Raw genomic sequence first — 62,715 nt, 5'->3', positions numbered from 1 at the left:
TGATTGGTGGAGTGCTGCAGAGATGGTTGTCCTTCTGCAAGGTTCTCACATCGCCACAGAGGAACTCTAGAGCTCTGTCAGAGTGACCATCACATTCTTGGTCACCACCCTAACCAAGACACTTCCCCTCCCGATTGCTCAGTTTGGCCGGGCGGCCAGCTCTAGGAAGAGTCTTGGTTCCAAACTTCTTCAATTTAAGAATGACGGAGGCCACTGTGTTCTTGGGGACCTTCAATGCTGCTGACATTTTTTGGTACCCTTCCTCAGATCTGTGCCTCGACACAATCCTGTCTCGGAGCTCTACGGATAATTCCTTGGACCTCATGGCTTGGTTTTTGCTCTGAAATGCACTTTCAAACTGTGGGACCTTATATAGACAGGTGTGTGCCTTTCCAAATCATGTCCAATCTATTGACTTTACCACAGGTGGACTCCAATAAAGTTGTAGAAACATCTCAAGGATGATCAATAGAAACAGGATGCACCTGAGCTCAATTTCGAGTCTCATAGCAAAGGTCTGAATACTTATGTAAATAAGGAATTTCTACCTAACCTGTTTTTGCTTTGTCATTATGCGGTATTGTGTGCAGATTGCACATAAAACAAAAATATTTCTTCCATTTTAGAAGAAGGCTGTAAAGTAACAAAATGTTGAAAAAGTCAAGGCATCTGAATACTCTCTGAAGGCACTGTAATTTCTAAAACAGTGTACTTAAGTATCAAAAGTAAAAGGATACATCTTTTAAGTTCCCTGTACAGTATTAAGCAAACCAGACAGCACCATTTTCTAGTTTGTATTTTATTTACGGAAAACCATGGCACACTCCAACACTTATACATCATTAACAAACAAAGCATGTGTTTAGTGAGTCCGCCAGTTTAGAGGCAGAAGGAATGACCAGCGATGTTCTCTTCATAAGTGCGTGAATTGGAACCTTTCTTGTCCTGCTAAGCATTCAAAATGTAACGAGTACTTTTGGGTGTCAGGGAAAATGTATAGAGTAAAAGGTACATTATTTTCCTTACGAATGCAGTAAAGTAAAAATAGTCAAAAAAATAAATAGTAAAGTACAGATACCCAAAACAATGACTTAAGTTCTACTTAAAGTACTTTACACCACTGTCTGTACCCATGTATACATTTATTAAAATCTGTGGCTTTTTCAGCTCCAAGTAACAGACAGACTGACAGACAGACTGATAGACAGATTGACAGACAGTCTGACAGACAGACTGACAGACTGACAGACTGACAGACTGATAGACTGACTGACAGACAGACAGACTGACAGACAGACTGACAGACAGACTGATAGACAGATTGACAGACAGTCTGACAGACAGACTGACAGACAGTCTGACAGACAGACTGACAGACAGACAGACTGACAGACAGACTGATAGACAGACTGATAGACAGACTGACAAAGACAGCCAAGCAGCAGAGAGACATTTTTAACACTCGCACAGTGGTCCCCACAGAATTAAACAGAACAGTAATATAGGGTCTGTGTCCCAAATGGTACACTACTCTCAACATAGTTCACAACTTTAGACCAGAGCCCTGGGAATAGGGTGGGTGTAATGGGGATAGGGAGTATTTGGGACACACCCTATGTGTCTCTATGGTGGTCCTCCTAATGAGACATCCATCTGGTCCAACAACGCCGAGGACAGGGGTGTGACAGAGACCCTGGACTAAAGCACTGTCACTGTGATGCCTGCCTGGCTCTGTGGGAGAACACAAGCAAGCGCTCACACGCACACACACGCACGCACACACACACACACACACACACACACACACACACACACACACACACACACACACACACACACACACACACACACACACACACACACACACACACACACAGAAAAACAAAGAGACCCAGACCGTGATGACACTAATGGATGTACATGGGCCTCTCTTACTCCCCTGTGGTTACTAACATCAGAACAGTAGACATTCAGATCATTGAGAGGCACACAGGATGCATTCAGATCATTGAGAGGCAGACAGGCTACATTCAGATCATTGAGAGGCAGACAGGCTACATTCAAATCATTGAGAGGCAGTCAGGCTACATTCAGATCATTGAGAGGCAGTCAGGCTACATTCAGATCATTGAGAGGCAGACAGGCTACATTCAGATCATTGAGAGGCAGTCAGGCTACATTCAGATCATTGAGAGGCAGACAGGCTACATTCAGATCATTGAGAGGCAGACAGGCTACATTCAGATCATTGAGAGGCAGACAGGCTACATTCAGATCATTGAGAGGCACTTTCACTACCTGACTGACTGACTTGTGAGGACATACTGTAGTGTGTTACTAAATAATGTAATGTACTGTATATATCCTCAGCCAGTATGTAGACGCCCCTTCAAATGAGTGGATTTGGCTTTTTCAGCCACACCCGAAGCTGACAGGTGCATAAAATCAAGGACACAACAATGCAATCTCCATAGACAAACATTGGCAATAGAATGGCCCGTGCTGAAGAGCTCAGTGACTTTCAACGTGGCACCATTGTAGGATGCCACTTCTTTTGTCTTTCATGGAGAGGATCAGCTTTGATACTGCGGATAGACTGTTGCTTCCATCAATGTAATTGTCTGCAACATTTCCAATCCACCATATATTTTGGGGGGTAAATATATATATCTATATACATACATACATACATACATACATACATACATACATACATACATACATACATACATACATACATACATATAAACATTCATACATATACAGTTTTATTCCCCAAACCATACCATCCCTCCCCCAATTGGAGTAAACTAATAAACAATAAGACTTAGGCTTCTACCTTCAGTTCATACATACTATACACATTTTACAGACACAATCTATTTTACAATAGTTATATTTAGTTTGTTTTTAGTCCTTCCTCTATTTCTGATGTCCATCCACTATGCTATTTCACAACATTTCTGAACCTATATACATTTTACAGACCCCGTATGTTTTACATTGGTTATCTTGTTATTAGTCCCACCCTTCAGCTCCATTCAATCCCTCCCATCTATCTCTCAACACCATCCATTTTGGATTTCTAGCAGCCATATATTTTTCAACTATGCTGTGATGCTTCACAAAAGTAATGAACCTTTCTATTCTCTACAGATTGTAAAATAATTATTATATTATTGATCGATTGACTTTTCAAATCACCCAGTATTGCTATCTGTAGTGTTAGTTCTAGGTAAATGTTGCAATTCTTCAGCCATTCCTGGACCTGTGACCAAAACGAGCTACATATGGACAGTACCAAAATAAATGATTTAATGACTGCTTCCTCACAGCAATATCTACAGAGCTGGGAACATTGTATCCCACATATATATATATGTTGCAATAATTTTGTATAATAATTTAAATTGAAAAATTTGAAGTTTTGAATGCTAGAGCAGCCCCGGCCAACTGTAAGTGTTGTTATTGTGAAGTGGAAATGTCAAGGAGCAACAACGGCTCAGCCGCAAAGTGGTAGGCCACACAAGCTCCCAGAACGGGACCGCCAAGTGCTGAAGCTCGTAGCATGTAAAAATGGTCTGTCCTCGGTTGCAACACTCACTACTGAGTTCCGAAATGCCTCTATAAGAAACGTCAGCAAGGAGACATCAGTTTCATGAAATGGGTTTCTGAGGCCGAGCAGCCGCAGCACACAAGCTTAAGATCACCATGCGCAATGCAAAGCCTGGAGTGGTGGAAAGCTCACCGCCATTGGACACAGTGGAAAGGCGTTCTGTGGAGCGATGAATCATGCTTCACCATCTTGCAGTCCAACGGACGAATCTGGGTTTTGGAATGAGATGTTCGACCAGAAGGTGCACTTTTGGTCATGTAGTGTACTTCCAAAGAAAGCATCAGGAACTGCATGGTCAGAAGCAAAACTATTCAGTTGACTACTCTGCCTTTACTAAACTGACACACATTTATTTAACTTTTATTTAACTAGGAAAGTCAGTTAAGAACAAATTCTTACACATCCATAAGTGTGATTCCATGATGTGATTCAATAGCTCAGAAAATGAACCATCTTGGCTCTAGAAATGAACCATCTTGGCTCTAGAAATGAACCATCTTGGCTCTAGAAATGAACCATCTTGGCTCTAGAAATGAACCATCTTGGTTCTAGAAATGAACCATCTTGGCTCTAGAAATTAACCATCTTGGTTCTAGAAATGAACCATCTTGGCTCTAGAAATGAACCATCTTGGCTCTAGAAATGAACCATCTTGGCTCTAGAAATGAACCATCTTGGCTCTAGAAATGAACCATCTTGGTTGTAAGATCAAGACGTATTGTCCAGTCTTTGGGGAGTTGGTTCACAAGCTATCACCTGGCAGACGACTGGCTGGAAATGAAGAATGAATCACTTCTCACAGAATAGTCTGCGTGTCACGACTTCCGCCGAAGTCGGTCCCTCTCCTTGTTCGGGCGGCGTTCGGCGGTCGACGTCACCGACCTTCTAGTCATCGCTGATCCATTTTTCATTTTCCATTGGTTTTGTCTTGTCTTCCTTCACCCCTGGTTCCAATCCCATCAATTACATGTTGTGTATTTAACCCTCTGTTTCCCCTCATGTCCTTGTCGGTGATTGTTTGATTGTATGTATTGGTGCTAGTTATGTTCTGGTGTGCGACGGGTTTTGTACCCACTTTTATTATTTTTGTATATTTTGTTTTTTTGAGTTTTGTGAGCACTTATTAAACGACTCCGTTTATACCAAGTTCATTCTCCTGCGCCTGACTTCCCTGCCACCAGCACGCACCCATTACACTGAGTGCTTCACCAGCCCACAAGGTGGAATAAGTGGCATTAAGTTGCACTCTCCAGGAACAGGGTTGGAGTTAAAAACCTACAGGACGGTAGCTCTCCAAGAACAGGGTTGAAGTTAAAACCTACAGGATGGTAACTCTCCAGGAACAGGGTTGGAGTTAAAACCTACAGGACGGTAGCTCTCCAAGAACAGGGTTGAAGTTAAAACCTACAGGACGGTAGCTCTCCAGGAACAGGGTTGGAAAGCCCTGCTCTAAAGACCGGTCACTTCCTGGTCATCATTTGGCAACTATCATTGACTTGGTACTGGTACCCCATCTATATAGCCAAGCTATCATTGACTTGGTACTGGTACCCCATGTATATAGCCAAGCTATCATTGACTTGCTTCTGGTACCCCATGTATATAGCCAAGCTATCATTGACTTGGTACTGGTACCCCATGTATATAGCCAATTTATCATTGACTTGGTACTGGTACCCCATGTATATAGCCAAGCTATCATTGACTTGGATCTGGTACCCCATGTATATAGCCAAGCTATAATTGACTTGGTTCTGGTACCCCATGTATATAGCCAAGCTATCATTGACTAGGTACTGGTACGTCATGTATATAGCCCAGCTATCATTGACTAGGTACTGGTACCCCATGTATATAGCCAAGCTATCATTGACTTGGTTCTGGTACCCCATGTATATAGCCAAGCTATCATTGACTTGGTACTGGTACCCCATGTATTTAGCCAAGCTATCATTGACTAGGTACTGGTACCTCATGTATTTAGCCAAGCTATCATTGACTAGGTACTGGTACCTCATGTATATAGCCAAGCTATCATTGACTAGGTACTGGTACCTCATGTATATAGCCAAGCTATCATTGACTAGGTACTGGTACCCCATGTATATAGCCAAGCTATCATTGACTAGGTACTGGTACCTCATGTATATAGCCAAGCTATCATTGACTAGGTACTGGTACCTCATGTATATAGCCAAGCTATCATTGACTAGGTACTGGTACCTCATGTATATAGCCAAGCTATCATTGACTAGGTACTGGTACCTCATGTATATAGCCATTGTGTATTTATTCCATGTGTTACTTTTTTTTTTTACTATTTACTTATTCTTTTCTATTATTATTATTATAAAATATATATCTTGCATTCTGCATTGTTGGAAAGGCCCGTAAGTAAGAATTTCACTACTCACTAGTCTACACCTGTTGTTTACGAAGCACGTGACAAATAAAACGTTGTTTGAATAGGTAATAAACAGAAAAAAAGGCAGTTGTCTAACCATTTTTGGCTCTCTGGATGACGGCACATGGTGGGTCAGGGAGTTGTTATCTACTTGGGGAGATGAACAATAGTCTACTTACACTGAATAAACATGAAATAAACATTCATAGAAAGTGTGTCACAGTTAGAAGAGCCGGCTACAGACAATAAAAGCATTAGTCATTCATTATTAGTAATTAGCATTAATTGGACTGACGGAAAAGTGGCGTGTGTTTGGGTGTGTGTTTGTTTAGAGTGTTTGTGCATGCATCTGTGTGTGTTTCTGGAAAGTGAAAGTGGTGCTTGTTTGTGTGTGTAGGGAAGAATGGGGAAAGGGGTCATTGAATACACTATGAATGAATGGAGCTTGTCTGACAAGGGGACAGAGACAGAGTGGAGGAGGTTGGGTACATGGGTGGGAATGTAATTGCAGTAATGCATTGGGGCAGCAGGGTAGCCTAGTGGTTAGAGCATTGGACTAGTAACCGGAAGCATGCAAGTTCAAACCCCCGAGCTGACAAGGTACAAATCTGTCGTTCTGCCCCTGAACAGGCAGTTAACCCACTGTCATTGAAAATAAGAATTTGTTCTTAATTGACTTGCCTAGTTAAATAAAGGTAAAATAAAAAAAAATTGGCTTGAATATGAACGACACACGGGGAATATTTGGGAGAGTAACCCATATATTGTTGTCAATTAAACGAAATAACAATTTGATTTGTACCATTATATTTTGAGAAATCGTATTATGTGTGACATTTCTCATGTGAAACACATGACTTGATTTCGAACAACTGACAGGTCCAAATATGTTCCAATCGCCAGAGTTATGTGCGTATAAACGTTTCACACATTACGCATTACATATTGGCCACTGCACTGCTCCGTCTCTCTCTCCGGTTATGTGATAACAAGGATTTGTGAAAATCTTCAGCGAAGGTAAATATTTTGTCACATTTTGGGTAAAGTGTGAGTCGGGTTGACTCTATTATTTGATAACCAGCCATAGTCGACAAAATTAACAAATGATGCCAGGGCAAGTCGAACACTTGCCAGCTGTCCACTGGACCAGCCACACAGATGCACACACATATGTACAGGGCTGTACACCTGTTTTGAGTAACATACCACATGAGTAGGACTACCACACAAGAAGTAGCCTAAATACCGTTCTCTGTCAATTTCTACACAGCATGTAATTTCTTTGCGTCCGGCAGGCAATTGAATGCGCCAAATGAGTTTTTGCCTACAAACATCCATCCCTTGTTCCCATGCATAAACTACTCAAGTGAATGACAGCGACATCCGACTCCGAACCTGTCTTTAGGTTGTTATGGCATAAAAACATAATTTACTCACCTAACCTGCAGTCTCTGTGGCGCACTCTCTCTCCCAGGTGCTTGCAGTAGGCTAGTAGACTGATATATTTCCCCTGTGTGTATTTTCGTTGCTGCCTGGTCCGTCCGTTCAGAGACTCGATCTCTCTATAACACCAGTTCACAATAGCGCATTAGCCGCGGCACCTTTAAAGCGCGCGCACTGCAGCGCCGCTGCCGACAGATGGTGGTTGAACACTGAATAATTTTGTCAAAATAGGTTTCAAAATGTAAAATATGTCCCGCTGCTACTGTCAACATCACAGATGGGGAACATTTGTATGGGGTAAAGGATCATGTAAGCTAAAGTCATTTTACATGCTGCGTTTTATAAATTATTCCCTGTCACTATTGTTTTAATCCTCTTCTTGAAATTAAGAGGGGTGAGTGAAGTGCTTTGCTATACTTTCTCCATTTATAAACTTTTGTTGGATTCATGCATAACGATGTATTATAATGGGAATGCTCAAACAAAAACAACATTCACCATAAACAGAAAGTAAAATTAGGTTAATTCCTTCCCCCTTAAGGCATAAACTGTAGGCCTATACATTTGTGCCATTAAATGATTAAGTCTCGTAAGAAAAATGTTCTGAAACAGAATGCATCATATCACCAGCAGGAGTGAAGCTACAGTATGTTGCAAATGATACCATATTCCCTACATAGTGCACTACTTTAGACCAGAGCCCTATGATCCCTGGTCAAAAGTAATGCACTATATAAGGAATAGGTTGCCATTTGGAATAAATCCTGCCTCTGAGCTGCTTCCTAGCTGTTCAGCCATCAGCAGGACCGTTTAAGCTATCTAGTCAGGGATGAAGCCCTAATGTCTCCAGCGCCTCCCATTGTCCTAATGTCTCCTCTACTGTAGCCTCCCATTGTCCTAATGTCTCCTCTACTGTAGCCTCCCATTGTCCTAATGTCTCCTCTACTGTAGCCTCCCATTGTCCTGATGTCTCCTCTACTGTAGCCTCCCATTGCCCTAATGTCTCCTCTACTGTAGCCTCCCATTGTCCTAATGTCTCCTCTAATGTAGCCTCCCATTGTCCTGATGTCTCCTCTACTGTAGCCTCCCATTGTCCTGATGTCTCCTCTACTGTAGCCTCCCATTGTCCTAATGTCTCCTCTACTGTAGCCTCCCATTGTCCTAATGTCTCCAGCGCCTCCCATTGTCCTAATGTCTCTTCTACTGTAGCCTCCCATTGTCCTGATGTCTCCTCTACTGTAGCCTCCCATTGTCCTAATGTCTCCTCTACTGTAGCCTCCCATTGTCCTGATGTCTCCTCTACTGTAGCCTCCCATTGTCCTGATGTCTCCTCTACTGTAGCCTCCCATTGTCCTGATGTCTCCTCTACTGTAGCCTCCCATTGTCCTAATGTCTCCTCTACTGTAGCCTCCCATTGTCCTAATGTCTCCTCTACTGTAGCCTCCCATTGTCCTAATGTCTCCTCTACTGTAGCCTCCCATTGTCCTAATGTCTCCAGCGCCTCCCATTGTCCTAATGTCTCCTCTACTGTAGCCTCCCATTGTCCTAATGTCTCCTCTACTGTAGCCTCCCATTGTCCTAATGTCTCCTCTACTGTAGCCTCCCATTGTCCTTATGTCTCCAGCGCCTCCCATTGTCCTAATGTCTCCTCTACTGTAGCCTCCCATTGTCCTGATGTCTCCTCTACTGTAGCCTCCCATTGTCATAATGTCTCCTCTACTGTAGCCTCCCATTGTCCTGATGTCTCCTCTACTGTAGCCTCCCATTGTCCTAATGTCTCCTCTACTGTAGCCTCCCATTGTCCTGATGTCGCCTCTAATGTAGCCTCCCATTGTCCTAATGTCTCCTCTACTGTAGCCTCCCATTGTCCTAATGTCTCCTCTACTGTAGCCTCCCATTGTCCTAATGTCTCCTCTACTGTAGCCTCCCATTGTCCTAATGTCTCCTCTACTGTAGCCTCCCATTGTCCTGATGTCTCCTCTACTGTAGCCTCCCATTGTCCTAATGTCTCCAGCGCCTCCCATTGTCCTAATGTCTCCTCTACTGTAGCCTCCCATTGTCCTAATGTCTCCTCTACTGTAGCCTCCCATTGTCCTGATGTCTCCTCTACTGTAGCCTCCCATTGTCCTAATGTCTCCTCTACTGTAGCCTCCCATTGTCCTAATGTCTCCTCTACTGTAGCCTCCCATTGTCCTAATGTCTCCTCTACTGTAGCCTCCCATTGTCCTGATGTCTCCTCTACTGTAGCCTCCCATTGTCCTGATGTCTCCTCTACTGTAGCCTCCCATTGTCCTAATGTCTCCTCTACTGTAGCCTCCCATTGTCCTGATGTCTCCTCTACTGTAGCCTCCCATTGTCCTAATGTCTCCAGTGCCTCCCATTGTCCTAATGTCTCCTCTACTGTAGCCTCCCATTGTCCTGATGTCTCCTCTACTGTAGCCTCCCATTGTCCTGATGTCTCCTCTACTGTAGCCTCCCATTGTCCTAATGTCTCCTCTACTGTAGCCTCCCATTGTCCTGATGTCTCCTCTACTGTAGCCTCCCATTGTCCTAATGTCTCCTCTACTGTAGCCTCCCATTGTCCTAATGTATCCTCTACTGTAGCCTCCCATTGTCCTAATGTCTCCTCTACTGTAGCCTCCCATTGTCCTAATGTCTCCTCTACTGTAGCCTCCCATTGTCCTGATGTCTCCTCTACTGTAGCCTCCCATTGTCCTAATGTCTCCTCTACTGTAGCCTCCCATTGTCCTAATGTCTCCTCTACTGTAGCCTCCCATTGTCCTGATGTCTCCTCTACTGTAGCCTCCCATTGTCCTAATGTCTCCAGCGCCTCCCATTGTCCTAATGTCTCCTCTACTGTAGCCTCCCATTGTCCTAATGTCTCCTCTACTGTAGCCTCCCATTGTCCTGATGTCTCCTCTACTGTAGCCTCCCATTGTCCTAATGTCTCCTCTACTGTAGCCTCCCATTGTCCTGATGTCTCCTCTACTGTAGCCTCCCATTGTCCTAATGTCTCCTCTACTGTAGCCTCCCATTGTCCTGATGTCTCCTCTAATGTAGCCTCCCATTGTCCTAATGTCTCCTCTACTGTAGCCTCCCATTGTCCTAATGTCTCCTCTACTGTAGCCTCCCATTGTCCTAATGTCTCCTCTACTGTAGCCTCCCATTGTCCTAATGTCTCCTCTACTGTAGCCTCCCATTGTCCTGATGTCTCCTCTACTGTAGCCTCCCATTGCCCTAATGTCTCCTCTACTGTAGCCTCCCATTGTCCTAATGTCTCCTCTAATGTAGCCTCCCATTGTCCTGATGTCTCCTCTACTGTAGCCTCCCATTGTCCTGATGTCTCCTCTACTGTAGCCTCCCATTGTCCTAATGTCTCCTCTACTGTAGCCTCCCATTGTCCTAATGTCTCCAGCGCCTCCCATTGTCCTAATGTCTCTTCTACTGTAGCCTCCCATTGTCCTGATGTCTCCTCTACTGTAGCCTCCCATTGTCCTAATGTCTCCTCTACTGTAGCCTCCCATTGTCCTGATGTCTCCTCTACTGTAGCCTCCCATTGTCCTGATGTCTCCTCTACTGTAGCCTCCCATTGTCCTGATGTCTCCTCTACTGTAGCCTCCCATTGTCCTAATGTCTCCTCTACTGTAGCCTCCCATTGTCCTAATGTCTCCTCTACTGTAGCCTCCCATTGTCCTAATGTCTCCTCTACTGTAGCCTCCCATTGTCCTAATGTCTCCAGCGCCTCCCATTGTCCTAATGTCTCCTCTACTGTAGCCTCCCATTGTCCTAATGTCTCCTCTACTGTAGCCTCCCATTGTCCTAATGTCTCCTCTACTGTAGCCTCCCATTGTCCTTATGTCTCCAGCGCCTCCCATTGTCCTAATGTCTCCTCTACTGTAGCCTCCCATTGTCCTGATGTCTCCTCTACTGTAGCCTCCCATTGTCCTAATGTCTCCTCTACTGTAGCCTCCCATTGTCCTGATGTCTCCTCTACTGTAGCCTCCCATTGTCCTAATGTCTCCTCTACTGTAGCCTCCCATTGTCCTGATGTCGCTCTAATGTAGCCTCCCATTGTCCTAATGTCTCCTCTACTGTAGCCTCCCATTGTCCTAATGTCTCCTCTACTGTAGCCTCCCATTGTCCTAATGTCTCCTCTACTGTAGCCTCCCATTGTCCTAATGTCTCCTCTACTGTAGCCTCCCATTGTCCTGATGTCTCCTCTACTGTAGCCTCCCATTGTCCTAATGTCTCCAGCGCCTCCCATTGTCCTAATGTCTCCTCTACTGTAGCCTCCCATTGTCCTAATGTCTCCTCTACTGTAGCCTCCCATTGTCCTGATGTCTCCTCTACTGTAGCCTCCCATTGTCCTAATGTCTCCTCTACTGTAGCCTCCCATTGTCCTAATGTCTCCTCTACTGTAGCCTCCCATTGTCCTAATGTCTCCTCTACTGTAGCCTCCCATTGTCCTGATGTCTCCTCTACTGTAGCCTCCCATTGTCCTGATGTCTCCTCTACTGTAGCCTCCCATTGTCCTAATGTCTCCTCTACTGTAGCCTCCCATTGTCCTGATGTCTCCTCTACTGTAGCCTCCCATTGTCCTAATGTCTCCAGCGCCTCCCATTGTCCTAATGTCTCCTCTACTGTAGCCTCCCATTGTCCTGATGTCTCCTCTACTGTAGCCTCCCATTGTCCTGATGTCTCCTCTACTGTAGCCTCCCATTGTCCTAATGTCTCCTCTACTGTAGCCTCCCATTGTCCTGATGTCTCCTCTACTGTAGCCTCCCATTGTCCTAATGTCTCCTCTACTGTAGCCTCCCATTGTCCTAATGTATCCTCTACTGTAGCCTCCCATTGTCCTAATGTCTCCTCTACTGTAGCCTCCCATTGTCCTAATGTCTCCTCTACTGTAGCCTCCCATTGTCCTGATGTCTCCTCTACTGTAGCCTCCCATTGTCCTAATGTCTCCTCTACTGTAGCCTCCCATTGTCCTAATGTCTCCTCTACTGTAGCCTCCCATTGTCCTGATGTCTCCTCTACTGTAGCCTCCCATTGTCCTAATGTCTCCAGCGCCTCCCATTGTCCTAATGTCTCCTCTACTGTAGCCTCCCATTGTCCTAATGTCTCCTCTACTGTAGCCTCCCATTGTCCTGATGTCTCCTCTACTGTAGCCTCCCATTGTCCTAATGTCTCCTCTACTGTAGCCTCCCATTGTCCTGATGTCTCCTCTACTGTAGCCTCCCATTGTCCTAATGTCTCCTCTACTGTAGCCTCCCATTGTCCTGATGTCTCCTCTAATGTAGCCTCCCATTGTCCTAATGTCTCCTCTACTGTAGCCTCCCATTGTCCTAATGTCTCCTCTACTGTAGCCTCCCATTGTCCTAATGTCTCCTCTACTGTAGCCTCCCATTGTCCTAATGTCTCCTCTACTGTAGCCTCCCATTGTCCTGATGTCTCCTCTACTGTAGCCTCCCATTGTCCTAATGTCTCCAGCGCCTCCCATTGTCCTAATGTCTCCTCTACTGTAGCCTCCCATTGTCCTAATGTCTCCTCTACTGTAGCCTCCCATTGTCCTGATGTCTCCTCTACTGTAGCCTCCCATTGTCCTAATGTCTCCTCTACTGTAGCCTCCCATTGTCCTAATGTCTCCTCTACTGTAGCCTCCCATTGTCCTAATGTCTCCTCTACTGTAGCCTCCCATTGTCCTGATGTCTCCTCTACTGTAGCCTCCCATTGTCCTAATGTCTCCAGCGCCCCCATTGTCCTAATGTCTCCTCTACTGTAGCCTCCCATTGTCCTGATGTCTCCTCTACTGTAGCCTCCCATTGTCCTGATGTCTCCTCTACTGTAGCCTCCCATTGTCCTAATGTCTCCTCTACTGTAGCCTCCCATTGTCCTGATGTCTGCTCTACTGTAGCCTCCCATTGTCCTAATGTCTCCTCTACTGTAGCCTCCCATTGTCCTAATGTATCCTCTACTGTAGCCTCCCATTGTCCTAATGTCTCCTCTACTGTAGCCTCCCATTGTCCTAATGTCTCCTCTACTGTAGCCTCCCATTGTCCTGATGTCTCCTCTACTGTAGCCTCCCATTGTCCTAATGTCTCCTCTACTGTAGCCTCCCATTGTCCTAATGTCTCCTCTACTGTAGCCTCCCATTGTCCTGATGTCTCCTCTACTGTAGCCTCCCATTGTCCTAATGTCTCCCCAGCGCTCTCCCATTGTCCTAATGTCTCCTCTACTGTAGCCTCCCATTGTCCTAATGTCTCCTCTACTGTAGCCTCCCATTGTCCTGATGTCTCCTCTACTGTAGCCTCCCATTGTCCTGATGTCTCCTCTACTGTAGCCTCCCATTGTCCTGATGTCTCCTCTACTGTAGCCTCCCATTGTCCTAATGTCTCCTCTACTGTAGCCTCCCATTGTCCTGATGTCTCCTCTACTGTTGTCCTGCTCTCTACTGTAGCCTCCCATTGTCCTGATGTCTCCTCTACTGTAGCCTCCCATTGTCCTGATGTCTCCTCTAATGTAGCCTCCCATTGTCCTGATGTCTCCTCTAATGTAGCCTCCCATTGTCCTAATGTCTCCTCTACTGTAGCCTCCCATTGTCCTGATGTCTCCTCTACTGTAGCCTCCCATTGTCTTGATGTGTCCTCTACTGTAGCCTCCCATTGTCCTAATGTCTCCTCTACTGTAGCCTCCCATTGTCCTGATGTCTCCTCTACTGTAGCCTCCCATTGTCTTGATGTGTCCTCTACTGTAGCCTCCCATTGTCCTGATGGCCTGGTGGCTGTAATGGTCTGGTCATGTGACTCTAGAAAGAGAGATACATGTCCTGTCAATTCCATCTGGAGCGAGTCACACTCAACCAGGCATGGCCATTCATAGCATGCCGATGTTAGAACACATGCATGATCACTGGTTTAGTACGGGAAGCCATCTGCAGTCTGCCAGGATGGAACCGTAGAATCATAATGATTCATTCTAATTCTATGTATGGAATCAACCACCAGGCACTCTAGTGATTCTACTGGAGATGCTCTCCACTGTCTGCATGCAAGTTACTGTGGTTTAATGTTACTCTGTCATTACTGAACAAGGGATTAAATAAACCTGGTTTGGCAAAATAGCAACACAATCCCTTAATTTAGCTTTAACTACCACACAGTGCGGACACACATGCAATCTGTTTTGCTGCGAGGCATTTTGATCTGTGGTTGTGTTGAGAACTGGAGCATGTCCTGATAAAATAAGGATGCCGTTGGATAACAGAAAGAGACATCTCTTTCCTCCTCTCATCTCCAAGTTATAGGTTCTGTTCTGACTCATCATGATGTAATGTGAGGCTACAGATATTATCTTTATGGAAAAGACACAACACAACCAAAGCGGTCCAGAAGGAGAGAATACCTGGGAAATGGTCTCTATGCTCCACTAGTCTTCCAAACATCCTACTGCTGTTCTGATTCAGAAATGCTGTATTGTCCCAACATTGGGCAATTTAATTTGCTATTATTGTATAAAAAAACTATACTCAAACGCACACTGTTAGAAAAAAAGGTTCCAAAAGGGCTCTTTGGCTGTCCCCATAGGAACACCCTTTTGGTGCCAGGTAGAACCCTTTTGGGTTCCATGTAGAACCCTCTGAGGAAAGGGTTCTACATGGAACTGAAAAATGTTCTGCCTGGAACCAAAAGGGTTCTACCTGGAACCAAACAGGGTTCTTCAAAGGGTTATCCTATGGGGATAGCCAAAGAACCCATTTAGGGTATAGATATCACCTTTTAGGGTATAGATAACACCTTTTAGGGTATAGATAGCACCTTTTAGGGTATAGATAGCACCATTTAGGGTATAGATATCACCATTTAGGGTATAGATATCACCATTTAGGGTCTAGATAGCACCTTTTAGGGTATAGATAGCACCTTTTAGGGTATAGATATCACCATTTAGGGTCTAGATAGCACCTTTTGGGGTCTAGATAGCACCTTTCTTTCTAAGAGTGCAGGCATACAATAAAAACACAATAACCGTATCACACAAGAATAGATCAAAACATGACAATACCAGGATCTTATAATATATACAACCATAGCTATACTATACATAAAGTGTAACAGTCTGTGTCTTCAGTCCTCCCCTCCTGTACACCGTAGCCCTACGCATTATCTATTGTTAAGGGACCAGGGAAATGACTAGCCTATAATTAAGGCCTACTGTTATCACAGCATTATTAGTCATTCAATTTCTTTAATGGGAATGTCCGTTCTAGAACTTTTATTTCTATGTCTTCGTTCCTCTCCTCCTGCACACTCCTATTCATTATCAGTTGAAAGGGGCCTGGGGAGTTGTGCCTGCCACCCGGCCCACATCCTCCCAGAGCCACATTAAGAAATACCGTTATTGTCCTCCCCTCCTCTCAGACTGCCTGCAGACATGTCTGTGGATCATCTCAATCCAATTAAAATATTCACTTAATTTCCTTCTGCATGAAAATGATCTGGAACATACTCTGAGGAGTATCACTCTATGAGTTAATGTGTAGAGTATTGGGAGCTATAGGGATGTATGGCCCTCTAGCATGTTCCCACGTGAACTCATTGTTGAGACACAGAATAGGTCCTGTTTATGTCCCTTCCTGGGGTCGAATCAGGGGTCCAGAAGAACAACACTTATACTCAAACACCATCAAAAACAGAGAGTCAGAAAAGCCAAGAAACGTATACATGTACCTTATTCATCTGTTTGATGACGCTGAAGGAGGCATTATGAATCTGGCGCATGCAAACAGAGAAAGCAGGCGTCATCACCCGGCAGGAAACAGGTCCCTTTTCCTGAATGAATCAGTGTTTCCCTGCCTTACTAAAACAATAAGCTAGAGAGATGCAGAGAAGGGGGATGAACACAGAGAAGGGAGATGAACACAGAGAAGGGAGATGCACACGGAGAAGGGAGATGCACACAGAGAAGGGAGATGAACACAGACAAGGGAGATGAACACAGAGAAGGGAGATGCACACAGAGAAGGGGGATGCACACAGAGAAGGGAGATGCACACAGAGAAGGGAGATGCACACGGAGAAGGGAGATGCACACAGAGAAGGGAGATGCACACGGAGAAGGGAGATGCACACAGAGAAGGGAGATGCACACGGAGAAGGGAGATGCACACAGAGAAGGGAGATGCACACAGAGAAGGGAGATGCACACAGAGAAGGGAGATGCACACAGAGAAGGGAGATGCACACGGAGAAGGGAGATGAACACAGAGAAGGGAGATGCACACAGAGAAGGGAGATGCACACAGAGAAGGGAGATGCACACAGAGAAGGGAGATGAACACAGAGAAGAGAGATGCACACAGAGAAGAGAGATGCACACAGAGAAGGGAGATGCACACGGAGAAGGGAGATGCACACGGAGAAGGGAGATGCACACAGAGAAGAGAGATGAACACAGAAGGGAGATGCACACGGAGAAGGGAGATGCACACAGAGAAGGGAGATGCACACACACAAGAACCACCGCCATCAAGTAACACGTCAAGCCGACTATGAAACAACCAGGCTGGCATTCTGATGAATGTGATCCTATAACTAGATCAGAACCAAAGACCACCAAGCTGAGGCACACACACACACACACACACACACATACACACACACACACACACACACACACACACCTATGTATTTTGAATTTTGTTTGGGCAATACAGTGCATTAAAACTAAAAGCAGATTTACCTAGCTCGGTGGACACCCTAGGAAACTCAAGAGTTAACCAATCCCGTGAAAGGATTAGGCAACTCAGGTGTCTATACTTCAACAGCAAGTTAATGAAGTAAGGCCTTGTAAACAAAAAGGGAGTAATGTAGAGATCTACTGGTCTTTAGCGAAGTCCAGACAACCTTTTGATACAGGATACAGGATACAGTGATTTGATTTGAAACTGTCACCTGTAACAAAATGAAGGGCACTATGGTAGATGGCATCTAAATGTTTAAGAGTAGTACCAGCTGCACTTTAATAAATAATATCACCATAATCAACAACAGATCAAAAGGTTGACTGAATAATCTGCTTCCTACTGCTCAGAGAAAGACACCATCTGTTTCCTACTGCTCAGAGAAAGACACTATCTGTTTCCTACTGCTTAGAGAAAGACACCATCTGTTTCCTACTGCTTAGAGAAAGACACCATCTGTTTCCTACTGCTTAGAGAAAGACACCATCTGTTTCCTACTGCTTAGAGAAAGACACCATCTGCTTCCTACTGCTCAGAGAAAGACACCATCTGTTTCCTACTGCTTAGAGAAATACACCATCTGCTTCCTACTGCTTAGAGAAAGACACCATCTGTTTCCTACTGCTTAGAGAAAGACACCATCTGTTTCCTACTGCTTAGAGAAAGACACCATCTGCTTCCTACTGCTCAGAGAAAGACACCATCTGTTTCCTACTGCTTAGAGAAATACACCATCTGCTTCCTACTGTTCAGAGAAAGACACCATCTGCTTCCTACTGCCTAGAGAAAGACACCATCTGCTTCCTACTGCTTAGAGAAATACACCATCTACTTCCTACTGCTCAGAGAAAGACACCATCTGCTTCCTACTGCTTAGAGAAAGACACCATCTGCTTCCTACTGCTTAGAGAAAGACACCATCTGCTTCCTACTGCTTAGAGAAAGACACCATCTGCTTCCTACTGCTCAGAGAAAGACACCATCTGCTTCCTACTGCTCAGAGAAAGATACCATCTGCTTCCTACTGCTCAGAGAAAGATACCATCTGCTTCCTACTGCTCAGAGAAAGATACCATCTGCTTCCTACTGCTCAGAGAAAGCACCATCTGTTTCTGTAAAAAAAAATCTAACTTTAAATCGTAATCAATATCAATCCGAATGCCGAAGTGTTTATATGCGGGAACACGTTTGATTGGAGAACAATATACTGAGTTAACATGTAGTTCATCTGAAACATTCTTACAAGAGTTTGAAAACAACATGTATTTCATTTTGCCCTTATAAAGCACAAGGGATTCCTACATAGCTATAACATCTGACTAGTTTAGACACAGCCAGATCAACAGTCAGGGTAATAGCATACATAATAGTAGCATCCACATATAGATTAAGTTTACAATTTTGTACAGATGGTGTTTATATAAACTCAGCAAAAAAAGAAACATCCCTTTTTCAGGACACTGTCTTTCAAAGATAATTCGTAAAAATCCAAATAACTTCACAGATCTTCATTGTAAAGGGTTTAAAAACTGTTTCCCATGCTTGTTCAATGAACCATAAACAATTAATGAACATGCACCACTAACAGCTTACAGACGGTAGGCAATTAAGGTCACAGTTATGAAAATTTAGGACACTAAAGAGGCCTTTCTACTGACTCTGAAAAACACCAAAAGAATGATGCCCAGGGTCCCTGCTCACCTGCGTGAACGTGCCTTAGGCATGCTGCAAGGAGGCATGAGGACAGCAGATGTGGCCACGGCAATAAATTGCAATGTCCATACTGTGAGACGCCTAACACAGCACCTCAGGGAGACAGGACGGACAGCTGATCGTTCTCGCAGTGGCAGACCATGTGTAACAGCACATAGCACGCACTCCAGCATATATTTCTCACTGGTCACCCCCAAAGCCAATTCCTCCTTTGGTCATCTTTCCTTCCAGTTCTCTGCTGCCAATGACTGGAACGAACTGCAAAAATCTCTGAAGCTGGAGACTCATATCTCCCTCACTAGCTTTAAGCACCAGCTGTCAGAGCAGCTCACAGCCCATCTGTAAACAGCCCATCTCTCTACCTACCTCATCCCCATACATTATTTATTTATTTATCTTGCTCCTTTGCACCCCAGTATCTCTACTTGCACATTCATCTTCTGCACATCCACCATTCCAATATTTAATTGCTATATTGTAATTATTTCGCCACCAGGGCCTATTATTGCCTTAACTCCCTTATCTTACCTCATTTGCACTCACTGTATATAGACTTTTTGTTTTATTTTGTTCTGTATTATTGACTATGTGTAACTCTGTGTTGTTGTGTGTCGAATTGCTATGCTTTATCTTGGCCAGGTCGCAGTTACAAATGAGAACTTGTTCTCAACTAGCCTATCTGGTTAAATAAAGGTTAAATATAAAATAAAAAAATTAAACAACACACCTGCGGGACAGGTACAGGATGGCAACAACAACTGCCCGAGTTACACCAGGAACACACAATCCCTCCATCAGTGCTCAGACTGTCCGCAATAGGCTGACAGAGGCTGGACTGAGGGCTTGTAGGCCTGTTGTAAGACAGGTCCTCACCAGACATCCCCGGCAACAACATCCTCCTCCCTCATGTGGTACCCTTCCTGCAGGCTCATCCTGACATGACCCTCCAGCATGACAATGCCACCAGTCATACTGCTCGTTCTGTGCGTGATTTCCTGCCAGACAGGAATGTCAGTGTTCTGCCATGGCCAGCAAAGAGCCTGGATCTCAATCCCATTGAGCACGTCTGGGACCTGTTGGATCGGAGGGTGAGGGCTAGGGCCATTCCCCCCAGAAATGTCTGGGAACTTGCATGTGCCTTGGTGGAGGAATGGGGTAACATCTCACAGCAAGAACTGGCAAATCTGGTGCAGTCCATTAGTAGGAGATGCACTGCAGTACTTAATGCAGCTGGTGGCCACACCAGATACCGACTGTTACTTCTGATTTTGACCCCCCCTTTGTTCAGGGACACATTATTCCATTGTCTGTGGAACTTGTTCAGTTTATGTCACAGTTGTTGAATCTTGTTATGTTCATACAAATATTTACACATGTTAAGTTTACTGAAAATAAACACAGTTGACAGTGAGGACATTTCTTTTTTTGCTGAGTTTAAATAGTGAAGAGAACAGGTCCCAATATCGACGCCTGGGGTTCACCTTTATGTACTTCAAGAAATTCAGACTTAACCCCATCAATCACCAGTTCTGTCACTATAAGATAATCATGAAACCATAAACAGGCATCAGAGCTCAGGCCTTTTGAGGACAACTTATTCATTAAAACAACATCACCAATATCAAAAGCTTTAGACAGGTCCACAAACAAAGCAGCACATGTCATTTTAGTGTCTAAAGCGTTGACAGGGTCACTACTAAAGTTGTAGCTGTAATAGCGCTGTAAGCAGGACTAAACCCTGATTTGGTTTACATTCTAAATACAAAAAAAGAGCAAAGTTGTACATTTACCAAGGATTCAAGAACCTTAGCTAGACAGGAAAGCCTTGAAATGGGTTGATAATGACTAAGATGACGCCTGTCCCCCTCTCTTATGGAGCGGCAGCACAAGAACTGATTTACATCATTTTGGAATATTTCCTGATAACAATGTTAAATAAAAAATGCTGAGCGTTTTGACATGATTAACCACAATGAGAAAGGTGGGTGGGACACACCACCCTACTGCTTAAAGCCAGAACTGCAGTCACTTACACACAACTGTCTGACAGGTAACTCTCTTCTTTATGCTTATGACACGTTGTAGAAAAGATAAGCCTCGTCCAATCTATTTACTGTCGTCCGCTGTTTCAACATTGTCAAGCCGTACAATATACAGTGTACAAATTCCTATGGGACCAATGATGGTGTATATAAATACGTACGTCTAGGTCTGTGTATGGGACTAGGGTATAGAGAGGCAAGGGCTGATATAGCCTAATGTATAAGCGCCATCATCTAAACCTGTGTTTCCCAAACTCGGTCCTGGGGCCCCTCCTCGGTGCACGTCTTGGTTTTTGCGCAGGACCGAGTTTGGGAAACGCAAATCTAAACAACTCATCCCCCCTATTCATCATCATCTATCTAAACAACTCACCCCCCCTATTCACCATCATCTATCTAAACAACTCACCCCCCCATTCACCATCATCTATCTAAACAACTCATCCCCCCTATTCACCATCATCTATCTAAACAACTCATCCCCCCCTATTCACCATCATCTATCTAAACAACCTATCCCCCTATTCACCATCATCTATCTAAACAACTCATCCCCCTATTCATCATCATCTATCTAAACAACTCACCCCCCATTCACCATCATCTATCTAAACAACTCATCCCCCTATTCACCATCATCTATCTAAACAACTAATCCCCCTATTCACCATCATCTATCTAAACAACTCATCCCCCTATTCACCATCATCTATCTAAACAACTCATCCCCCTATTCACCATCATCTATCTAAACAACTCATCCCCCTATTCACCATCATCTATCTAAACAACTCATCCCCCCCCCTATTCACCATCATCTATCTAAACAACTCATCCCCCCTATTCACCATCATCTATCTAAACAACTCATCCCCCTATTCACCATCATCTATCTAAACAACTCATCCCCCCTATTCACCATCATCTATCTAAACAACTCATCCCCCTATTCACCATCATCTATCTAAACAACTCATCCCCCTATTCACCATCATCTATCTAAACAACTCATCCCCCTATTCACCATCATCTATCTAAACAACTCATCCCCCATTCACCATCATCTATCTAAACAACTCATCCCTCTATTCATCATCATCTATCTAAACAACTCATCCCCCTATTCACCATCATCTATCTAAACAACTCATCCCCCTATTCATCATCATCTATCTAGACAACTCATCCCCCTATTCACCATCATCTATCTAAACAACTCATCCCCCTATTCACCATCATCTATCTAAACAACTCATCCCCCTATTCACCATCATCTATCTAAACAACTCATCCCCCTATTCACCATCATCTATCTAAACAACTCACCCCCCTATTCACCATCATCTATCTAAACAACTCACCCCCATTCACCATCATCTATCTAAACAACTCATCCCCCTATTCACCATCATCTATCTAAACAACTCATCCCCCTATTCACCATCATCTATCTAAACAACTCATCCCCCTATTCACCATCATCTATCTAAACAACTCATCCCCCTATTCACCATCATCTATCTAAACAACTCATCCCCCCATTCACCATCATCTATCTAAACAACTCATCCCCCTATTCATCATCATCTATCTAAACAACTCATCCCCCTATTCACCATCATCTATCTAAACAACTCATCCCCCTATTCACCATCATCTATCTAAACAACTCATCCCCCCATTCACCATCATCTATCTAAACAACTCATCCCCCTATTCATCATCATCTATCTAAACAACTCATCCCCCTATTCACCATCATCTATCTAAACAACTCATCCCCCTATTCACCATCATCTATCTAAACAACTCATCCCCCCATTCACCATCATCTATCTAAACAACTCACCCCCCTATTCATCATCATCTATCTAAACGACTCATCCCCCTATTCACCATCATCTATCTAAACAACTCATCCCCCCTATTCACCATCATCTATCTAAACAACTCATCCCCCCTATTCATCATCATCTATCTAAACAACTCATCCCCTATCCAATATTGACTTCAAAACAAATGAAGAACTATCGTGTGAGGATATTCATTGGGCTAAATCCCCAAGCGTAAACATCATCAGTACATAAGTGTTCAGATGGAAGGAAGGCAACAACACATCTAAACGCACCGCAAGATGTGTTCTCAAAATCTGCACAGTCAGAGTTGATTTGAGAGGCGTCATTGAAATGTAATCACAGGTAGCTAGCCCTAGAGGCTTGATACTACGCCCAAACGGTGCAAAGAAATCAAATCACTAATGCGATTATTGCGATTATTGCGTTGAAACAAGTCCACCAGTCGATTCAGTTGACATCTAAGAGGAGGATGCATTCCCTCAGATCCGTGATTTCATTACTACCTCTACGCTGAGCGCAAACAGCCTCTACAGTCGGCCTAACTATGTTTACACACAGGGGGGGGCAAAGACCTGACCTGAGTGTACTTAAAACACACACACACACACAGCATTAACCCTTTAGTACCTTCATAGACTTGTCATTACGAGCTGTGCCAGGCATCTAGGCTGTACCAATAGAAACATAATTACTAGATTGGACATGAACAGTCATTTCATTTATATGACGGCATCACCTGGAATTAACGTCTGGCATGTCTGTAAATATTATCTTAATGAGTGTGATCACTTCTAAACCCAATTACTGAGGGCTGTAACTGTACCATAGTGGCTTGTGTATGTGGAGCAATCTAGCTGTAGCCTATGGGCCAGGTATGTAGCTGTTTCTCACTATATGGAACTATTACTGTTTATAAGACATTATGGTGTCATTTCCTGTAGCTGTTTCTCACTACATGGAACTATTACTGTTTATAAGACATTATGGTGTCATTTCCTGTAGCTGTTTCTCACTATATGGACCTATTACTGTTTATAAGACATTATGGTGTCATTTCCTGTAGCTGTTTCTCACTATATCGACCTATTACTGTTTATAAGACATTATGGTGTCATTTCCTGTAGCTGTTTCTCACTATATGGAACTATTTCTGTTTATAAGACATTATGGTGTCATTTCCTGTAGCCGTTTCTCACTATATGGAATGATTATAGTATTATAAGACATTATGGTTGTGGGGCCTTCCTTGTGCCTCCATGCATGTAAGCAGCAAGAATCGAGGACAGAGCGGTCTGTGGCCGCCCGGTGTTTATGCTCTAGGGATGGGGGGCGGGGATGTGATCCATCACCGGGTAGCAGCTGTCTCGGTTACCCAGGTGCCTAAGCACAGCCTTGCACAGTCATCTCACCTTCTCCTTTGGGTCGCATATGTGGCGCAGCTGGGTAGGGAAAACAGCTTCAAATTACCTTCAAACTCTCACTCACCAGCTGGTGTTTCCTCAGGTGCATCTGTAGTCACTAGTATGAATATATACACACAGTCTGAATCCTCCATAAGATCAGTGGAAGCCCAGTAAATTGAACCACCAGGGTAAAAGTGTAGGCAATCAGCATGTATTTACATAGCAGTGAGAAAACATTAGGAACACCTGTTCTTTCCGTGACAGACTGACCAGGTAAAAGCTATGATCGCATATTGATGTCACCTGTTAAATTCAGTTCAATCAGTGTAGATGAAGGGGAGAGAAGTTAAAGAAGGATTTTTAAGCCTTGAGACAATTTAGTTTAAGTGTCAAGAACTGCAATGCTGCTGGGTTTTTCACGCTCAACAATTCCCATGTGTATCAAGAATGTTCCACCACCCAAAGGACATGCAGCCAACTTGACACAACTGAGGGAAGCATTAGAGTCCACATGGGCCAGCATCCCTGTGGAAATGCTTTCTACACCTTGTAGAGTCCACATGGACCAGCATCCCTGTGGAAATGCTTTCTACACCTTGTAGAGTCCACATGGACCAGCATCCCTGTGGAAATGCTTTTGACACCTTGTAGAGTCCACATGGACCAGCATCCCTGTGGAAATGCTTTTGACACCTTGTAGAGTCCACATGGGCCAGCATCCCTGTGGAAATGCTTTGGACACCTTGTAGAGTCCACATGGGCCAGCATCCCTGTGGAAATGCTTTGGACACCTTGTAGAGTTCACGACCCGACGAATCGAGGCTGTTCTGAGATCAAAAAGGGTGCAAGTCAATATTATGAAGGTGTTCCTCATGTTTTGTCACTCAGTTTATGTAAGTGGTGTCATGTGCATGTGCTGTATCACCCATGTAAAAACATGATTTAAAAAACATACAAGAAAACATCAAGGATGTACACTTCATGCTTCATGAACAAGTTGTCTGATAATGGGGGGAAAACAGCAGTACTCAGATAATACTATAATATCCATAATAAACAATGTACACTTCATGCTTCATGAACAAGTTGTCTGATAATGGGGGGAAAACAGCAGTACTCAGATAATACTATAATATCCATAATAAACGATGTACACTTCATGCTTCATGAACAAGTTGTCTGTTAATGGGGGGAAAACAGCAGTACTCAGATAATACTATAATATCCATAATAAACGATGTACACTTCATGCTTCATGAACAAGTTGTCTGATAATGGGGGGAAAACAGCAGTACTCAGATAATTATATAATATCCATAATAAACGATGCAAGAAGTGTCAGAGTGTTTCAGTGATGCATTTTAATTACACAACATGTTCAACACACACACTGCTTACATGGGATCAATAGGAGAACGGTATTTAAAACAAATCAAGTCAATATCTCTGTCCATCTTGTCTTCATCACTCCGGAGGGACCGAAGACATCATTCTGACTACACAGTCATCAACCTGGGACCCTATTTAAAACATCTCAGAGTAGCACACTGCCCTACCAAGCAAAAAAGGCCGTAACTGCTCATAGATTGGAACTGAGAAAAAGGGCTTTAATTTACCTTGGTTTCACAGTAACTTTATGAAGTTACTGCTAACATGACCCCCCATTTCCTCCAAAACACAAACAGGATACTTGTCCACATCGTTAAGCACGTATTTAACATAGCAAAGATGACTAACTCATTTACTGCCTTCTTGCTTGGTAGGGAACTATAGACTACTGATCAGCGTTTGACTTTTTTGACCGTAATGAATTAGATTAATCTGGAGAGAGGACCTGATCCTAGACCAGCACTCCTAATCTGAGATGCTTGATGAATACGGGACTCAGGTTTGACAGTTGAAATGAGTCTATGCTGTGTAAGATCTTTAAGCTATGTCATCATCGTTCACTTGCCACAGGCACTACTGTAACAGTTCCCGAGCAACAGTATCAGTGCAGTAAGCAGCAGTCAATAATAGTACAGTCCCTCTGCTACACCGGCATGATTCAAACTAGCAGTAATAATAACATGGCAGACGCTAGCATAGCACAGGGGAAACAGCACTTCAGGGTAGCTGGGATGGAGATAACAGACCTGGGTTCAAATACTATTGGAAATCTTTCAAATACGGTGAGCATTTGCTTTAGCCTTCCTGGAGTGCGGGTGGGCGGGGTTTGCCATTTTGGGACTATCCTATTGGTTCTATTGTGCCATGCAAACTGAATCAAGCACAGCTTTAAATAAAAAAATTAAAAAGCGTTATACCAGGTTTTGTGTAATTTCAGCCATTAGTTTTGAAAGTAGCGCTCGCGTGTACAACAACGGCACCCGTTTCATAGAATATGTAACGAAAGCCAATTCGTAAAATAATTAATTTGTATGAGCTGAAGATCCCGTTCAATTTCTTCAAGTGTCTGCCAAATAGTACTTGAACCCATGTCTGGAAAACAGCAAATTGGAGAAAGGAAAGTGTTCACAACCTGTTATTAGTGGATGCAGAACATCAGCATCGCTCATGCTAATCAATTATAGAAGGATACAAATGACTAAGCTAAAAAATAAAATAAAATCAGCATGGATTTAAATAACACAGAGGCAGAAGACTTCATTCAGGAGCATTTTAAATCTTAATGCATTTCAAACTATAGCTACAATTTAATAATAATAATACAACAGTCAAGTCATTGTTCCGTAACGCCTTCTTAAAATCAAACAAGTGAGGAGTGAACATTTTGCATCTTACAGCCATGGATCCTGATTAGGACTCTACTCTGTGATCTAAAGCAGCTGTATGTGTGAACTAACCAGGTCAGTGGCTAACATCTTCCTCTAAATACATTGGTACATTTTTTTATGAACGATTTATACAGTATATGTCAAAACATCTGCACCCTGATGAATGTACCAATATCACCGTCAACATTAAAACAATCAAATGAAGGACCACTAGCTGCATTGGTGTTAAAAAGTACAAGGAACAGAAATGTCAAGTGACCAGCCATTATTCTATCTCTGAGGCATACATTCAAGTAAAACATTGATAACCAACCATTGAACATGACAAGATGGTTATTATTCCCCCCCCCCCAAAAAAAATGGTATATGTTTGTTTATGGTCCTAACCTTTAAAATTCAGTTATTGGTGGCAGATTCGGTTCAAGTCAAAGTTAAAACAAACTACAAACGATTTAAATCCAAAATATATCCCAGATATATCTATTATACAGTGTCAGGATATACATGGTTGTGATCTTTTTAAAAGGTGAAAAAGTGCTTCATTGGAGAACAGTCAGTCCACAGTTATGTTCCAAATGGCACCTCATCTCCTACATAATGCACTACTTCTAACCAGAGCCTTATATAGATATATTAGTGGGCTATTGGTAAGTTATCTACTCTGGCTTACAGAGTATGATAATAAGCAACATTATGTTGGTGATGTTGCCAGACCGCTCTCTCTCCCCCTCCCCTCCAAGTGTTGCCAGACCGCTCTCTCTCCCCCTCCCCTCCAAGTGTTGCCAGACCGCTCTCTCTCTCCCCCTCCCCTCCAAGTGTTGCCAGACCTCTCTCTCTCCCCCTCCCCTCCAAGTGTTGCCAGACCCCCTCTCTCACCCTCCCCTCCAAGTGTTGCCAGACCCCTCTCTCCCTCCCCTCCAAGTGTTGCCAGACCCCTCTCTCCCCTCCAAGTGTTGCCAGACCCCTCTCTCTCACCCTCCAAGTGTTGCCAGACCCCTCTCTCTCACCCTCCAAGTGTTGCCAGACCCCTCTCTCTCACCCTCCAAGTGTTGCCAGACCCCTCTCTCTCACCCTCCAAGTGTTGCCAGACCCCTCTCTCTCACCCTCCAAGTGTTGCCAGACCCCTCTCTCACCCTCCAAGTGTTGCCAGACCCCTCTCTCCCCCTCCAAGTGTTGCCAGACCTCCCTCTCTCCCCCTCCAAGTGTTGCCAGACCCCACTCTCTCTCACCCTCCCCTCCAAGTGCTGCCAGAGCATGCAAACAGTCACTGACAAATGGGTGCAGTAATACGTAAATGGGTGCAGTAATACGTAAATGGGTGCAGTAATACGTAAATGGGTGCAGTAACACATGAATGGGTGCAGTAAAAACACAACAGCAAACGTATTCTACCAATTTAAAATACACCGTCTACAACCACAGAGACTAACATATACATTCTATTACTCTATGTATGGATTCAGTGTTAGGAGAGAGTCCAGTTTTAGGTGAAGTTAGTGTTGTGTGGTGGTGGAGCCTGGGACCTACTCCCCTACAGCTTGGAGTTGAAGATGGGAATACCATCGTACATGTCACGTTTGAGCTTGGCCCACTCAGTCAGCCTCTGGACGGTGGTCTTGTCCCTGGTGAGTATCCGGGCAGCTTTCTGCAGCTTCTCCTGGTTCCGGTCCAGATAGCGCAGGCCCTCGGCCTGCAGCAGGTTCAGCTTCTCACCACGGCTCTCATCCAGGGCGATGTCCTCGTTTATATAAGGGTTGAAGCGGAAGTACGAGTCGGGTGGAAGGAGGGCATCGAGCATGATGTGGACTTCTGATTGGGAGAATAGGGAGGGGGTGTGAAGGTTACACAAACGGGTCAAAATGGCACAAATACATCACCGTTGAATAACTATTTCTTAAAAATATCTTCCTCCAAGGGACATTTATATAGGTTTAAGTCCCAAAAACATAAAGATAAATTGTGGGCTACAATGGAATATCCCAAAACACAGAGTATACACACAGAAATAAACAGTCTGAAGTTTGAGAGAGAGTCATGAGGGCAGAAACAGTCTAGATGTACCTGAAGGGACTTGTCCAATAGGAAACAGCAGGTCAGAGACATGAAAGTGAGCTTGAGGTTAGTGTTAGTTCAGGAGCTAAAACACTGGTTCTATTAACACTATTGTCAAACTACACACCTGGAGACTAATTCTCACTACTTGTCTCAATAAGAACCCATTAAGTCTGTGGTTATAGTTAACACTGCAGCAGCTGTTCCCGTCAATGTTACCTCACTCACGTCTCTGTGGGAATATGAGTCTCAGTTCAGGAGACGTGTGCCATTATAGTACATAACGGATTGAGTTGGACTCTGTTCAACACACTTTTCAGATGACATATCTGGAGGCTGTGTGGTGGATTCTGGGTCCCAACCAATGCTCTATATAATATCAATATCACCACAAATACACAGATGTTGGAGGGATTGTTTTTAGTGTTCTCATTACAAAAACACTCCACCCTAGAGATATAGATCAAATAAAACTGCATTCACTCTGTTGTATCAGTGGTGAAACAGATGAGTGCTGTGTCTCTCTGTGTTGTATCAGTGGTGAAACAGATGAGTGCTGTTTCTCTCTGTTGTAGTAGTGAAACAGATGAGTGCTGTCTCTCTGTGTTGTATCAATAGTGTTGTATCAGTAGTGAAACAGATGAGTGCTGTGTCTCTCTGTGTTGTATCAGTAGTGAAACAGATGAGTGCTGTGTCTCTGTGTGTATGGTATCAGTAGTGTAGTGAAACAGATGAGTGCTGTGTCTGTTGTATCAGCAGTGAAACAGATGAGTGCTGTGTCTCTGTGTGTTGTATCAGTAGTGAAACAGATGAGTGCTGTGTTTCTGTTGTATCAGTGGTGAAACAGATGAGTGCTGTGTATCTGTGTGTTGTATCAGTGGTGAAACAGATGAGTGCTGTGTCTCTGTGTGTTGTATCAGCAGTGAAACAGATGAGTGCTGTGTCTCTGTGTGTTGTATCAGCAGTGAAACAGATGAGTGCTGTCTCTCTGTGTGTTGTATCAGCAGTGAAACAGATGAGTGCTGTGTCTGTTGTATCAGTGGTGAAACAGATGAGTGCTGTGTCTCTGTGTTGTATCAGCAGTGAAACAGATGAGTGCTGTGTCTGTGTGTTGCATCAGCAGTGAAACAGATGAGTGCTGTGTCTGTGTGTTGCATCAGCAGTGAAACAGATGAGTGCTGTGTCTGTGTGTTGCATCAGCAGTGAAACAGATGAGTGCTGTGTCTGTGTGTTGCATCAGCAGTGAAACAGATGAGTGCTGTGTCTGTGTGTTGCATCAGCAGTGAAACAGATGAGTGCTGTGTCTCTCTGTGTTGTATCAGTGGTGAAACAGATGAGTGCTGTGTCTCTCTGGTGAAACAGATGAGTGCTGTGTCTCTGTGTGTATGGTATCAGTAGTGTAGTGAAACAGATGAGTGCTGTGTCTGTTGTATCAGCAGTGAAACAGATGAGTGCTGTGTCTCTGTGTGTTGTATCAGTAGTGAAACAGATGAGTGCTGTGTTTCTGTTGTATCAGTGGTGAAACAGATGAGTGCTGTGTATCTGTGTGTTGTATCAGTGGTGAAACAGATGAGTGCTGTGTCTCTGTGTGTTGTATCAGCAGTGAAACAGATGAGTGCTGTGTCTCTGTGTGTTGTATCAGCAGTGAAACAGATGAGTGCTGTCTCTCTGTGTGTTGTATCAGCAGTGAAACAGATGAGTGCTGTGTCTGTTGTATCAGTGGTGAAACAGATGAGTGCTGTGTCTCTGTGTTGTATCAGCAGTGAAACAGATGAGTGCTGTGTCTGTGTGTTGCATCAGCAGTGAAACAGATGAGTGCTGTGTCTGTGTGTTGCATCAGCAGTGAAACAGATGAGTGCTGTGTCTGTGTGTTGCATCAGCAGTGAAACAGATGAGTGCTGTGTCTGTGTGTTGCATCAGCAGTGAAACAGATGAGTGCTGTGTCTGTGTGTTGCATCAGCAGTGAAACAGATGAGTGCTGTGTCTGTGTGTTGCATCAGCAGTGAAACAGATGAGTGCTGTGTCTCTCTGTGTTGTATCAGTGGTGAAACAGATGAGTGCTGTGTCTCTCTGGTGAAACAGATGAGTGCTGTGTCTCTCTGTGTTGCATCAGTGGTGAAACAGATGAGTGCTGTGTCTCTGTGTTGTATCAGTGGTGAAACAGATGAGTGCTGTGTCTCTGTGTTGCATCAGTGGTGAAACAGATGAGTGCTGTGTCTCTCTGGTGAAACAGATGAGTGCTGTGTCTCTGTGTTGTATCAGTGGTGAAACAGATGAGTGATGTGTCTCTGTGTTGTATCAGTAGTGAAACAGATGAGTGCTGTGTCTCTCTGGTGAAACAGATGAGTGCTGCGTCTCTGTGTTGTATCAGTGGTGAAACAGATGAGTGATGTGTCTCTGTGTGGTGCTCCTGTAGTTTGGGATGAATCTTTCCCTCTCTACACCTCATCTCCCCTTTCAGAGGGGTTATTTATAACCAGCAGATTAACACACTTAAAAGCCGGTTTTCCTCTTCAAAAACACTCTCCCCTTATAGCACCACGACACTCACTGAGACCACCTCACTCCTCTCAGTGTGTAACAGTGTAGCTTTCAGGCTGTGTTGGTGTGCACAGAGATAAGGTGTGCACAGAGATAAGGTGTGCACAGTTGATGTGAAGTAGACCTGAAGTCATGCAGGGGCTGTGTGGGCATGCCTGTTTTACTGGGCCCCCGAGTGGCGCAGTGGTCTAAGGCACTGCATCTCATTGCAAGAGGTGTCACTACAGTCCCTGGTTCGAATCCAGGCTGTATCACATCCGGCCGTGATTGGGAGTCCCATGGCCCAGCGTCGTCCGGGTTTGACCGTCAATGTAAATAAGAATTTGTTCTTAACGGACTTGCCTGGTTAAATAAAATACATTTACTCTAACCACAGACTGCCTTAATCTCATCTCATCCTTACCGGGAAATGTGTTGAGAATCAAAGTGGCCATTAGAACATTATTGTTATTTTACAGCTGCTTATTCTTTTTCCTATTTTACATTTTTAAACGGAATTGTTGGTTAGAGCCTGTTGTAAGTAAGCATTTCACTGTACACCTGTTGTATTCGGTGCATGTGACTTATAGAATTTGTATTGCTGAAGTGATGCAGAGATGTATATCAGAGGGTACATGGACCCACCCAGACGTACCCTCTGTGTCAGTGGCAGAGCTGATGACGTTGGTGAGCTTGGTCTTGAGGCTGGTGTACGTGGTGTTGTTTTTGCCAGCTGTCTCCACGCGGCCCGTACCCAGTGACACCACACACTGGACAGGCGTATTGGGCCACAGGCATTTACACTCATGGATGGCCAACGCTGTGGGGTTGTTGATGAGGAGACCTCCATCCTGGAGACAGAGAGAGAACGAACTATTATGATCCTGCTATTGCTATGCCCATTTGGGGCTCCCGAGTGGCACAGTGGTCTAAGGCACTGCATCTCAGTGCTTGAGGCATCACTACAGACACCCTGGTTCGAATCCAGGCCGTGATTGGGAGTCCCATAGGGCGGCGCACAATTGGCCCAACGTCGTCTGGGTTTGGCCGGTGTAGGCCGTCATTGTAAATAAGAATTTGTTCTTAACTGACTTGACTAGTTAAATAAAAGTCAAAACATTTAAATAATAATAATACACAGTATAGATTTTAAAAACAGTTATGTACCAGCATCATTTAGCAGTTAATTTAAAAGATTTCTTTGCTTGTTGCAGTTTGGAAAGTAGGAAAAGCCAAAACGTCAGCTGTTAAATCATTTATGAACATCTGTGGAAAGGAAGGTAACAGATTGATGATGTAGTTTCACACGTACAGGACACAGGACACACGTACAGGACACAGACACGCGTACAGGACACAGACACACGCGTACAGGACACAGACACACGCGTAGAGGCCACAGACACACGCGTACAGGACACAGACACACGCGTACAGGACACAGACACACGTACAGGACACAGACACGTACAGGACACAGACAGGACACAGACACGTACAGGACACAGACACAGACACACGTACAGGACACAGACACACGTACAGGACACAGACACACGTACAGGACACAGACACACGTACAGGACACAGACACACGTACAGGACACAGACACACGTACAGGACACAGACACACGTACAGGACACAGACACACGTACAGGACACAGACACACGTACAGGACACAGACACACGTACAGGACACAGACACACGTACAGGACACAGACACACGTACAGGACACAGACACACGGCTGTATCTTTTCTCTTCCCTTCTGTCTAACTGGCTTTGATATCAAACAGCCACCCAGGAGCAATGGGAGTGTATGGTCTGAGGGGTGTTGAATATGCATGAGGCTGGGGGCCTCGGGTTGGCTACAGGATCAAACACCGAGGGGCCAGCCCTCATTAGGGAGGCCAGGCTGGGGGGTGGGAGCTCTGGGGCCCGGAGTGTCTAGCTAGAAAGTCTCTGGGGGAAGATTTTAGTGTGTGTGCGCATGGGGAGGGGCAGTCAGACCTTCCGGGTGGGGGAGGGGCCCTCTCCTATCACTATATCCCTCCTGTACATGAGATATTTCTGAACTTCATTTTCAATAAATACCTAATCGTTTGCAAAAACATGTTTCACTGTTATTTGGGGGTATTGTGTATCGGTAGATGGGTGAGAAAAATACATATTTAATACATTTTGAATTCAGGTTTAACAAGAAAATGTGGAATAAATCCAAGGGATGTGAATACTTTTTGAAAGCAGTGCAAGTTTCAACTAGAAGATTAATAAGTGGATTCCTACAAAGAAGATTACTTAAACATGGGACTATAATACCAGTCAAAAGTTTGGACACACCTACTTATTCAAGTTTTTAAAAACTATTTTCTACATTGTAGAATAATAGTGAAGACATCAAAACTATTAACACATATGGAATCATCTAGTAAGCAAAAGTGTTAAATATATTTTAGGTTCTTCAAAGTAGCCACCCTTTGCCTTGATGACAGCTTTGAAAACTCTTGGCACTCTTTCAACCAGCTTCACCTGGAATGCTTTTCCAACATTCTTGGAGGAGCTCCCACATATGCTGAGCACTTGTTGGCTGCTTTTCCTTCACTCTGCGGTCCAAGTCATCCCAAACCATCTCAATTGGGTTGAGGCCGGGTGATTGTGGAGGCCAGGTCATCTGATGCAGCACTCCATCACTCTCCTCCTTGTTTAAATATCCCTTACACAGCCTGGCAGTGTATTGGGTCATTGTCCTGTTGAAAAACAAAAGATAGTGGGACTAAGTGCAAACCAGATGGGATGTCATATGGCTGCAGAATGCTGTGGTAGCCATGCTGGTTAAGTGTGCCTTGAATTCTAAATAAAATCCCTGACAGTGTCACCAGCAAAGCACCCCCACACCTCCTCCTCCATGCTTCACGGTGGGAACCGCACGAGCAGAGATCATCTGTTCACCCACACTGCGTCTCACAAAGACAAGTGGTTGGAACCAAAAATTGTACATTTTGACTCATTAGACCAAAAGGACAGATTTCCACCAGTCTAATGTCCATTGATCGTGTTTCTTGGCCCAAGCAAGTTTCTTCTTATTATTGGGGTCCTTTAGTAGTGGTTTCTTTGCAGCAATTCAACCATGAAGGCCTGATTCAAACAGTCTCCTCTGAACAGTTGATGTTGAGATGTGTCTATTTCTTGAACTCTGAAGCATTTATTTGGGCTGCAATTTCTGAGGCTGGTAGCTAATGAACTTATCCTCTGCAGCAGAGGTAACTCTGGGTCTTCCATTCCTGTGGCGGTCCTCATGAAAACCAGGGCTTGATGGTTTTTGCAACTGCACTTTCAAAGTTCTTTCACTTTAAAAGTACTTGAAATGTTCTGCATTGACTGACCTTCATGTCTTAAAGTAATGATGGACTGTTGTTCCTCTTTGCTTATTTGAGCTGTTCTTGCCATAATATAGACTTGGTCTTTTACCAAATAGGGCTATCTTCTGTATACCATCCCTACCTTGTCACAACAAAACTGATTGGCTCAAATGCATTAAGGAAAGAAATTCCAAAAATTACCTTAACATGTCACACCTGTTAATTGAAATGCATTCCAGGTGACTACCTCATGAAGCTGGTTGAGAGAATGCCAAGAGTGTGCAAAACTCAAAGCAAAGTGCAGCTACATTGAAGGATCTCAAATATATTTAAAAAAATATATATATATATATTTTTTTACATATGATTTCATAGTTTTGATGTCTTCACTATTATTCTACAATGTAGAAAATAGTAATAAAGAAAAACCCTTGAATGAGGAGGTGTGTCCAAACTTTTGACTGGTAGTGTATATGTAAACACTTCCATTGGGGTTGGTGGATGTGGGCTTGCAGATCGGTGTGTGTGCACTAGATGTACTCTTAATGGGAGGAAATCAGGCTGCAGACAGAAGCACCTAGACAAAGTCCACTGACCAACCGGACAAAACAACTCAGTGCTTTTATCATCACTTGACCCACTGAGTGACTCCATCTTCTTTAATTATGGTAGTGGCTTAGATGTGCCATGGCAGCTTCTTTTCCTTGATAGCTGGAGTGGCCAGATTTCAAATAGCACCGAGCACAATGCCTTCCACTCATAACCAGTGTGACACACAGTCTCCCAGTCAGCCGAGAGTAGAATCATTCTGAATGCCACAACGTGTCTCAATGACTTGCCACCTGTTAGGGGCATTTATAGACAAGAGTCGGCTCATTGAAGCACAGGCTGCATTCCGAATGACAGCATATTCACTACATAGTTCACTCCTTTTGACCAGGGCCCAATAGGCCCAATAGGCCCTAGTCAAAAGTAGTGCACTATGTAGGGAAGTCTGTTTTTAAACACTGAAGAAGAGACTCCATGGTGTTATTATTATTATACTGGATCTGGGTAGAAGACTGTTTCCAAAGACTGGTTTTGTTCACTGTGCGCGGCAGCTAGACTGGCAGGTAGGAGCGTTGGGCCAGTAGCCAAAAGGTTGCTGGATCGAATCCCAGAGCTGACAAGGTAAAACATAATAATAATCTGTCATTCTGACCCTGAGCAAGGCAGTTAAACCCACTGTTCCCTGAAGACATGGATGTCAATTACGGTGTCAGACTTCTGATGCCATTGTATGCTTTGCAATGCTGCTTGGAGTCTTTTCAGCTGTACACTCACTGTTTTTCTTTCCCAACTGATGCCAGTGCCACACCGAAGCGCTGCTTGAGGTCTTTAGGGGGGGACTTTTCATCTGAGAACCACACTGGTACGGCTTATACACTTGGACCGTTGCCATGTTCTCACAGAAAGGGTTTCTTCAGACCCGGGTGTATAATTTGGACTGGAGGGTTAAAGTTAGAAACAATTATTTACTTAGGGGCCAAACTGTGGCAAATGAGCTGGGCACACAGAAAGAGGCAACAGAAGGTGCCTGTCAAACTCAGCATGACGCAGGTCAAGGGTCACTTCCCTTCAGAGGGATTTAGAGCTGTAATGCAAGTCTCATTTTAATACCTCTATTCCGTAGCCAATGTCTGTATAGAAAGCAGCTCTTCCCACAGGTCAAAATGTCCTCCTTTGGGTGAAGGGTACAGCCCCTCTCTATTGAGGTGATTTGACAGAGTGTAACCCCGGTGCCAAAGGCTAAACTGCAATTGAAATATTGGAGAACGGTTCAGGACGGCAGCTTAGCACCCCTTCAAAGTAGAACCCCCAGAATCAAAGGCAGAACAAGACAGAAAGGTGAAGCATGATGCAGAACTGCAAGCCAAAACATACTTACACTACATGGCCAAAAGTATGTGGACACCTGCTTGAACATCTCATTCCAAAATCATGGGCATTAATATGCAGTTGGTCCCCTTTGCTGCTATAACAGCCTCCTCTCTTCTGGGAAGGCGTTCCAATAGAAGTTGGAACATTGCTGCTATAAAACAGCCTCCTCTCTTCTGGGAAGGCTTTCCACTAGATTTTGGAACATTTCTGCAGGGACTTGCTTCCATTCAGACACTGATGTTGGGCGATTAGGCCTGGCTCACAGTCAGCGTTGAAATTCTTCCCAAATGTGTTTGATGGGGTTGAGGTCGGGTTTTGTGCAGGCCAGTCAAGTTCTTCCACACTGATCGAGACAAACCATTTCTGTATGGACCTCGCTTTGTGCACGGGGGGCAGTGTCATGCTAAAACAGGAAAAGGCCTTCCCCAAACTGTTGCCACACATTTGGAAGCACAGGATCATCTAGAATGTCATTGTATGTGGTAGCATTTAGATTTCGCTTCACTGGAACTAAGGGGTCCAAACCAAACTTCACAGTGGACACTATGTATTGGGGAAGGTAGCGTTCCCCTGGCTTCCACCAAACCCAGACTAGTCAGTCGAACTGCCAGATGGTGAAGCGTGATTCATCACTTCAGAGAACACGTTTCCACTGCTCCAGAGTCCAATGGAAGCAAGCTTTACACCACTCCAGCCGACGCTTGGCATTGCACATGGTGATCTTAGGCTTGTGTGCGGCTGCTTGGCCATGGAAACACATTTCATTAAGTTCCCAACAAACTGTTAATGTGCTGATGTTGCTTCCAGAGACAGCTTGGAACTCGGTAGTGAGTGTTGCACCGAGGACAGACACACTACAGCACTCTGCGGTCCTGTTCTGTGAGATTGTGTGGCCTACCACTTCGTGGCTGAGCCATTGTTGCTCCTAGACGTTTCCACTTCACAATAATAGCACTTACAGTTGACCGGGGCAGCTCTAGCAGGACAGAAATACGACAAACTGACTTGTTGGAAAGATGGCATCCTATGACGGTGCTAATGTTTGTCTATGCAGATTGCATGGCTGTGTGCTCGATTTTATACACCTGTCAGCAACGGGCGTGGCTGAAATAGCCGATTCCAATCATTTGAATTCAATAATAAACATGGTTTTGTATATACAGTGTAATATGTGTGCTGGTCTGGTGTTAAAAGATAGATCTGTCCTCATACTCCTCCTGGGGAAACATTCCTCCCCTGGGGTTGTTCCCTCTCCTTCAGCCAGTAATGGTTGATACACAAATCAGACTTGTTTTAGTCAGGCCACAATATTCCTACTAGCTAATAAGGCTCTGCCTGCACCTGTGGGAGCATGTTTGACTGCTAAAATATTGGCGAATTAAACAGAATTAGCGTGTAAAAGAAGAAGTAGCAGAAATACGTTCCATTAAGAACACGAGACGGGATGAAAGGATAACTAAAATAAAAAGCTACAATTTAAGGGACGGTTAGTTCCTACTTCAAATTAATTCTGCTGCCATTACTGCCAAGACTTGTTGGCTTATCTGCATTGTTCCACTAAGCCATTTTTAGGGGGGTGTGATTTAGATAGAACCCCATTCCCATCTAGCGTTGTGATCAGTAAGTCATTTCACGCATCAGCGTTTGTCAGCTCCGATTAGCAACTTCCTCCTCACAATCTCTCTCCATCCCTCTCGCTCCATCCCTCCCTCTCCATCCCCCTCTCCCTCTCGCTCTCTCTCCATCCCTCCCTCTCGCTCAATCCCTCCCTCCCTCTCTCTATCCCTCCCTCCCTATCCCTCTCTCTATCCCTCCCTCCCTCTCTATCCCTCCATCCCTCCCTCCCTCTCTCTCTCTCTCTATCCCTCCCTCTCTCTCTCTATCCCTCCCTCTCTCTCTCTATCCCTCCCTCTCTCTCTCTATCCCTCCCTCTCTCTCTATCCCTCCCTCCCTCTCTATCCCTCCCTCTCTCTCTATCCCTCCCTCTCTCTCTCTATCCCTCCCTCTCTCTCTCTCTCTATCCCTCCCTCTCTCTATCCCTCCCTCTCTCTATCCCTCCCTCCCTCTCTCTATCCCTCCCTCCCACTCTCTATCCCCCTCTCTCTATCCCTCCCTCCCTCCCTCTCTCTATCCCTCCCTCCCTCCCTCTCTCTATCCCTCCCTCCCTCTCTCTCTATCCCTCCCTCTCTCTCTATCCCTCCCTCTCTCTCTATCCCTCCCTCCCTCTCTATACCTCCCTCTCTCTCTCTCTCTATCCCTCCCTCCCTCTCTCTCTCTCTCTCTCTCTATCCCTCCCTCCCTCTCTTTCTCTATCCCTCCCTCTCTCTTTCTCTATCCCTCCCTCTCTCTCTCTCCCTCCCTCTCTCTCTCTCTATCCCTCCCTCTCTCTCTATCCCTCCCTCTCTCTCTCTATCCCTCCCTCTCTCTCTATCCCTCCCTCTCTCTCTCTATCCCTCCCTCTCTCTCTCTCTCTCTATCCCTCCCTCCCTCTCTCTCTCTCTCTCTATCCCTCCCTCCCTCTCTCTATCCCTCCCTCTCTCTCTCTATCCCTCCCTCTCTCTCTCTATCCCTCTCTCTCTCTATCCCTCCCTCCCCTCTCTCTATCCCTCCCTCCCTCTCTCTATCCCTCCCTCCCTCTCTCTATCCCTCCCTCCCTCTCTCTCTATCCCTCCCTCTCTCTCTATCCCTCCCTCTCTCTCTATCCCTCCCTCTCTCTATCCCTCCCTCTCTCTATCCCTCCCTCTCTCTCTCTCTCTATCCCTCCCTCTCTCTCTCTCTATCCCTCCCTCTCTCTCTCTATCCCTCCCTCTCTCTCTATCCCTCCCTCCCTCTCTCTCTATCCCTCCCTCTCTCTCTCTATCCCTCCCTCCCTCTCTCTCTATCCCTCCCTCCCTCTCTCTCTATCCCTCCCTCTCTCTCTCTATCCCTCCCTCTCTCTCTCTATCCCTCCCTCTCTCTCTCTATCCCTCCCTCTCTCTCTCTATCCCTCCCTCTCTCTCTCTATCCCTCCCTCTCTCTCTATCCCTCCCTCTCTCTCTCTATCCCTCCCTCTCTCTCTATCCCTCCCTCTCTCTCTATCCCTCCCTCTCTCTCTCTATCCCTCCCTCTCTCTATCCCTCCCTCTCTCTATCCCTCCCTCTCTCTATCCCTCCCTCTCTTTCTCTATCCCTCCCTCTCTCTCTCTCTCTCTCTCTATCCCTCCCTCTCTCTATCCCTCTCTCTCTCTATCCCTCCCTCTCTCTCTATCCCTCTCTCTATCCCTCCCTCTCTCTATCCCTCTCTCTCTCTATCCCTCCCTCTCTCTCTATCCCTCCCTCTCTCTCTCTCTCTCTCTATCCCTCCCTCTCTCTATCCCTCCCTCTCTCTCTATCCCTCCCTCTCTCTCTCTATCCCTCCCTCTCTCTCTCTCTCTCTATCCCTCCCTCTCTCTCTCTCTATCCCTCCCTCTCTCTCTCTCTATCCCTCCCTCTCTCTCTCTCTATCCCTCCCTCCCTCTATCCCTCCCTCCCTCTATCCCTCTCTCTCTCTCAGCTATGCGTCAATAGCCCCTTGGGTGAGGGCCAAGATGAGTGGTCACAACACATGGGAAACTCTGGTCCAAAGAGCCGGGTCCAGTACATGTGTTCCATGCTGCATACACTCTCTTTTCAGCTCCAGTCAGCTGTTCTGGTCATTAGGAGCTGCTCTTAGAACGTCTGGTTGCGTCCCATAGGGCACACTATTCCCTATATAGTGCCCTACATTTGACAAGGCTTGGCCAAGGGGTCGAAGGGGCTTTCGGCCGAGCTGGAGCCCAGTGCTTCTGCCTGGATTTACCCACAAGGCCTTTGGCACTGAAGCTTAAACATGGTTTAATTGGGGAGAGGTTACATAAATCATTATGGACCATTTGATGGATGCTACCCAGTGTGTGTTACAATAGGATTAGTTGTTAGGAGCAGATCCTTCAGCCTCCATGGTCATATTCAGCTAGGCCCTCACGGATATACTGAACAAGGTTTAGCATGGGTCTTCTTGTTCAACTCAGGATGTTAAGCTCAAACAGGTAGAAAATCATGTTTACTATGCAATCAAGTGAATGAATGTCTGTTCTCTTGATTAATTGTCCAGATAAAACCAACTCTTAGCTATGTATTCACGTGTATATTGAACAAGGTTTGCTAAATCAAGGGTGTTTGTTGAAGCAGATAATAATATCTATCCATCTGATCTCAAGTGAATAAATCGGGCTGTTCAATTTTTTATTTATTTTTATTTAACCAGGCAAGTCAGTTAAGAACAAATTCTTATTTTCAATGACGGCCTAGGAACAGTGGGTTAACTGCCTGTTCAGGGGCAGAACGACAGATTTGTACCTTGTCAGCTCGGGGATTCGATCTTGCAACCTTTCGGTTACTAGTCCAACGCTCTAACCACTAGGCTACCCTGCCGCCCGTCCAGATAACAACTAATCCTTAGTCCCTTTCACCAACGAGGACGAGACAGACATACAATGGTGTTAGTGTGATGTCACCATCATCATCATCATCATCATCTAGGAATGAGTGGCCAAGTCAAACCAAAAGGTCTCCATGCCAGATTATGTAATTACGCAGCCTGGTTCTCCTATTTGACCTTTGACCTGAGAGAACAGAAGGGTCAGAATGAGGTCCAAGTCGTCATCCCACAAAGAAAATGGAGAGGGATGAAGTATTCATCTGTGTGAGACAGAGACACGGAGTGACAAATACGCCCTCAGGTTAGGAAAGGCAATCGAGTCTCTCTCCCACCCACCCACCCGAGTGCAGTGAATTATCCTCTCCTCCTGCTGTGACCTGACATGTGACAGCATCCTCTTAGGCAATAGGTCAAATTCAGCTACCTCATATACATATGGCACATTTTCACAGTCCATCATAATAAATAAAACAAAGTGATTTCCCAAGTCCATTAATCAGAAATGTCCCAGGGGAGATCAGTGGAAATACAGATCCAAGTGACTGAACTCACATATGAATGCATTAATACGTGATTGACGGACAGCCCGCTTTACAACAGCGGCTTTAAATGCAGAGATTTCTATGAGAAAATCTCATTTCAGCCACTCCAGAGAGATGGCTGGTGCAGAGGTAGTACTGTGAGGGATAAGGGGGTTAGGGTTACAGAGAGTGATGGAGGGAGGCAGTACTGTGAGGGATAAGGGGGTTAGGAATACAGAGAGTGATGGAGGGAGGTAGTACTGTGAGGGATAAGGGGTTAGGGTTACAGAGAGTGATGGAGGGAGGCAGTACTGTGAGGGATAAGGGGGTTAGGAATACAGAGAGTGATGGAGGGAGGTAGTACTGTGAGGGATAAGGGGGTTAGGGTTACAGAGAGTGATGGAGGGAGGCAGTACTGTGAGGGATAAGGGGGTTAGGAATACAGAGAGTGATGGAGGGAGGTAGTACTGTGAGGGATAAGGGGGTTAGGAATACAGAGAGTGATGGAGGGAGGCAGTACTGTGAGGGATAAGGGGGTTAGGGTTACAGAGAGTGATGGAGGGAGGCAGTACTGTGAGGGATAAGGGGGTTAGGAATACAGAGAGTGATGGAGGGAGGCAGTACTGTGAGGGATAAGGGGATTAGGAATACAGAGAGTGATGGAGGGAGGCAGTACTGTGAGGGATACAGAGAGTGATGGAGGGAGGCAGTACTGTGAGGGATAAGGGGGTTAGGAATACAGAGAGTGATGGAGGGAGGCAGTACTGTGAGGGATAAGGGGATTAGGGATACAGAGAGTGATGGAGGGAGGCAGTACTGTGAGGGATACAGAGAGTGATGGAGGCAGTACTGTGAAGGATAAGGGGGTTAGGGATAGAGAGAGTGATGGAGGGAGGCAGTACTGTGAGGGATAAGGGGGTTAGGGATACAGAGAGTGATGGAGGCAGTACTGTGAGGGATAAGGGGGTTAGGGATAGAGAGAGTGATGGAGGGAGGCAGTACTGTGAGGGATAAGGGGGTTAGGGATACAGAGAGTGATGGAGGGAGGCAGTACTGTGAGGGATAAGGGGGTTAGGGATACAGAGAGTGATGGAGGCAGTACTGTGAGGGATAAGGGGGTTACGGATACAGAGAGTGATGGAGGCAGTACTGTGAGGGATAAGGGTTTAGGGATACAGAGAGTGATGGAGGGAGGCAGGTTCTCACACAGCAGCCAGTCGATGTAGATCAGTAGAAAAGAAGAAGTGTGCTAGCACAACCAGGTGGGTGGCGTAGTGTGTGTGTGTGTGTATCAGTGGAGGCTGCTGAGGGGAGGACGGCTCATTATAACGGCTGGAAAGGAGCTAATGGAATGGCACCAACACACAGAACCCATGAGTTTGATGTATTTGATACAATTCCACTGACTCCGCTCCATCCATTACCACGAGCCTGTCCTCCCCAGTTACGGAACCACCCACCTCCTGTAGTGTGTCTGAGACAGAGGAGACCGATGGGGAGAGAGTGACTGTGTGTCTGTAGTAACAGGGCGACTGTGTGTCTGTAGTAACAGGGCGACTGTGTGTCTGTAGTAACAGGGCGACTGTGTGTCTGTAGTAACAGGGCGACTGTGTGTCTGTAGTAACAGGGCGACTGTGTGTCTGTAGTAACAGAGTGACTGTGTGTCTGTAGTAACAGAGTGACTGTGTGAATACCAGGGAGACGGTGTCTCCAAGGGAATAGAGGGGTACAGGAGTTGGACAATAGCCTGGTGGAAAAGCTCCATGTTCCTTCAGGGTTTAACACAGGAGGAGAGCTGGTCCTGAGGAGGAGAGGAGCAGACAGAGGACAAAGCACTTATTTATCCCCTATCCCTCCTCCCCTATCCCTCCTCCACTCTCCCTCCTCCACTCGCCACTCTCCTCCACTCGCCACTCTCCTCCACTATTCCTCCTCCCTGTCTGCCTCATCTATGGAGGCAGCACTGCAGTATAAGGCTGATAATGGCATCCCTTCTGGCCAATGACAACACAGAAAGAAAAAAAACTACCAGGTTTAGTAGCAATACTAGATAATAGCTTACATCTTCAATATTTCAGTAGTGCACTGGTACTTAAAGCAGGTGAAACCACATACTCAAAATGTCTCTATCTTAAAGGGTTTTAACTGAACGTTTTCTAGCGCTTCCCTTAAAACGCTTCATTCTTAGTTCCCATCCATGTGAGTGACAGTGGATGTATAGACTAGAAGTGTTCATTCTGCCAGGCCGGTGAAGAGTCCTCTGTTTAGGACAGCACCATGTGGGAGAGGAGATTGCCACACAAAAATACCTCGTTCCTGCCCACCGACAAGGGAGATGCCATGGCTGCCCACCGACAAGGGAGATGCCATGGCTACCCACCGACAAGGGAGATGCCATGGCTACCCACCGACAAGGGAGATGCCATGGCTGCCCACCGACAAGGGAGATGCCATGGCTGCCCACCGACAAGGGAGATGTCATGGCTGCCCACCGACAAGGGAGATGTCATGGCTGCCCACCGACAAGGGAGATGTCATGGCTGCCCACCGACAAGGGAGATGCCATGGCTGCCCACCGACAAGGGAGATGCCATGGCTGCCCACCGACAAGGGAGATGCCATGGCTGCCCACCGACAAGGGAGATGCCATGGCTGCCCACCGACAAGGGAGATGTCATGGCTGCCCACCGACAAGGGAGATGCCATGGCTGCCCACCGACAAGGGAGATGCCATGGCTGCCCACCGACAAGGGAGATGCCATGGCTGCCCACCGACAAGGGAGATGTCATGGCTGATCATTCTTCAGTTCTCCATGCATTCCCTGGCTGGCATCCTGGTATCCTTCGTCAATTTCCGAAGTCTTCTAGTTCTGTGGTCTTCAGCGGGATAATGGCAGCTTCAATGAGGCATGGCTCCTCCCTCTTGTCTTCCTCCACCGGAGAGGCATTCTCTCTATGGTTGTAGTGTGTTGTGATGTAATAGCGCTGTAGCCACTGTTGTTTACCACAGTTCTAAAATCAGAATCCTGTCAGTTAGAGCTTAAAATGTCCACCATTCCAGGGCTGCGGAATCTGGAAAGAAATTAAAGTCCAATCAAAACGATCTTGAAACGGTTGCTTGAGAATTCCAGAATTTCCCGGCGTTCATTCAGCACATGGCTGTTTTATGGCACTTTCGACACAAGGCGGCGATTGTTTCGGGGTTGAGAGGTAACGGAAGGGCGACCTATGACTCCCTCACTGGGGAATTCTGACATCACACACACACACAGACGCCATGTTGTGCAGACTCTTCGCTTCAGAAAAACATCCACTCGACCAAAAGAAGGATATCGGACTGCTGGTGGGCTTCTAAATATTGCTTATTGGACTGGAGAAATGATGAAAGATGATGTCATGATGTAATCTTACTCCAATGTAAATACACAACCTAATAACTTCACAACCACATGTATAACGGCAATGTTGGCTAATGTAATTCATCAAATTCACAGCTTCAATTTAAACATGTTAGATTTCAGTTTTTCTTCACAGCAGAAGTAGTAGAATGGATAACTAGACCTTGTTGAAACCCAGGTGTCGTTTTTACATTTATGGTGTCCCACTTTCCCAGCGAGCGGTGAGAGCTTTCCCCAGTTAGAAAGCAACTAGCAGAGACTTGACAAACATCCATAATGGAGGTTGTCTGCTTGCTTCTGGATTTTAACGAGGCTGATGTAGCAGTCAGACAGTGTGGGATGAGGAGTATGTATATGTAGTGTGTGTGTCTCTGGGAAAGATGAGACCAGGAAGTAGCGGGGTCATCAACCATTCTATTTCATATCCCAGCCAGAGAGTTCCCCACTCACCTAGAGAACTTACACCAATTCCAATTAAGAGTGTGGGAGCACGGGATTCCACCTTTGATGTAAAATGTGTGTGTGTGTGTTTCCTAAGCCAAAATGGGAGGATATTGCCAGGATTACATTATGAGATGTCAAGCCCAGGCAGACATGAAACCCCACACGTCATTCACCTGGGGTTGAAGAGAGACATGATCTGATGTCTCTAGGAGCCAGCCAGATGGGCTTCCTGATGAATAAGCCCCACCCAGCACTGTGTGTGTGTGGGCGGAAGAGAGGATATAATATTATTGATCAGTAAAATAGCTGAGAGGAGTCAGGATGTAGGTATTTGCTGTTGCAGTGCTCTTCTCCTGTCTAATGGCATGAGTCTTTAGATGCCCATTTAGAATGGATATTGACGTTAAGTATCTCAGGCAGACTTGCGTCTCAAACACCACCCTATTTCCTATGCACTACACTAATAGGACTCCGGTCAAAAGTAGTGCACTATTTAGGGGATAGGGTACCAAACCCTTAGTTTGACCGACTCTTCCTGCTCTCCATCTAAATGGACCTGTCTGGAAACAAACAAACACTGATGGGAGAGGGGTGGAGCTCCTCCATTTTACCGCGCTGATGGTTTTCACATTAAAACACAACTCCTGAAGTGTGTTGAGGAGATTGGGATGATACAGGATAATGTGAAGTAGAAACACACTGGAGGAAGGACATAAAAGAACCTCAGTCCTTTAAATACTGGCTGCTGCTGTGAAGGACACATCCTGACGTATTCTACCATGAATAATCCTGTTCCAACGCCTACATCAACCCCCGTCCATACTGACCGTGTTAGAGCCTTGGTCCTGTATGACTCAGTTGATGTGGAGGTAGCAACACCAAGGTTCTGGTGCAAATCACATTCACTAGAAAACATTTATGCAGAAAACTTGCTGTGCTGTAGGCCTATGTCACTTTGCATTAAGTGGTATACATTATTTAAGTGGTAATGCCCGAGAAGCAGGTTTGGAGGATATATTGGCACAGGTGTTAGGCCCGAAACAAAGTCGAGCGCCGGCAAACCGTGACAGTACATCCTCCAAACATCGGCTGAGGGCATTATCACTTTTATACAATGGTTACCATATTAAAATAATGACTTCCATATTTTCATTAAAAACATTATTTTGGGGCCTCCCGGGTAACGCAGTGGACCAAGGCACGATGCAGTGCTAGCTGTGCCACCAGAGACTCTGGGTTCGAGCCCAGGCTCTGTCGCACAATTGGCCGAGTGTCGTCCGGGTTAGGGAGGTCTCATCGCACAATAGTGCCTCCTGTGGCGGGCCGGGCGCAGTGCACGCTGACCAGGTCGCTAGGCACACAGTGCTTCCTCCTACACATTGGTGCGGCTGGCTTCCGGGTTGGATGCGCGCTGTGTTAAGAAACAGTGCGGCTTGGTTGGATTGTGTTTCAGAGGACACATGGCTCTCGATCTTTGTCTCTCCCGAGCACGTACGGGGGTTGTAGCGATGAGACAAGACTGTAACGACTACAATTGGACACCACGAAATTGGGGAGAAAAAGGGGGTAAAAAAATATATATATATATATATTTTTTTTTTTTGATATATATATATATATATATATTTTGATGAATTTGTTCATACTATTTCATCCTTCCACAAGCTATAGTCCCGACACAAATCTAGGGTTGCTAGCCAACCTGGCTGGTCGTTCGTACTATTGGTTCGGTTGCCAGAGACGCGACCCAGTCGTTCAGTCATCATGTTCTGTACCCAGTCGTTCAGTCATCATGTTCTTTACCCAGTCGTTCAGTCATCATGTTCTGTACCCAGTCGTTCAGTCTTTATGTTCTGTACCCAGTCGTTCAGTCTTTATGTTCTGTACCCAGTCGTTCAGTCCTTCTGTTCTGTACCCAGTCGTTCAGTCCTTCTGTTCTGTACCCAGTCGTTCAGTCTTTATGTTCTGTACCCAGTCGTTCAGTCTTTATGTTCTGTACCCAGTCGTTCAGTCCTTCTGTTCTGTACCCAGTCGTTCAGTCTTTATGTTCTGTACCCAGTCGTTCAGTCTTTATGTTCTGTACCCAGTCGTTCAGTCTTTATGTTCTGTACCCAGTCGTTCAGTCTTTATGTTCTGTACCCAGTCGTTCAGTCTTTATGTTCTGTACCCAGTCGTTCAGTCTTTATGTTCTGTACCCAGTCGTTCAGTCTTTATGTTCTGTACCCAGTCGTTCAGTCTTTATGTTCTGTACCCAGTCGTTCAGTCTTTATGTTCTGTACCCAGTCGTTCAGTCTTTATGTTCTGTACCCAGTCGTTCAGTCTTTATGTTCTGTACCCAGTCGTTCAGTCCTTCTGTTCTGTACCCAGTCGTTCAGTCTTTATGTTCTGTACCCAGTCGTTCAGTCTTTATGTTCTGTACCCAGTCGTTCAGTCTTTATGTTCTGTACCCAGTCGTTCAGTCTTTATGTTCTGTACCCAGTCGTTCAGTCTTTATGTTCTGCATCTTTGTACGCGACCCAAGCAGTTTGTTCTAAATGGTCCATTTCCATACTGGCTGGTAACGTTCCTATCACTTGCTTGTTAAGTCAACTACAGCTCATTTACAGTCATGTCAAACAGTGCAGCCAAAATAACAAAGTAGCTGTATATGTTTAAGCTGTTTTCTAGTTATGTTGATTTTGATACATACATAACAATGAGCTAGTGATGCGTGATTTCACCTGGCATAGAAAATGTGCTCTCTCTTCAGGAGGAGGAGTTAGCCAACAACACAGCTAACACAACCACTTCAAACTGAAGCTGGTAAGACTGAGAACTGAAGCTGGTAAGACTGAGAACTGAAGCTGGTAAGACTGAGAACTGAAGCTGCACTTCGTTTCACCGGTTGTCTTTTGGTGTTTCCATAAAAATGATGCGGATTCATGATTTCGACTGGCTGAGTAAAGCTGTCTGCCATGTCCTGACTCCCAACATGTTCATTACTCTGGGACAGCTGGAGATCCAATTTCAATACTGAAACAATGTTGCAAATGTCGGAGAGACAGACAGCAGGTTGATACAAATCTCTGCTGTTGAAGACTGTTGGTCTAAAAGAAATGTGAGATAATGTCTAGATGTTATTTATAGTGGACAACAACTAGTCTAAAAGAAATGTGAGATAATGTCTAGATGTTTTATATAGTGAACAACTAGTCTAAGAGAAATGTGAGATAATGTCTAGATGTTTTTTATAGTGGACAACTAGTCTAAGAGAAATGTGAGATAATGTCTAGATGTGTTTTATAGTGGACAACAACTAGTCTAAGAGAAATGTGAGATAATGTCTAGATGTTTTATATAGTGAACAACTAGTCTAAGAGAAATGTGAGATAATGTCTAGATGTGTTTTATAGTGGACAACAACTAGTCTAAGAGAAATGTGAGATAATGTCTAGATGTTTTATATAGTGAACAACTAGTCTAAGAGAAATGTGAGATAATGTCTAGATGTGTTTTATAGTGGACAACAACTAGTCTAAGAGAAATGTGAGATAATGTCTAGATGGTTTTTATAGTGGACAACAACTAGTCTAAGAGAAATGTGAGATAATGTCTAGATGTTTTTTTATAGTGGAGATCAAGTTTATGAATTGCCTGGCTGGGCTGATGAGACAGTGGATTGCTCAGTCAGATGGAACAGAGTAAATGGGCATTTTAACATCATAGATTTAGCTGGATGGTAACTTGTAGAATAGACACCGGCTGGAATGTGGTTTATAACCAATCAGCATTCAGGAGTAGAACCACCCCTTGTATAATATATTAACACTAAGTAGTAAACTACACAGGCCGTCAGAGAGCTAAGTGCTGGATCCCTCTAACTGGAGAGGATTAGTGAAAAGGGATGTGGAATAGGGAAGGCAGACAGGAGAGAGAGAGGCCAGGGAAGATATGGAGTATTGGTGGCAGCTGTAGTGTAGAGCATTGTGAGGGGCAAAGAATTAGGATTTCTAAAACTCGTCTTACCTGGTGAAGGTCGTGTCCCAGGGCAAACTCCTGGAAGTACCCTGGGGCAGCGGAGGACGCTCTGATGGCCTGCCACAGCTTGTGTTCACAGCCCCCCAGGTAGTGGGAGCGCACCCCTGGCTGAAGGTTATAGTTCCTGAACACATAGGCCTTCAGAGGAGTGCCCCTGTTCACGATGGTACTCACTGCTGCTATCTGGTGGTAAGAGGGTACATGAGATTTTATTTATTTTTATTCCCTACTTGGCCCCATTTGATAAGCTGCTGGTGATTTAAAAAGGTCAATGTACATAACCATGAATTGAAGAAGAGTGGCATTAATAGAATGTGTTGCTGTATCCACTTAATCCCCACAAGAGATACAGGGAGGGTGTCATATACATTAAATATGACAATTAAAAACAGAACACAAATGCACTACTATGGAAGTTATATGACATATAGTGACAACATTTAGAGCCATAAAAATACCTTAGAACACAGTAATGCTCTGAGGACCCATTGAAATAAAATCTATACAACTGTTAGTCATTACACAATCAGATGTTATAAAAGCCTAATAACACCACAGACAAGCACGTATTCTGACACACAGTGTAATCCTTACCAAAAACCTCATTATTATTTCACTGCCTAGCCTCAGCCTGGCTGTCGTACATGGAACTAGAGAATGTGTGGATTCTGTGTCAGCCTAGCCACCGGAGCTGCAGCAGTGTGTGTGTGTGTGATAGAAATGGTTCCAGCCAGCCAGTGAGACGATGGCCAGAGGCTTTCTCATTGACCTCATTATTAAGAGACGGAGGGACTTCCTTTTCAATGCTCCTCCCTCAGCAACCGTGAGGGTGTGTCTGTGTCTGTTTGCCAGCTCCACACTGTTAGTCACGCCATGTTAGAAAAACTCACCTTTGGGCATTTGGGGTTTCTTGATGTTTCCACCATCAGATCAGAGCCCATTTTTTCTCTGTGGGAGAAAATGAAAGGAGAGCTTAGTCTGGGGCTGTGTCTGAACAAGTTAGTAGCCTTAAAATCCTTGCTTCCTCCATTCCCCTCAAAGCTCATTGGAGGAAGTCAGAGGAAGGGACCTTTGTTCATCTCCACCAATGAGCTTTGAGAGGAATTGATCTGCGGTGCTGTTCTTAATTCATGAAGTTAATCTATTCCATTATATTAAATACCAACTTGAGAATGTTCTCCCAGGTCTCGGAGTTGTAGAAGGCGTGGCTCCAGCCCATCTTGACGGTTCCCACGATGACGTTCTGCTTGAAGACGTCAGAACCCAGCTTCCTGTAGAGCACCTCACACTCATTTAGAGGGATCTGGAACACACCCAGCATGAAGCCCAGGATGGAACCTGACAGAGAGCGAGAACAGGAGGATATTTAGCCACACACGGAGGACAAAGAATGTACACTTTAAAAAGTATTATTTGTTTGTTAGTCCAATAACACCAACACATTTTCATATTGAGACCTGAGGAGAGACATGGAAAAATCCTACCCCCCGTTATGGACTACAAAACAACCCCTACCCCCCGTTATATAGACTACAAAACAACCCCTAGGCCCCGTTATATAGACTACAAAACAACCCCTAGGCCCCGTTATATAGACTACAAAACAACCCCTAGGCCCCGTTATATAGACTACAAAACAACCCCTAGGCCCCGTTATATAGACTACAAAACAACCCCTAGGCCCCGTTATATAGACTACAAAACAACCCCTAGGCCCCGTTATATAGACTACAAAACAACCCCTACCCCCGTTATATAGACTACAAAACAACCCCTACCCCCGTTATATAGACTACAAAACAACCCCTACCCCCGTTATATAGACTACAAAACAACCCCTACCCCCGTTATATAGACTACAAAACAACCCCTACCCCCGTTATATAGACTACAAAACAACCCCTACCCCCGTTATATAGACTACAAAACAACCCCTACCCCCGTTATATAGACTACAAAACAACCCCTACCCCCGTTATATAGACTACAAAACAAACCCTACCCCCCGTTATATAGACTACAAAACAAACCCTACCCCCGTTATAGACTACAAAACAAACCCTACCCCCCGTTATAGACTATAAAACAAATCCTAACCCTTATATTACAACCAACTAATTGCAGCATTACCACAGAAATGGAAGAGGCAAGTAGAGGAGGGGGGGGGGGGGGGGGAGTAAGGAACTTGTCTGACGGCCCTACATTAAAGACTATGATGTGTGTGATATATATATAAATTATCAGTTTCATTTAAGGACCAAAAACATTGACAGCTGTACCATATAAATTGCTAAATATTTGGAAAGAGATTTTCGATGTACCGATTCCATGGCACATAGATTATGAATTGAAACGCAAAACACCAGATTCAAAAGTTCTAATTTTTCAATTTAAATTATACAAAATTATTGCAACCAAAATAATATATATGTGTGGGATACAATGTTCCCAGCTCTGCAGATTTTGTAGCGAGGAGGCAGTCATTAGATCATTTATTTTGGTACTGTCCATATGTAGCTCGTTTTTGGTCACAGGTCCAGGAAGAAGAGTTGCAACATTTACCTAGAACTAACACTGCAGATAGCAATACTGGGTGATTTGAAAAGTCAAGCGATCAATAATATAATAATTATGAGAATAGAAAGGTTCAGTACTTTTGCGAAGCATCACAGCACAGTTGAAAAATATATGGCTGCTAGAAATCCAAAATGGATGGTGTTGAGAATCCCTCAACAAGGTTTCAGAGCTGCTGTCTGACAAAGGGAGGCCACAACGTAAATCTCATTCTTCCAGTCGTCCCTGGACCAGGGGCAGACCTGGGTTCAAATTGTAATTAAAAATCATCTCAACTACAGCTGTGATGAACTGAGCTTGCCAGGCTTAACTGTCCAACAGAATAGTCCCAAAACAGAAAAGCACGCACATCTGGCAGCCCAGACACGCTAGAGGAAACACTCAAATAGTATCAGGGTCTGGGGCTTACGGAGCAAGAGGCAAACTGGATGGAGGCTAACTGCCTGTAGGATCATCCGTTATGGGTATCATTACCCAGGGATGATCCATCCACAGACACTGGCTGAGATTAAAATGGCCACCAATGAACCAACCACAGTGACAAGCAGATCACTGCTAGCGTCCACAGGACCACAGCCATATAATGACACTAGCTATGACCACGGGGATAGTGATGTACATGACAAGACTGTCTTGTCTACAGGGCAGGAGACAGTCTCCTGCCCTGTAGACACTTCCGCTAACAGCCAAACCACGAACCCCATCTCTCGCTGTTTCTCCAGTAGCATTTCCCACACCCATCACCAGTCACCTGACCCAGGCCGCATGCTAGCAGCGCCACAACACCAACCTATCTACTAACGGCAGCTCCATCCTAACCCAAATCTGTGCCTGCCTTCCTGCTGAACTCTCTCTGGGACCTAAACCCTGCCTGGGGAGAGGATGTCCCCCACCCACCCCCCAGCATTGGGGCAGCTGCTGCCAGCCACTATCCAAGAAGACAGGCCCCTGTCCCAAAACTGGCATGGCAGGGTGAAACCAGGGTGTGCCAGCCAGCCAGATCATCGTGCCCAGAGCGAGACGGGCAGCCAACTCCAAACGTGGTGGCTGTCCTTAATGTTAAAGTAATCCTTAATGTTAAAGTATGCACATTACTTAGCTCATCAGGTGGAGGGGATTACCTTGACTAACACACTGGCCAGCCGTCTCACACACGCACACAGACCTTCAGAGAGCCCAGGGCTAGGCTGGCTTCCTCCAACAGGAGAGGATCAGGGACAATGGATACGGAGAGGGGGAGACAGACAGACAGACAGACAGAGAGCATGGCCGGGGAAGATAGAGGTTTGGTGGCAGCTGTAGGGTAGCGCTTTGTGAGAGGGAAAGCATTAGGCTTCCTAAAATGAGAGAAATGGTCAGGCCATGATGGACCTTGAGAGGAGGAGCAGGGGGTTATGGTAAACAGCACCACCATGTGGTGGTTGAGAGTACTACAATATTATATTGGGGCTCCCAAGTGGCGTAGAGGTCTAAGGCACTGCATCGGAATGCTTGAGGCGTCACTACAGACACCCTGGTTCGAATCCAGGCTGTATCACAACCGGCCGTAATTAGGAGTCCCATAGGGCGGCGCACAATTGGCCCAACGTCATCCGGGTTTGGCCGTCATTGTAATTAAGAATGTGTTCTTAACCGACTTGCCTAGTTAAATAAAAAGTTGTCATATATATATATATATAAATAAACAACAGAAAACATGACAACTGCCAGTAGATTATGTAGGTTTGATAAGGTATAGTCAAATCATTCAATAGCTGTTCTATTTATGTAATGTTTAATCTTCTTTTTCCGCTACTGGGAATAAATAAACAAGGAAAAAAACTATACACAATTATGCCATAAAAAATGTTTTCCTTCTCTGGCACTCAAAATACTCCAGTCATCTACCTTCTTGTATTATATAAACTGGAGACCATTAATCAAGTCTGAAATAAAAGAGGAGATCTGCTGAATTAAGAGCTTGCCCACGACAGTACAAAAGAAAATGACAACAAGAGTAAAGATTTGACATCCATTTACCATTCAGGCCCCCTAATGTTCCATAATGCCTGTGTCCTGGCATGCAGTGCAGGGTTGTGGACTGAGAGGCCTGAGCAGAGCAGGAACCCGAGTCCGCCACGGGGACTGAGCAGAGCAGGAACCAGAGTCAGCCCCGGGACTGAGCAGAGCAGGAACCCGAGTCAGCCCCGGGACTGAGCAGAGCAGGAACCCGAGTCCGCCACGGGGACTGAGCAGAGTAGGAACCCGAGTCAGCCCCGGGACTGAGCAGAGCAGGAATCCCGAGTCCGCCACGGGGACTGAGCAGAGCAGGAACCCGAGTCCGCCACGGGGACTGAGCAGTGCAGGAAGCCGAGTCAGCCACGGGGACTGAGCAGTGCAGGAAGCCGAGTCAGCCACGGGGACTGAGCAGAGCAGGAACCCGAGTCAGCCATGGGTCCCAGTACAGTCCCAGTACAGAACAGACTGGGAGGAGCAGTGAGCACTGCTCTGTTTAGAATGATCCACCCTGCAAGCTGCCCTCACAAACACACACTATTAGCCAGAGATGAAGTAGGTTAGGAGGACAATGCAACATACCTGTGCTGACACCACAGATGTAATCAAACAGTTGGTAGATGGGTTTTCCCGTCAGGGCTTCCAGTTTCTGCAGAGTCTGAAGGGCAATCAGTCCCCTGGACAGTAGAAAACACACACACACCATGAAGAGCACTAATATAGATTGTCTACGGGATGTAAAAGTGAGTGGAGTCGAAGTAATAACACTGATAATAACATCCGCCAGTGCCGCACACATTCAAATGGAGAACATTGGATAACTTGAACGCGATGGCAAAACAGTCTTCCTAACGCTCTTACTAGGTCTCTTATGTTCCTTTTCCCCCCTCAAATGCTACCCTCTTTCCTTCACACACACACTACTGTACCTTTCCCCCCTCAAATGCTACCCTCTTTCCTTCACACACACACTACTGTACCTTTCCCCCCTCAAATGCTACCCTCTTTCCTTCACACACACACTACTGTACCTTTCCCCCCTCAAATGCTACCCTCTTTCCTTCACACACACACACACACACACACTACTGTACCTGGTTCCCCCTCCGTCGATGGACAGGACCCTGATTCCCTGGCCCTTGACAGGGTTGGTGTATCCCACCAGCGTGAGGGCCTCCCTGACTGCTGCCTTCAGAGACGGGTCCTCAGCCTGGCGGAGACGCAGTAGGCACGGGATCGCCTTCTCCTGAGCGCCACACACACACAGCAAGATATAACAATATATAGTTAACGTCACTGACACCCATACGGTCAGTTCTAGAACTAATGCAAGTGGTTTTCAAATCAGTCAATTCAGGAACTACGCTGAAATTGCACATTCTTCTCAGATAACCGTGGCAGAGAATTGGAATGTAAGTTTACTTCATGAATTTACTGTGAAAAGTGAAAATTTAAAAAATGTACCCCAAACCTGCCCCCAAGGTACAAGGAACTATAGCTTGCCAGTCCCTGGTACTAAAAAAGGTCGGCAAACTTAGCAGAAGCTTTTATCCAAAGCAACAGAGTACAGCGAGTGGCATGCATACAGTAGGGTACGCATTTTAGAACATATGACCCCTGTGGAACAGACGTCATGCCTCCAGCATACAGTAGGGTACGCATTTTAGTACATATGACTCCTGTGGAACAGAAGTCATGCCTCCAGCATACACACACATTGACCTTAATACAAACAACACCTTAGAGGTCAGAGGAAATAGCAAGCAACATCAGTGACCAGTGGATTGACATAACTATACTGTAACTGAACAGACTTTAAAAAAACACTTCTGTATCCTCACTTGATCGCTGTTGACGAGGTTAACCAATGTTTCCTCAGGCCAGAAACAATGGCCTTGGGTTAAGTTGTCCAATGGGACAGTCCCTACAGATACGGGTATGTGTAATGTAAATAACCTGTATGATGATAAGGGAACATACACTGAGTGTACAAAACATTAGGAACACCTGCTCTTTCCATGACAGACTGACCAGGTAAAAGCTATGATCGCATATTGATGTCACCTGTTAAATTCAGTTCAATCTGTGTAGATGAAGGGGAGGAGACAGGTTAAAGAAGGATTTTTAAGTCTTGAGACGTATTCTGTATGTGTGCCATTCAGAGGGTGAACGGACGAGACAGAAAATTAAAGTGCCTTAGAATGGGGTATGATAGTAGGTGCCAGGCGCACCGGTCTGAGTGTGTCAAGAACTGCCAAGCTGCTGGGTTTTTCAAGCTCAACAGCTTCCTGTGTGTATAAAGCATGTTCCACCACCCAAAGGACATCCAGCCAACTTGACACAACTGAGGGAAACATTGGAGTCAACATGGGCCAGCATCCCTGTGGAACGCTTTCAACACTTAGAGAGTCCATGCCCGGAGGAATTGAGGCTGTTCTGAGGTCTAACTCAATATTAGGAAGGTGTTCCTAATGTTTTGTCACTCAGTGTATAGGCCCACATACAAACCTGGGGCGGCAGGGTAGCCTAGTGGTTAGAGCGTTGGACTAGTAACCGGAAGGTTGCAAGTTCAAACACCCAAGCTGACAAGGTCGTCGAGATCTGTCGTTCTGCCCCTGAACAGGCAGTTAACCTACTGTTCCTAGGCCGTCATTGAAAATAAGAATTTGTTCTTAACTGACTTGTCTAGTTAAATAAAGGTAAAAAAATAAAATAAAAATATAGGAACAGTTCTCTCAATTAATGACTTTCTTTTATACAAGCACTATGTTGGCTAAGCTGTGGTCATAGCAAAAGTTGGAAAAGAAAAGGAGAGCCGGACACTATAGGAGCTCAGATTCCATCATTTCAATAACCAATGTTTCATCAGCGTGGAAACGTTGGTTATTAGGTTATTTAATGATTGCATCTCCTAGAGTATGTTGCTCTCCTTGTCCTTTCCACGTGTTCTACTCCGCTAGCCAGCACCTCGCCTACACAGGTATGTGTTTCTTTCGCCTCTAGCCGTAGCAACAGTTGACATTTAGCAAGTCAGAGAGCTTAAGGACGTGCCCTGGTCAAACGTAGTACACTATATAGAGAATACGGTACCATTTGGACAGAACCCCAAAGAGTAAGAAAAACAGAACAGCCGCCCCAGATATTCTCACCAGACAACATGATTCTGTATGCAGAGAAACCCTGCTGTACTGCATATCTGAGGGGAAAGATTAAGGTGAAGAATTGATCAGGATGGAGAGATAGTTGTTAGTGTGTGTGTGTGCGCGCATGTTTCCAAACTACTGATCAGCAGTAAATAATGCCATTTTTTCACCCTTCCATTCAAATCAAATCCACATTACTGAAACATTGACTTTATGACGCTGAAACGATGGGCCTTTACAGCAGTCAGCCAGCCCACCTTGACAGCCACCCCGCGGGTCTCTGGAAACTCCAGTAGATGAAAGCTGAGCTCCTCCACTCTGTTGATGTAGACCCTGACATCAGACGCTCGGTTTAACGCCTTCACCAGGGACCGGGTCCGGTTGTCCACGCTCAGCCTAGCTATGATCTAGGAACAGATCACACACAGGTTAGACACTTTCTCAATCACCACAACAGTTAAGTCTGGCTTATCTAATACCTCATTTATTATTGACTGATTTAGCCATGATGTCAATAACTCAGACACAACCTACCTACATTTGCATTTGACATGTATTTAGGGGTGTTTTTTCTAAAATGACCGGTCGATAAGCCTGAAACAGTTTATTTTGTAAGAAAAACCATAAATCATCTATATATGTCTCGAATGTTAAGAGGATTTCTTCTCCTACCACAGGAGGTCGCTGGCATTTTAAGAGGGGAGGATGGGCTCCTGGTAACGACTGGTGGTGTGGGGGCTGTGCTTTGGCAAAGTGGGTGGGGTTATACCCTTCCTGTTTGGCCCTGTCTGGGGGTGTCCTCGGATGGGGCCACAGTGTCTCCTGACCCCTCCTGTCTCAGCCTCCAGTAATTTATGCTGCAGTAGTTTATGTGTCGGGGGGCTGGGGTCAGTTTGTTATATCTGGAGTACTTCTCCTGTCCTATTCGGTGTCCTGTGTGAATCTAAGTGTGCGTTCTCTAATTCTCTCCTTCTCTCTTTCCCTCTCTCGGAGGACCTGAGCCCTAGGACCATGCCCCAGGACTACCTGACATGATGACTCCTTGCTGTCCCCAGTCCACCTGACCGTGCTGCTGCTCCAGTTTCAACTGTTCTGCCGTATTATTATTGGACCATGCTGGTCATTTATGAACATTTGAACATCTTGGCCATGTTCTGTTATAATCTCCACCTGGCACAGCCAGAAGAGGACTGGCCACCCCACATAGCCTGGTTCCTCTAGGTTTCTTCCTAGGTTTTGGCCTTTCTAGGGAGTTTTTCCTAGCCACCGTGCTTCTACACCTGCATTGCTTGCTGTTTGGGGTTTTAGGCTGGGTTTCTGTACAGCACTTTGAGATATCAGCTGATGTACGAAGGGCTATATAAATAAATTTGATTTGAGTAGAATAAGTAGGGAGGACGGGCTCATGGTAACGACTGGAGTAGAATAAGTAGGGAGGACAGGCTCCTGGTAACGACTGGAGTAGAATAAGTAGGGAGGACAGGCTCCTGGTAACGACTGGAGCAGAATAAGTAGGGAGGACGGGCTCATGGTAACGACTGGAGTAGAACAAGTAGGGAGGACGGGCTCCTGGTAACGACTGGAGCAGAATAAGTAGGGAGGACTGGCTCCTGGTAACGACTGGAGTAGAATAAGTAGGGAGGACGGGCTCATGGTAATGACTGGAGCAGAATAAGTAGGGAGTATGGGGTCCTGGTAACGACTGGAGCAGAATAAGTAGGGAGGACGGGCTCCTGGTAACGACTGGAGTAGAATAAGAGGGGAGGACGGGCTCATGGTAACGACTGGAGTAGAATAAGTAGGGAGGACTGGCTCCTGGTAACGACTGGAGTAGAATAAGTAGGGAGGACGGGCTCCTGGTAACGACTGGAGTAGAATAAGTAGGGAGGACGGGCTCATGGTAACGACTGGAGTAGAATAAGTAGGGAGGACGGGCTCCTGGTAACGACTGGAGTAGAATAAGTGGGGAGGACGGGCTCATGGTAACGACTGGAGCAGAATAAGTAGGGAGGACGGGCTCATGGTAACGACTGGAGTAGAATAAGTAGGGAGGACGGGCTCATGGTAACGGCTGGAGCAGAATAAGTGGTGGATCAAATACATTAAACACATGGTTTCCATGTGTTTGATGCCATTCCATTCGCTCTGTTCCAGCCATTATTATGAGCCGTCCTCCCCTCAGCAGCCTCCATTGATGCCTACATGACATAGTTGTATATGGAGGGTATAGCCTGTGGTGGAACGTTGCCAGGACTCATATGTCCCACCAGTTGTGACTCCAATGTATGATGTGACAGTGGCACAGTGTGCTAGATAGAGGGGTTCCTAGAATCCCTCTTCAAAAATAACCCTGTGAGTTTTCTGGAATCGACAACCTAGTAAACAGGTGTACTTTGCCTGTGTATGTTGTTGTATTGATATGAAAACAACAGGCCACAGTAGGACAAAAAACTAGTTATTGACAAACCGGTGCGCCTTGCACTTACTACCATATCCCGTTCAAAGGCACGTAATCTTTTGTTTCGCCCATTCACCCTCTGAATGGCACACACAGACAATCCATGTCTCAATTGTCTCAAGGCTTAAAAATCCTTCTTTAACCCATCTCCTCCCCTTCATCTACACTGATTGAAGTAGATTTAAAAAGTGACATCAATAAGGGATCACAGCTTCACCTGAATTCACCTGGTCTGTCATGCTTCAACAGGTTGCATTGCTTTTCAACATGATTCCTAACAGTCAGACCCTTGACAGACACGATAATGTAGGCCTACCTTCTCTCTTTGGAGCAGCAGTCTCTTGGCCCTCTCCTCAGCAGCCTTCTGTTCCGTATTCACCGCCACCTCTCCTTGCCATGGCTTTGCCCCTGTCTCTTGTGCCTTCAGCCTCTTCTGCTCTACAGCAGCACTCTTGGGTTCAGCAGCTGCCCTGCTAAACCTGGGGACCAGGGGAGCAATGTAGCTCCCTACAAAGGCCTGTACAGTGTCACCAGAGTAGGATAGGTAACGGCCGATACCCTTTTTAGAAGATGGGGAACTTACAGGTGCAGCAGTGGAACCACGGTCTGTGTTATGCTCTTTATCCTCATCAGACTTTGTTATGTTGCTGAAGTACGAGTTCACGTGGTGGGACAGGTAGTTGTAGGTCTCATCCAGGTTAACTGAGAAGGAGCTGGGATGGAAGAGTTGTGTTGTGGTCTGTTGGGAGACTGTGGTGGTGGCTCTCTCAGGTGCACTACTCTCTGTTGGTAGTGGTGATCTGACCTGCTCCAGCCTTTTGGTGGTCCCGTTTGTGGTCCCGTTGGTGGCCACAGTGGTTGTGACAATGGATGCTGTGGCTGCACGCTGCACCCTCCTCTGTCTGACTTCCTGGATACTGGGGCCTGAGACAGCAGCATTTGCCCTGGCAATGTTGGGGCGAGGGGTGGCAATGGGAGGGGCGCTGGCGGTAATGCCAGGAGTAGGGCCAGGTGTAAGATATGGAGTAGGTGTAAGTGTTGGAGATAGAGTAGGTGTGTGTGTAGAAGCAGTGGCTGTAGTAGGTGGAGGACTAGGGGCAGACACCGAGGCAGGGATTGGAGAAGGTGCATTAGCATTAACAGTGGTGTTAGCGGAGGTATAGGCAGGAACTGGGGCTGGGGTTAGAGCTGGGGCTGGGGTTAGAGCTGGGTACCCTACAGTACCATGACCCTGTGGTGTTAGCCCCATCTCCGGGTTGGCTTCCAACACTTTGCCAGCCTCAATGGCCTTCTGTTTGGGTTTGGCTTTGAGCCGGGCTATCTTGGAGAGGAGCTCAGCGTGTGACCCGCTCACCGCCTTGGAGACGGAGTCCAGGGTGCTCCTGAAGCGCGACATGGTGTGGCTGAGACCAGTGGACCAGCGTGAGGTGGATGTATTTAAGTAGTAGACACTGGTGTGGAGGCCAAGCCTGTGTCTTATCTGACTAGCTCTGGAGAGCCATATCTTATTGCGAATTCTACTTTTTGTGCTGTGGGTATACTTCCAGCTGAGAAAGCCAACTTTGTGGCTCAGGCCTGCTCGGACATCAAACCTACAAGGAGGGTGTTGTTGAGAAGACAATGGAAGTGATGCTGCTCGTTGACCTTGTGTATGCCAGAAGTTCGCTGCTCTGCTTACTTTGAGCACACAAGAATCTGGAACACATCTCAGAGACATCCCTCTTGGTCTCGGAAGGCAGCTTTCATTTGTTTATTCCTTCATGAAGCTGGTGAACAATAATACAAAAATAAGCATGACTAAAGAGGTACTGTGTAGTTTAAAACATATTGGAGATGCATGTAACTATCTGGTAAGGCCAGCTCTGAGATAGGCGGCTGTTATCCGGATGGCTTACTAGTGGCGCTAGCCTGTCGATTGCATAACTGCAAATGCACCCAATGACCAATGTGTGCTAGCTAGCCGCAGCTAATACGTTAAATCACCATGTTGTAGATGTGTTATCCCACTGGATTACAACCATATCTATAGCACTTTTTTTATTAAACCTGGGGAATTAGGCAATCTATGCATGAACATTAGCTAGTTTACAACAACAGCTACTTAGCTAGAATTGCTAGCTACCGGTATTCCAGAAACAGACACTAAACGGGTAACCGTAGCTATCTAAATGTAACAGTCTAGCCAGGCTATGATAACATACCAGTTTCTTGATGACGGTTGGTGGAAATCTGAAGAATTCATTGACTCTCGTAACAGCGAAATCAAACGAACATGTAAACACGGTTCACAACAAGCTTCTCGGTATGTGTTGGGGTCATTCGACTCGACAGTTTTAATCCACTGACAACAACAAAAAACAGAGGAAAACAATGATCACGCGGTCTTTGATCTGACCTACAATTGGCTATTTATCACCTGCCACTATCAGCCCACTGAGGGGAATTGGATTAATGGCCCGGGTGAACCGGGTTAGTTGTTTGCATTACATTTGGAACCGGATTGGCTAACGGGCGTGAGCTAGGAGTCTATTATACTGACAAAATAGTCTAGTCTAGTGACTGCTCTAACAAATGGGTATATTCGATTATGCTGATCAGCGGGACACCGGTCTATGGCCCGTGACGTGACCGTGCAAAAGCGGAGAGGGAGGAGCGCCCTTCTCAAATCCAACAGTAATATGCGCTGCTCGGTAGTGTTGCCATCAAGGCAGCATTGTGCATCATCCGGAAACCAACATCTATTTTTTTGAAATAGATATACACTATACGTCAAAAGTTTTAGAACACCTACTCATTCAAGGGTTTCTTTATTTTTCCTATTTTCTACATTGCAGAATAATAGTGTACACATCAACAGTATGAAATAACACATAGAGAATTA

The 62,715-nt window shown here is 45.4% G+C and overlaps 2 protein-coding genes across 9 annotated transcripts in view; both read right to left on the bottom strand.

The window, feature by feature from the left end:
• Positions 1-7,588, bottom strand: part of LOC115123238 (neuronal cell adhesion molecule-like) — a 183,702-nt gene extending 176,114 nt beyond the window's left edge. For all 7 annotated transcript variants that reach the window (XM_065022341.1, XM_065022334.1, XM_065022337.1 and 4 more), the window contains exon 1: positions 7,458-7,588. The gene's annotated coding sequence lies outside the window, so the exon portion shown is untranslated. The remainder of the gene's footprint in view (positions 1-7,457) is intronic.
• A 17,966-nt stretch (positions 7,589-25,554) lies between these two features.
• On the bottom strand, positions 25,555-62,359 carry LOC115115111 (calcium-independent phospholipase A2-gamma-like). 2 transcript variants are annotated; one of them, XM_029643594.2, is made up of 10 exons: positions 62,036-62,356; positions 60,151-61,600; positions 57,634-57,783; positions 55,328-55,479; positions 54,816-54,910; positions 50,831-51,002; positions 50,555-50,612; positions 49,653-49,847; positions 32,221-32,416; positions 25,555-28,802 (listed from the first exon to the last, which is right to left on the bottom strand). In XM_029643594.2, exons 2-10 carry the CDS (start codon positions 61,549-61,551, stop codon positions 28,525-28,527), a joined length of 2,697 nt encoding a protein of 898 aa, XP_029499454.1. In that variant the 5' UTR covers positions 61,552-61,600; positions 62,036-62,356; the 3' UTR covers positions 25,555-28,524. The 2 variants fall into 2 exon arrangements, with proteins under 2 accessions (XP_029499454.1, XP_029499455.1); XM_029643595.2 differs by lacking the exon at positions 32,221-32,416 and having other exon boundaries at positions 28,649-28,802; positions 62,036-62,359.
• Between the last annotated feature and the right edge of the window lie 356 nt (positions 62,360-62,715).

Source organism: Oncorhynchus nerka, linkage group LG9a (genome assembly GCF_034236695.1).
Source record: "Oncorhynchus nerka isolate Pitt River linkage group LG9a, Oner_Uvic_2.0, whole genome shotgun sequence".
Taxonomy (NCBI): Eukaryota; Metazoa; Chordata; class Actinopteri; order Salmoniformes; family Salmonidae; genus Oncorhynchus; species Oncorhynchus nerka.
The sequence above is the reverse complement of the archived record's forward strand: the minus strand, read 5'-3'. Positions and strand labels throughout refer to the sequence as shown.

Excerpts from the sequence above, each read along its gene's own strand:
- LOC115115111 (XM_029643594.2), bottom strand. The coding sequence starts at position 61,551 with ATGTCTCTGAGATGTGTTCCAGATTCTTGTGTGCTCAAAGTAAGCAGA. Across the intron at positions 57,784-60,150 it reads TGCTGCTCCAAAGAGAGAAG|ATCATAGCTAGGCTGAGCGT; the intron begins GTAGGCCTACAT and ends ATCTGTTCCTAG. Across the intron at positions 54,911-55,327 it reads ATCGACGGAGGGGGAACCAG|GGGACTGATTGCCCTTCAGA; the intron begins GTACAGTAGTGT and ends TCTACTGTCCAG.